General features: G+C 31.8%; 8 protein-coding genes across 8 annotated transcripts; 5 read left to right on the forward strand and 3 right to left on the reverse strand.

The window, feature by feature from the left end:
- Positions 1-2,443: 2,443 nt before the first annotated feature.
- LOC25490791 (protein OCTOPUS) lies at positions 2,444-4,439 on the forward strand. Its single transcript, XM_013604692.3, has one exon. The coding sequence runs from the start codon at positions 2,568-2,570 to the stop codon at positions 4,248-4,250; it is 1,683 nt and encodes a 560-aa protein (XP_013460146.1). The 5' UTR covers positions 2,444-2,567; the 3' UTR covers positions 4,251-4,439.
- Positions 4,440-6,658: 2,219 nt separating this feature from the next.
- LOC25490792 (uncharacterized) lies at positions 6,659-7,592 on the reverse strand. The gene is made up of 2 exons (XM_013604693.3): positions 7,389-7,592; positions 6,659-7,240 (listed from the first exon to the last, which is right to left on the reverse strand). The coding sequence occupies exons 1-2, from the start codon at positions 7,420-7,422 to the stop codon at positions 6,810-6,812; spliced, it is 465 nt and encodes a 154-aa protein (XP_013460147.1). The 5' UTR covers positions 7,423-7,592; the 3' UTR covers positions 6,659-6,809.
- Positions 7,593-9,396: 1,804 nt separating this feature from the next.
- On the forward strand, positions 9,397-10,959 carry LOC120579407 (uncharacterized). Its single transcript, XM_039831480.1, has 2 exons — positions 9,397-9,783; positions 10,127-10,959. Exon 2 carries the CDS (start codon positions 10,128-10,130, stop codon positions 10,917-10,919), a length of 792 nt encoding a protein of 263 aa, XP_039687414.1. The 5' UTR covers positions 9,397-9,783; position 10,127; the 3' UTR covers positions 10,920-10,959.
- Positions 10,960-12,465: 1,506 nt separating this feature from the next.
- On the reverse strand, positions 12,466-15,971 carry LOC25490793 (protein NRT1/ PTR FAMILY 8.1). The gene is made up of 5 exons (XM_013604694.3): positions 15,812-15,971; positions 15,339-15,460; positions 14,620-14,837; positions 13,990-14,543; positions 12,466-13,480 (listed from the first exon to the last, which is right to left on the reverse strand). Exons 2-5 carry the CDS (start codon positions 15,442-15,444, stop codon positions 12,646-12,648), a joined length of 1,713 nt encoding a protein of 570 aa, XP_013460148.1. The 5' UTR covers positions 15,445-15,460; positions 15,812-15,971; the 3' UTR covers positions 12,466-12,645.
- An 8,949-nt stretch (positions 15,972-24,920) lies between these two features.
- On the forward strand, positions 24,921-25,501 carry LOC25490795 (histone H4). Its single transcript, XM_013604697.3, has one exon. The coding sequence runs from the start codon at positions 25,017-25,019 to the stop codon at positions 25,326-25,328; it is 312 nt and encodes a 103-aa protein (XP_013460151.1). The 5' UTR covers positions 24,921-25,016; the 3' UTR covers positions 25,329-25,501.
- Positions 25,502-31,028: 5,527 nt separating this feature from the next.
- On the forward strand, positions 31,029-34,220 carry LOC25490798 (laccase-4). The gene is made up of 6 exons (XM_013604700.3): positions 31,029-31,238; positions 31,335-31,486; positions 31,595-31,839; positions 31,928-32,056; positions 32,536-33,456; positions 33,832-34,220. Exons 1-6 carry the CDS (start codon positions 31,146-31,148, stop codon positions 33,960-33,962), a joined length of 1,671 nt encoding a protein of 556 aa, XP_013460154.1. The 5' UTR covers positions 31,029-31,145; the 3' UTR covers positions 33,963-34,220.
- A 20,812-nt stretch (positions 34,221-55,032) lies between these two features.
- Positions 55,033-57,838, forward strand: LOC25490801 (transcription factor DIVARICATA). Its single transcript, XM_013604703.3, has 2 exons — positions 55,033-56,476; positions 56,996-57,838. Exons 1-2 carry the CDS (start codon positions 56,013-56,015, stop codon positions 57,498-57,500), a joined length of 969 nt encoding a protein of 322 aa, XP_013460157.1. The 5' UTR covers positions 55,033-56,012; the 3' UTR covers positions 57,501-57,838.
- Positions 57,839-66,545: 8,707 nt separating this feature from the next.
- LOC25490802 (beta-glucosidase BoGH3B) lies at positions 66,546-70,573 on the reverse strand. Its single transcript, XM_013604704.3, has 9 exons — positions 70,340-70,573; positions 69,102-69,306; positions 68,887-68,977; positions 68,608-68,753; positions 68,227-68,470; positions 67,980-68,084; positions 67,715-67,897; positions 67,398-67,599; positions 66,546-67,152 (listed from the first exon to the last, which is right to left on the reverse strand). The coding sequence occupies exons 1-9, from the start codon at positions 70,539-70,541 to the stop codon at positions 66,668-66,670; spliced, it is 1,863 nt and encodes a 620-aa protein (XP_013460158.1). The 5' UTR covers positions 70,542-70,573; the 3' UTR covers positions 66,546-66,667.
- Positions 70,574-72,089: the final 1,516 nt, after the last annotated feature.

Consider the following 72,089-nt stretch of genomic DNA (forward strand, 5'->3'; position numbering starts at 1 on the left):
TATTTGTCATGGACTCTTTTATTTTTTTCTTCAAATTTGTCAAAATATTTTTTTGTTTTGCCGAACTCTTGGTCAAGTCACATATAATCTCCTTGTCGTCCTTCATTAATCTTTCCGCAAGAATGTGCCCTGCTAAATATGGTAACATCTTATGGTTGTGAACACCATTAAGAATAGCAGAATTCCAAGTGTTTTCTTCCTTAACAACATATCCACGCACCTTGAACAAACACCCCCATTTTCTTGATCTTGTTGCTTCATGCTTCAATTTTTTCTTCTGTACTTTTTGTTCATCACTTCTTTCACAAACCAACTCCAACATTGGATTCATTATTGCACAAGATCTTTTTATGAAAACTGTAAATCCAACCATATTTGATTGTCGACGCACCCAAACGAGCAATTCATCTTTATCTTTCCATGTTTCTCAACTTGAAAAGAAATGGGTTGTGTCCACTTCGTTGTCACATAGATTGGACACACCGAAATTGATGTGTAAAGCCTCAACTTTCATGGGAGCTTCAACTTTCACGGAAGCTTCAACCTTAGGCGGTTTGATCTCGACGAAATAATCGACAAATCTAGGTTTTCGATCAACCAGATCATCACCTGCATTATCAACCATAACTATAAATAAACAACATATAATTGCAAAAATATTAAATTAACATCTATCTAATATAAAGTAAAAACATAAATAAAATAAAAAATTAGGCAGTGAGCACCGCCTTCAAATCTTTTAGAAAAATTTCTAAATCCCCAGCGATAGTTAACTGCAACTGGATCATCATCCCCGTCGGTAGTTAACTATCGCTACTCTGCATGTCAGAACAAGAAAAAATTGACAACAAAATGAATCAACGGAAACGAATTTAAAGATGCAATACATGTTTCTTAACGTCACATGTGCATAGAAACTTTATAGCAATCCTTCTACAATGATTTAGATAATTTTCATTTTTTTTAGGAACTTAAAGGATGTGAGAAAAGCAATTTTATTGTTTTGTCGTCTAGCTCAATTTTACAACCAAGAAGCCATGTATTTGTTGGAAACGAAAAATATGTAATTTCATTCTCATTTGACAGAAAAAGTAGATGGAGATCGAAGAAATTTGGAATTTTAGAAATTTGGGTTCATGTTATCAAACATTTTCTTATTATAATTTAATTCAATTTTTGTTTTTTTATTTATTAATCAATTAGTTTTTACATTTTGTATGTACTTAATTATATTTGTTAATGACATGGAAATTTAATTAACCAACGCACTCCCACACCATTAATTACAATGACAAATCACTAAAATTGGTGGGGGAGAAAAAAAAAACCCAAAAAATGTAAAATGGAGGATCAAAATTTCGATTAAGTTAAACTAGGGGATCAAAAGTGCATTTAAACCAATAAAAAAAGTAAAAAATAATTCAAAAACCACATTGCCTCACATAAGTTATCCAAAAAAGGTTGTTCAAATATAATTTATTTTAGGCAAAATTACACTTTTGGTCCCTTAACTTAATTTCAGGTAACAATTTGGTCCTTTATCTTTTTTTCATTTTAATTTGGTCCTTTTTGTCCATTTTCATATGAATTTTTAAGCTTAAAATTCATAATTTTTTTTCTTATGGTTCTTCAGTCTTCAAATCTATGATCCTCCTCTATGTTTGCATAAGAATATTAGATTTGAAGCTTGAAAATGTATATGAAAATGGACAAAAAGGATAAAGGACCAAACTGTTACCTGAAATTAAGTTAAGAGACCAAAAGTGTAATTTTGCCTTTATTTTAATATAGAGAAATGTTAACTAGTGGTGCACCGTGCACTTCGAAAGAACTTTTTTTTATATACTCCTTCCGTTTCAAAATGAGTGTCACTTTAGCCAAAAAAATTGTTTTAAAATGAATGCCACTTTACATTTCCAATACAACTTTAATTTTTTTCTCCCAACTTTACTCTCTCCAACTTTTCTCTCATACAATTTTCAATGCAACTTTAAGTTTGTTTTTCTTATAAAGTAAGGGTAGTTTAGTAAAAGTGTTATGTCTAATGATTATTTCATTTCATTCCTTAATATGTGTGCAATCGGCTAAAACGACACTCATTTTTAAACGGATGGAGTAGAACTTATTAAAAACTTTCGATGGTAACTTTTTATGAAAATTGTGTACTTATTAATCAGTGCATTGAAAATTGAAAATTTTAACATTTTTAAAGAATAATCATTTGATTTTTCTTAAAAAATATAATTATTTAATTTAAAATGCTTAAAGAATGTTTCAGAAATACCCGTTAACGAGACTTTTATAAGTATATAATGTATGCGTAGAGTGGTGAAATTTTGTGTCCAAGCAAAGCCTAGTGTTTGTCAAATAGGGTCAGGTTTATTGATATGTAAGGCCTATGGCTATGATCCTATATATAAAAAGATAAGGAAAGAAGCATTTATATACCCTTAACAAAGTAAATGCTAATTATGTCGATTCATTCATTTCACTTTCACTTCCACTGTAACTAACATGCTCTCACACACTGTTATACTCTGCTTCCACTCCAACTCTCACTCTCACCCATGACTTCCAAAACGCGTCGTTTAACCACCTGTCACCGTCACCCTTCCCAACCCATCACCGGTTTCTGCGCTTCCTGCCTCACGGAACGTCTCTCCGGCATTGAATCCGCCGACGCCGAACCTGAACTCCGCCGTTCCAAATCTTGCTCCGGCAGCCGCGCCGGTGACCAAGCTTCTTCCTCCGCCGTCGAGCCCCGCCGTAGGTCGTGTGAGATCCTTGCTCCACCGGAGCAGAACCGTGGAACGCTTTCGGACCTGTTTAACATCGACGACGAGAAGAAAAAGCAGAAACCTGGTTTTAATCGGTGTCTCGAAAACGAATCTCGAAAATCACGTTTTGAGATTATAGATTTCGACGGTGGTTGTGACATTGGTAGGGTTTTGGTTGAAGATGAAAATGATGAAGAAGAGACGAAGACGATGAAGGAGTTTATAGATCTTGAAATTCGTAGTGGGAAGAATGCAGGGAGAGATTCTTCTAGAACGAGTTTCTGGGATGCTGCTTCGGTTTTCAGCAAGAGATTGAGGAAATGGAAGAGGAAACAAAAGTTGAAGAGAAACAATGCCGATTGCGAAGGCGGTGTTGTTACCGGAAATGGCGGTGGTTTGAGAAGTATGGAGGTTGAGAAGCAAAGGAGGAGAAATTTGAGAGAAACGCAATCTGAGGTTGGAGAATATGGTTTATCATTGTGTAGAAGATCATGTGATACTGATCCTAGGTTATCCGTAGATGATTCGAGGTTTTCATTTGATGCTCCTCGTGCTTCTTGGGATGGTTATTTGATTGGGAAAACGTGTTCGAGGTTTTCGCCAATGGTTGCTATAAATGATGATAGGGTTTTGGTTGAAGAAGAAGAAGATGAAGAAGGAGAAGAAGAGGTGGTGGAGAATTTGGAAAGTAGTGGTGGTGGACTACATCCTGGTGATTCAGCTGAAACAAAGCATTACTATTCGGATCGGAGGAGGAGGAGTTTCGATAGGTCAAACCCTCGAAGGAAATCAGCGGTGATTGGAGATGTTGATGAATTGAGAGTGATATCTAATGCCAAGGTTTCTCCAGCTACAACTGAGTTATTCTACGGTGCAAAGGTTTTGATCACTGAGGAAGATTTGAGGGATGCTAATTTGAAACCTAAGAATAGTGTTAATGTTCAATCTGATTGTAGAACAGGATCTGCTTCTAAGGAAGCTTGTGATGTTGAAATTGGAAATGATCAAAAGGGAACAAACAAGTTTCACAAATGGGGCAAGTTGTGGAATAAGTTGGGATTAGTACAGAAGAGAAAGGAAGATAAATTGGGAGAGGAAGAATCTGTTGCTGGTGATGTTGTTAATAAGCCGATTGCAGAGTCTTGGCAGAAGTTGAGGAGGGTGGTTAATGGACAAGGGAGCGAATCGGTTAGCCAAAAGCTTATTCGTAGCTATAGTGTTAGTTGTAAAAATCATAGTAGAACGGCTGGGTTAGTTAATGGTCTTGGTGGAGGTACTGAAACCAAATGCAATGTTTTGAATGGAAGACAAGAGTTAACGCTTCAAAGAAATCGGAGTGTTAGGTATTCGACAAGTAATGTTGACACCGGGTTGTTGAGATTCTATTTGACACCGTTGAAGAGCTATAGGCGAAGCAGATCGGGAAAGAGTAACTCAAAGGATTTTAATCCATCAGCCAGAAGTTTCTTGTAAAGCTGTAACTTTTGATAGAGTATCTGGTTGGAAAAATTATATATAGTATTGTTGTTTCTTGTCCATTAGATAAAGTTCATCATGTTGTTAGATTTTGGTTGCAATTGTTCTGTGTTCACATTAGTTTGTAGCAGAATAGAACATCGATACCACGATATTATTAGCATAATAAATTTCTGGTTGCAACATTGCTAGGAGTAACATGATACACAACACTAGATTTTGCTTAGATTTTATTGCTGAAACACTTTTTAATCTGGGTAAGATGCATGTTAGGTTTTCATAGCTTGTTCAGGTAGCATGGAAATGCTTTACCTTCCAATTTCTGGCCCATAGTATGTAACTTTCCCCTGTATTTTTATGCTTAAATTAGTACACATTAATGATATAGATGCTCTTATTCTTGAATCTTGATATATAATCTATAAATTAGAAATGAATGTTATGAATTGGCCTTGAGTTCCTGATTTAACAGATGAGGTATGACCATAAAAGTTTTAAGACAGCTATTTGATTTGTAATTTGGTATATCATAATCATAATTCATAAGAACAATTTAATACAGGATTATAAATTAATTTTAACAGTTACATAAATCAAAATTAGGATAATCCCATCTCATCAAAGTTTGTATGCGATTGCTTAATACTTCACTCATGTGGTTTGGCTTGAAACTGGATATGGCAGACTCAAAATCTAGTTTACTTGTATTAGAGTTTAAAGATATATGTTGGTGCTTAGCCTCTGCATTTGTAACGTTCATTTCTCAGTACCTCTATTGAAGTTTTATATCTATGAAACACGGGTACAGACACCGGACACGACACAGACATTGACACGCCGACACCGCTAATGATTTGAAAAAATCACATAATTTAGTGTAATTATGTGTTGGTATCGTGTTGGTGTCGGACACGACACGTGTCTGACACCGGGACACGGTTTATCCGAGGAGTGTTCGTGCTCCATAGTTTTTATATTGATATTTTGGTGCTTAGCTTCTGTAGTTGTAAGCAATTCATCTCACTGAATTTATGTATTGCTTGTGTTTTGGTTGGAAATGAATAAAATTTAGTTCATATTTGTTGAATTTCAATTTATTTCAAGTTTTGATGGTACGCTTACTGTGTCATTTTATTTTCTGCCACTGTTAAAAGAATATTTGGGGTTTAGTCATGTAATTGCTCTATATCTCTGATGAAAGTGTAACAGCAACTTCTGGAGGTGTCTTCACTGTTCACACACTGATTTTATTGAATTTTGTTTTCAAAATTTTCATCATGTAAAAATCTTATTATAGTAAGTTTTGCTGATCAGCTATTTGATTCAAAAAAACATTATCATTACCCAAGGTAAACCCAGCTTCAGATCTTGACCATGATGATGTCAGGTTTTTAGCAGTTACTACCAAAAAGGCTTCTAGCAGTTAACATTGTACAGTCGAAATATGACTTTTCATAAAGTAGTTACCAATCTTGCTTTTTTGTCTAGTCCTCCAACCATGTCATGTCTCTAACATAACATAGTAGTTACTAAACTTGCTGTTTTGTCTAGTCCTACAACCATGTCGTGTCTCTAACATAACATAATGATATGCATAAGAACGAGTGAGTGTTAGCACATTCGTTGACTTTAATAGAAAAAATTTCTTTTGTTTAAACATTATAATTGCCCAAATTCATCGTTCAGTAAACCATGAAAAGAAATAGAATTGGATTTGACACCACTGATCTTTTTCTCAGGAATGCTTCTTGTTTCCTTTCATGTCTTTCTTTACAGGGACATTCTGCAAAAAAGCTCTATCCTGCAAACGGTGGAAGTGCTTGATTGGTAATCATTACATTTTGAAACGTTTTTTTAAGTTGAAACGTAACTCATCGATAAAATTAAATCAACCCCAGGGCTAAATACTCAACTTTCTTGCCTGTTAACACAATGTTTAAAAAATTGAACAATTAGCCCAAATAAATTGGCACCCAAATTGAATCTGATATTAAATCGGCGAGATCTTAAAATTATGATGAAAAATGGAAGCATGAATAAACCACTCAAAATATCGAACGGTAGCAATAGCAATATCGGTTCACGGTTCAACCATCTAAATCCGTGCACTACCATTGTATTTCTGATTACTCTTCTTGATGCTCGGTGAATACTAGCAATTTTGAAAAGTGGTTCTACATTTTTTTATGGTAGTTATAATGAACTATTTTGTACAGAAAAAAAAAAAAGAAAAAAAAAAGGACCTATTTTCTTCACAGGTTTGACATTTGCTATAACTAAGCTCGGCATGAACATAACAAAGTTGGTGCTATGAACAGAACGACAGTTATTGACAAATTTGTTCCACTCCTATTGCTAGAATTATGCAAAAATGAAAATAATAAAGCTTTTTTTGAAAGAAAGAATTGATCAAACATTTTTATCAGTTTCATTATTTATCAATGTCATTCATTATTTATCATGTAGCATCCATAACATATGTTTACTAAAGTATACTACAATAGCAACCAAATCAGTTCATGAATCATAGAAGTGACACAAACATTACTTATGCAATCACTCCACATCAATTCCCTTTTCCCGAAGCTCGGCTACAACCTCATTCTTCATCTTCAACCACATCTTCTGAGCTTCCTGATCAGCCTTCCTTTTCACCATCTCTTCCCGCCCGCTTGCATCCTTATCATCGCTCTCAACTATCCCTTTAAGGGTGGTTCCAATCATCTTTCCTTTCGCTATAAACTCCTTCACCGATTCTACCTCACCAAGGTACAAATTGGCCTCCTCAAACTTCTCCTTTATTGTTGGCGACTTCTTCCTCCACCACTCCACCGGCGAACCCCCGTTATAAATCCACAAACCACCAAGTATGGTGTAGGTGCAAAGTAAGGCCTTTCCAATTTGTTTATAAAAGTAGTAATCTTCACTTTCCAACCCAATTTTATTCATGTATTGTTTCGCATGCATTGAACTCAGCATATGAAAACCTGCATTGGAATATATAAGTACATAAAGAAAATGCATTATAGAAAATATTAGCGTTCAGTTTTTGCGTGAGACATTTTATCAAACAGTTGGTGAGCAAGAATTGGATTGTATTGATATTAGTTCGATTTATTGGGCATAGAAAGGTACCTGTTTTGGGGTCCTTAAAACGTTTGGGAAACATTGCAACAGTGGAAATTTGATGTGTGAGTTAGTTTAAGGAGGGCACGATTCTTTTATTAATGATACTAAGCTTCAACACTTGGGATGATATGATAAGGGATTGTTTTCACTTGTTATGAAAACTTTGATACAGCGATGTATTCCACTGACAAGTATTATGGGAACTCGACACATTTTGGAACTTTTATCGGGAATAGTAATTTTATTTTAAACTTAAACATGATCGTTCATGTAATTTGGGTCAGTTTTAATTTTCGTCTCTATGAAAAAAAAACTCTGAAATACATCCTTATAAAAAAATATTGAGTAAATAGTCAATTTTCCCCTTGAAATTGTAAGTTTCATCAATTACCCTCCTGAAATTAACAAAACTTCAATTACCCCCCTGAAATTTCACAACGTTAGTTAATTTACCCCCTCCGTCAAATTTTTCTGTTAGTGAACATGACGTTTTGCAAATAACCCCCTGAAGTTTTGCACTTATGTGCAAAATGCCCCCCAAATTTAAAAATTTATATTATTTTTTTCTTAAAAACAAACAATTAATAGTTAAATATTAAAGCTAACTATTAATTTTGGAGTTTGGAAAAACTACGTACATATATACATCAAAATAGGGAAAAATGTGTATTTTTAAAGTGACAATAGTGATTATTTCTAATAGACAAATTATTATTTTTAGAGGTTTATAAACAAATTAATAATCAAATTTATATTTATATTTTCTCCTTCACCATCTTAGTCTTTTAACTCCTCCAACTCCTTCAACAATTTGCTCAAACCATTTCAACTACACAACCCCCAATATTAATCCACAAATCATCCCATTATTGTCACTTTAAAAAATACATATTTTTTTTCATTTTGGAGCCTATTTTGATGTATATATATGCATGTAGTTTTCCTAAATTTCAAAATTAATAGTTAGTTTTAATATTTAACTATTAATTGTTTGTTTTTAAGAAAAAAATAATATAAATTTTTAATTTTGGGGGGGGGCATTTTGCACATAAGTGCAAAACTTCAGGGGGGTATTTGCAAAACATCATGTTCACTAACAGAAAAATTTGACGGAGGGGTAAATTGACTAACGTTGTAAATTTAGGTGGGTAATTGAAGTTTTGTTAATTTCAGGGGGGTAATTGATGAAACTTACAATTTCAGGAGGGAAATTGACTATTTACTCAAAATATTTGTTTGAAAAAAGTCTCTGGCCCCACTTCATATCTAACTTGGCATGTTATTCGCCGCATGGTAGTTGCTGACTGTGCAACTTTTGCCACATGACATGCCACATAATATTAAAATTTTAAATTGATAATTTATTAATAGCTTAAATTATTTTTAAATAATAAATTAAATAAGTAAAGTGGCTGCCAGTGCCATTTGCTATCTTTTTTAATAAAAAATTTAATTTAATAAATAAATTATTTATATTTAAATTTTCATCTAATAAATTTGTATTATGATTTATTTAAGGTGAGTTGTTGAATAAAAAGTGAATGAATCGTAATTATATATACTCATTTGGAATTTTTTCCGTCCACCCATATAGCATGCCATCGTGTCGCTACGTCGTCTGCATGTTCTCTATAACGATTTTTTCTTTATTTTTGACTAAGTATAATTCCTTTGTAACGAAACTATGGTTCAATTTTAGCATTTCACACTACATGTACATACACTAAGGAGCACTAGAATACAAAGAACCAAAACAAAATATGTATGAATTTTTTATGATAAAAGAACAACGGTTGATGATTCGTGTCTGAAGTGATTTGTTGGTAAATTTCCCAACAAAATATTGTCAATTCAATTGAAGATCCCTTCCATATTACTCTATGGTAATCAAACAAGAATGTTATCTACTGCTGTAAAATTTGAGTTCATACTTGTACCGAAACTGTTCTGGAGTAGCCAAAAACCTAACCCGCCATAAATTAGGGATCACTCACTTAAAGGCCCGACAAGTAAAGTCTACCCTTAAGATTGGATCCTCTCCAGGGGCGGAGGCAGTGTGAAACATGGTGTGGCATATGCCACACCAGTTTCTAATCTTTTTTTTTTTTTTTTTTTATATCCATAATTCATAAAAGGCCTGGCACGGGGAGAAGGAAATTAAAAGGTCTGGCATAATTCATTGATTGTGAATTGTTTTTTCATCTTCTCCTTGTCGTGAACCTCAAAACAATTTTTTCATCTTGTGAATTTTTTCATCTTGTTTCATCTCCTCCTCTTCTCAAAAATCAGAATTCACAATCAATGAATCAAATATCTTCTTACAACAAACAAACAAACCTCTCCTTCCACTCTCATCAGTCAACAACATAATTTTCTCTCTTCACTCTAAGTCTAAGCCAAGGTAAGTGAAATAGTCAATTGATTCTCTACTTTCTCATTCATTCTACAATTGCTTTTTTAGGGTTTTAGAATTGTGAATTGGGGATTTGGGGTTTTTTTTAGGGTTTGAATTGGGGTTTTAAAATTCTGCAATGAATGAATTTAAGCAACTTTAGGGTGATGTGAACTATGATTTCAACCTGTATGTGCAAGTTTAACAATTCATCATTTTCGTTGTTTATTTTGCTACTGCCGGTGCCGAGTTTTATGGCTTTGTTTGTTTTGTTTTATTAATAATACAAGTTAAAAATTGCTTGTTTATGATAATTGATTAATTATTGTACAATGCTGTTTATAAATTATAGGATGAAGAAATTCTTGCCTGTGTTGTCTAGAGACAAAGCTAGTTCTTCGACTATGGATATTGCTCCCAACTCGACCAATGAGGGTGTTAAAGTTGTTGATTATAAATTGTTGGAAACGGATCCAGGAATTAGGCCTCCAAACATGAGATTGATGTACCTGATATGGATGCACCATATATGGAAGGAAAGAAACCTAGGCGTCCCTCCGGTTTCTAGTGTTTCTAATTTGCATCATTATAAGAATGATTGTTTGTTTAGTGTTTTAGATTTGCAATTGCAAGAGCTTAATGCTAGGTTTGATGAAGAGAATACCGAAATTTTACAATGTGTTTCATGTTTGAGTCCTGCAAAGTCATTTTCTGCTTTTGATGTGAACAAATTATTAAGGATGGCTGAGCTTTATCCAAATGATTTTGTAGATGTGTCGGAAGTGGAGTTGCGTAGACAACTTCATAATTATGTTAGAAATGTTAAATCTAATCCAAAATTTGCAAAGTTGAAAGGGCTTTCGGATCTTTGTACAATACTTGTGGAAACAAATAAGTGCAAGACATTTGCTTTGGTTTTTAAGCTTTTGAAGTTGGCTTTGCTCTTGCCGGTTGCAACTGCAAGTGTTGAACGTGTTTTTTCAGCTATGAAGATTGTGAAGAGTCATTTACGTAACAAAATGGGTGATCAATGGTTAAATGATCGGCTTGTAACTTTTATTGAAAGAGATGTTCTTTTCACAATTAGCACTGATGTTATTCTAGCTCATTTTCAACAAATGGATGGCAGACGATTTTCATTGTAATTTAACAAATGTATGGTTAAATGTTTATATATTATTTTTAGTATAATTGTATTATAGTTTCTTTAAAAATTTTGCCACACTAATATGCAATGTCTAGATCCGCCCCTGATCCTCTCCAACCAATAATAGCATATAACGGCTACTAATGGTTTGTAACGGTCATTTAATCTTGTCATAATGACTGTCTTTCATAACGGCTACCCCTCAACCCTGTATAACAAGCTTTTGACAAGCTCACAAGGTATGTATCTCTCTATGCACCACTCCCACTCTTGCTCGTATACTGACTTGAGCATCAGAACACCTGCAGATACAACAACCCCCTTCTCCTCAACGGGGGTTGCGGCCTCAAATTAACGGAGCACTTCCATCAACAATTGGAACACCTACTTCCATCGATCCGCCACCACTGAGTATTTTTATCCTCCCTAGGTAAACAGAACCTTATTCAGGTTATTTCAAAAATTAATTCAAACAGGGCCGGCCCTAGGGCATAGGCCGCGAGTGCGACGGCCTAGGGCCCAAGCCGGTAGGGGGCCCAAAAAAAAAATTTAAGGTAAAGGGGTGTATATAGAAATATTTGGATTTAGGGGGTGTATATAGAAAATTCTCTGCAAAGGCCTAAACTTTGACATGATAAAGGAATGGGCTGACATCTGTTAGTATTTTCGGCCCTTTTAGTGAGATTTGCCATATATATCCCATATTCCCATGTAACACAAAAATTTCTATATACACCCTCCTATAAAAAAAATTGGTTGTTCTTGATAATATGCTCAAAAATTTATTATCGAAGAAATTGGTGATATTTTTTTGGGCCCTTTATTCCTAATAATGTGCTTCACTAATATTAAAAATATCGACGATATTTATTATCCAAGAAATTGAGATAATTTTCATAACAGAGCAAATTCTATTTTAGTTGAAAATAGGGTGCTAAAATTTCAGTCTACTTCGCATGTGCTATTTTTCTCTACTTCTACGGTATTTTTATTTTGTTTTGGTGTATATAAAATATTTAATTTATTTTCAGATGTTGTCTAAAGAAACATTTATTTTGTAGTGAAAAACGAAATAAAAAAACGAAATGAAAAGAAAAAAATTACAACAATGAGCTAAAAAAATTATGATGCATTATGTAAGGACCTTTTTTCATATTATGCCTAAGGCCCGTAAAACTCTAGGAACGGGCCTGAATTCAAGTCATGTTGAAACTCTTAATATATTTAACATATTTTCTATTGTTTGAAAATCTCCAGATCAAGGCACTGGAATTTCAGTGTTCCTTATTTGGCATTCCCCTGACATGGATTGAAATAAAGGAATATAGAAAAAGCATATATTTTAGTACTTTTAGGCTTGGTTTGTTTGTTGAAATCAGATTGGAAATGTTGAGTTTTGATAGCTGAACTCACCAAAGTAAAACTGTCCATGATCCAGAAATAGTGGTTTAATCACCTAGGGGTGTCATTAATTTAATGTATTACATTTACTCGACTCCTTACAAACTGAACCACAAAGTTTGATTCTGAAACAAATATATATGTACTTTTCAATGATTGTCTCAAATTTAAGTAGTAATAGTAAAAACTTTACAATTTTCAACATTTTGAAAAGCTTCAACTCAAGGATTTGATTTCGCATACAGATTACAGTGAATACAAGACGTGTGAAGGAATCTTCCTTTGAACTATTAAACCTTCCATTCTACAACTCGACACATTTTTCAGCGAAGAGTTCCAACTGTTTTCTTATAAGTATACAACCTAGCCACCAAAACATACACTATCAAATTAAGTACACTTAACACTGCCAATAACCAAAAGAAATAATCAATGTGACCATAATTTAGATTATCAGGTATCCATCCAGGACTTCCATTCTTTGTACTTATATTTGTCACAATAGTCACAAGCAGAGAACTCAAGTACTGTCCAAACGCAACAGTGAGTAGCGAAAGAGCAGAACACAGACTTCTCATAGCGTCAGGAGCTTGTTCATAGAAAAACTCCAATTGACCGATAAATGTGAACACTTCTGCACAACCTATAAGAAAATACTGAGGAACCTGCCAAAATATTGTCATTGGTATCTCCTCAAGTTCATAGTAGTTGTTTCTTCTTACAGTTCTAAGTCTTACGAGCTCCAAAAATGCTGCAGCTACCATTGAAAATATGGATATGAAGAGGCCGACTCCCATTCTTTGGAGCTGAGTTAGGCCGTTTTTGTGGCCAGTGAACTTTCTTGCAATCGGCACGATGATCCGGTCGTACACCGGCACCCAAAATATGACACTGATGGTATCGAAGATAGAGAGTGATGCGGGTGGAATTTTGAAGCTAGAGTTGCCAACATGAGTATTCATGGTTTGTCCCTGTAACACAAATAAGGTGCTCATTTGACCGTAGACAGTTGCAAATATGATGCCAGTGGCCCATACGGGAAGCAATCTTAGAATGGATTTCAGTTCTTCCACTTGTGTAACAGTGCAGAGTCTCCATGGATTTATTGACTCCTTCAGATTATCTGATTCACCTTGCACTGCTGCTTTGTCGAAAAATCTGTTACACAATAAGCAGGTGAATAAAAATTGAATAACAGAATAGCCTATTGTTCTTTTTTATGACGATAAACACGGGCCGCTAATGTTTAATTGGTTTGTCAATATCTAATATGGACTGAGATACTCTAGTCGGAAAAACTCTGCATTCACGCAGTCACACGATCTCAGTCATCCAATCTTGTATTCAAACTTTGCAAAACAAATCGAAAACACGAAGTTTAAATGTGAACCGTCTAATGAAGATTGGATGGTCCAAATCTGCAACAGTGTGATTGCATGACTACAGGAAATCCATTTCCACATAATACTTTCAAAGAACAATTGAAAAACTAGAGATCATGAATCATGAGATTTTCATAAATTGATCTGATAGCATGGCATAAATGTGGACTAAAACCTGCCTCTATAGTAGAATTCAACTGTGACATAAAAATCGCTTGTAATACTGACTAGTCAATATAAAAAAACCCAAATTGTTTGAATAGGAAATTGTTGTATTTTCTATACCTCAATTCATTTGTGTGATCAAGCTTGCGGCTTCCCTTGATAGCAGATTCTGTATCAGCAATCTCATACAAAAGAGACTTATCAGTAGGTGCATCAACACGGTATTTTCTTATCGATGCAACGATCACCTGAGCGATACGAGTAAGGGGGCTTCCACCAGGCTTCTGATTCCTATACAGTTTAGTTCCTGAAAAGAAACTCACCACTGCAATTGCCATTGCAACTGCCGGAATGCCAAATCCCCATCCCCAACCGACGTTGTCTTGAATCCAAACTAATAAAGAAGATGCAATGAGAGCACCGATGTTGATTGAGAAATAAAACCAGTTGAAGAAAGAACTCTTGTGTTTCTTCTCGTCTTCGTCGTCGTCGTCGAACTGATCTGCTCCGTAGGATGAAACACAGGGCTTGATTCCACCTGTGCCAAGAGCTATAAGGTAAAGTGCTAGGAAGCACACTGCACTTTGTAGAGTGGTAGCATGGCAATTGTCTTTTCCTTGACATTCTGGTTTTATGCCAGAAACTGATGCAGATAATGTCAATAGTGTCATTCCCTGACCATAAACAAGAATACCTTTTAGATTATTGAAAAGCTACTAATCAAATATAGATTGAAGTGACTATACTCACAATAACATAGAGTATTGAAAAGCTGGCAATGGTCCAGTATCTTCCAAGATAGGAATCAGCCACAAATGCTCCAATTAATGGTGTGATGTAGCATGTTCCAGCCCAGTTAGAGACATTCTTGGAAGCAACAGCACTATGCTGATGTAGCCTCTCCTTAAAATAAAGCACCAAATTTGTGCTCATCCCATAATAAGCCAATCTCTCACAACATTCATTTCCTGTATAAATTGAACCTTGAATTAATAAGCATAACATAAACATATGACCTATGAAGCACGGACACGCCGACACCGATAATAATTTGAGAAAATGACATAATTGAGTGTAATCATAGGCGTTGTGTCGGTGTCTGACACCAACGCGTGTCCGACACTGGGACACACCTAATCCGAGGAGTGTTCGTGCTTCATAGCATATGACCCTATTTGGATAAATAACTTAACTAAGCTTTTCCTCCCTCCTTCCTAAAAATAAGATAAGCTCTTATCATATAAGTACTTGTATATATGTTATTTCAATAACAAAAGAAAAATAAAGTCGACCTATTTTAGTAAGTTATAACTTATAAGCTCTTTTCATAAGCTATCATAGAGAACTAATGAAAATAAGCTGAAAATGGTTGATGGTTATGCCATAAGCTATTTTAATAACTCTCTCAAAAGTGTCTATGTCAGTGGATAAATTCAAACGGTTTGAGTTTGTAGAAACATAAGAATTACCTAAGATAAAGGGGCAGGCTTTCCATGTTCCAGTTTTCTTTCTATTAGCTGGATTTCCAAGATAATCCACTGTTCCATCTTTTGTGTAAACATTTTCTTCTTCCATTGTAATTCACTTGCAACTGCAACCAACCAAGAAACAAAGAAATTGAAACATCAAGATCATTTACATGTCAAAATTGTTATGCTATAAAAAAAGTCAAAATTGGAATCATTTAAGAAAATCACATCTTTTGAGCAAGCTATAACTAGTAGAAATTAATGAGTTCTTTCTTTCTTTCTTTCTTTAAAAGGTAATTTATTCAGGATATCCAAAATGGTGAAGAAATCAAATACATAAATCCATAATCAATTGATGAAAACAAAGAGAGTGTAAAATATTGTTTGCAAACCAATGTTGGAATCTAGAAGAAATATCCTAAGATCAAAACACAAAAGGACAGTATATGAAATCAAATAAGTTAATCTTTTACCTTAAAGTTGGCAACTCAGAGAAGCAGTATCCAGCTAACTAGATATAATCATCATAATGTGTATAATAATTTAATATTTGTACATATTTTTGAATTGTAATAATGGGCTAAAGGTGGGTTTGCTTTATTTATAGAAAGGACTTGATATACTTTACATCATTTTTTCTTTGAATGATGATCTTACCAACTAGTTTGAGACTGTTGATTTGTCTTACGTGTTGTGATGTCATATGAGTTGAAAACTTGTGATTTTTGGATTTAGCCTATGTTTGGGGTCAAATACATGGGTAGAGAAAATTAGAGGGACTTGGACTTAAAATTCTTACAATTTAGTTAGTTAGGTTAGCTCAGCTGTTGAGTTATCACTTATCAATTACTTAGTTCTCTTACATTTTAAAAAGAGACAAACACTATCTAAAACTCGTGTAAAAAATCTTTGTTTGATACTCACAAAAGTGATCAATATAGTAATATCAACATTGTTGATTGAAGTAGGTTTTAAGGAGTAAATCTTATATATATTTGTTATATTTTATACTATTATTTATTATTTTCAAAATATTAATAAAATATTTTTACAAATAATATATTGATCCAAGTAATAAGTGATTTGAACACTTTAAACAAGTATTCATAAGTTTGATCGCTACTTCTTGCATAGCAAACAAATTTGTTTGGGAGGGGGAAATTCCACTAGTAACAAAAATTGTTTCGTAATTTAAACACTTTAAACAAGTGGTATGAGGTTTTATCTTTGTCCAAGCAAAAATTGGTTTGGAGGAGAAAATTCCACTTTAATTACCAAAAAATGTTAAATATTTTTTTATTAAATATTTATTGCATTTAAATTTAAGTAACCAGAAGAGTACATTGATAAATAAATTTCATGTTTCAATTCTTAGTGATAACAAAGTACCCCTTGCAAACAAGTTAACCATTAAAATTTGTCTACAATTTTATTTGATTTTTCTACAAAAAAGAAACTCACTTTAGTTTAGAAATTTATTTAAAAGTTCTGAAATAGTTGAGATTAAGGGATATACAGAATAATTAAAACTCTTATGATACAAAAACATTAATAAAATTAAAAATGAAATGTGTTTCCAATTTTAATACAGAAGTGTGACGTGGGTCTATATAGTGTGTACACTAATGGGAACACAAATGTGCTAAAAGACAAAGCAGAATTCTCATCCTCATTTATATAATGTTTGATTTTCAAAGGAGAAAAAAATAATAATTAATGCACCGTAGTGGGTTTTTGAAAGAGAAAGGGGCAATTGGGGCTATGATAGATAGAGGAAGAGTTTCTAAATTTATAAGATAAGCTTTCACATGATGTCACAAACTAGATTAATGAGAAAACAAACTATGGGAGTGGAATATAAATAATTAATAAATCAAATCTTTTAAATATATTATATTTAAGTCAAGATACAAGTTACTTTTAATTACTTTAATCTTTGGATATGGATTATTATTGGCCAAGAGGGAAAAATGCATAGTATATGACTTAGGTTCCTATATATTAAGGCATGCATCATTGAAAAAATCAATATAATATGATCAATATGAAATATGGATAGATGATAACAACGTAGAAATAAATACAAACATATTTGACTTGAAGGTTATTCTAAAATAATGTAAGAAATAAAAACGAAAGTAATATTTTGGATGTATATGAGTAGCTGATCATAGCTTCATGCTTTCACCCAATAAACTAAAATATAATTTGAGGATCCTTGTCCTCGTGTTTACATTTACGTAGCGTTTGGCTTACACCGATAGAAGAAGAAATAGGTAAAATAATGATTGGGATGATCGACGAACAATAATGTTTTGTATATCCATCATTCAAAAAAAATGATTTTATAATATACAAATTATGTTATAAAAAATGGATTGGTATTAGTGGTAAGGGATTTAGACTCTTTAAATATGTAGTTAGAGTTCGATTTCCGATTCATGCACATGTGAAAGATTCAATTGAAAAGGAAAAACTTACCTTATATGTGCAATAAGTTCAAGGTTTTAATTCATTAGAAATGTTTGTGAGACTTATTTGGCGTATGTAGTTGAAAAAAAAAAATGGTGTATGACAATCTATGATATACACTTTTCGTTTTATTAATAATTTTTTTAGGAAAGATTCAATTTGATTTCTTTTCTTTTTTCCAAATTAATATAATTTTTACAACTCCTTAAACCTTTTATAATATCTTGAACTTATTGTTGAATCAACTAATTAGTAACTACTATATGATTGAGAAGTTGTTTGAATATATGATTCAACAATATTTTAGCCACTGTAGTCATTGGCAATGCTACTGATCTAACCTGATCAAATGAATGACGTTCGGTGCAGCAGTTTTGTATACATGTAAGCTCTGGAACGGCAGAGGTGTGTACCTACAGACACTTCGACGTTCAAGTCAGTAAGAGAGCATAAATGGGGGTTAAGATTTTAAATAAATCATACATTTGAGCCCCCTTTTATAGTGAGGAGACGCATGGGCTGTTGTGAGTTGCACGTCGTGGTACTTAACGGTTACAGATCTTCAAGAATCGTAACCGTCAAGCAAGATTTTATGACAATGTAGGTGACATTACAAATTCAATTTGAATTAGTCTCCCAGATTGCTGCGAGCACCACCCTCGTGAGGAGAACTCATTGTTCGTAGGATATTTGCTTTTTAAATAATTGATGGTCTTGTGTGGTGGTATGGATCAAATAGAGATTCATTCCCCTATCTCTATCATCTCATAGTTTCAATTTGTACATCTTCTTACTATTTTTTTTTCTTTCTAATTCTTCCTCATCTTGCAGAAAAATGTAGATTCTCGCAGATATGCAAATCTCAAAATTGAAAAAAAGGAAAAAAGCGATATGAAAATATAAATTTTGGAGAATGTTCAAAAATATAAAACCAACCACTGAGGGGCGTTTCTCCCACTTTTGACTTTAGTTGTTTGTGACTAATGTATGTATTGTTTGTTCTGCATAAATATTTAGATAAAAAAAACTATATAAATGCGAAGGAATATTGTAATTCTTATACATTGGCAATTTTTATTTATAGGAAAAAGTAACATAATTCAACAATTTCAATAACATGAGAATTTTGTTTGGTAAATTCAATAATAAGAACTTCTACATCCATAACATTGCACACATGTAATTTTTCATATATGATGTGTATAGTTCATTCTATATTCACATTATCTCATGTCGATAAAATGGACAGGAATAATAAAATGGGCAATTGATACATTGATAGAAAATAAGAGGACATCTCATATAGAAGAGTTTTGAATACAGTTTCATTGTGAAACTCCCCAAACAATTTGAACATTGATTGGTAGAATTTAAAAAATAGTTCGAACATTCAATATTGGAGACTAACCAACTTTTGTTGACAATTATCACTTTGATAATATTGATCAAATTGATCTTCTTTTACCATGTGTGTGGTAACCATACGAACCAATACATTCATCTTCAATATTCCACGTTCTTCAGTATTGAGTGCAACCATTTTTCTAGGGCAATCTCACATGTCACGTAGAACTTTGTCTTATGCGTAATTAGGCACATCCCGAAAGTTGTCGTGTAAAAAGAGAGTGTTAGGATCAGCAACATATATGTTTATTTATTCATTATAATTGCATGAGATCAACAAACATATCTCTATGCAATTATAATGAACATACAATCATGGATTTTACTGATCTCAATACTCTCTTCTTGTACGACTTTTTCTGGTATGTGTCTAATAATGTATAAGACAAAGTTCCTTGTGACATAAGAGATTGTGCAAGAAAAACTGTTACACTTAAAATTCTCAAAGATGTGGAATGTTGAAGATGAATGTGTTGCTCCGTATGGTTACTACACACATGGTAGAAGAATATCAATGAGATAAATATCATCAAAGTGATAATCGTTTGACAAAATGTGGATTGATCACCAATATTGGATGTTGAAACTACTTCAAATTCTACCGATCAATGTTCAATTTGTTTGATGGAGTTTCTTAATGGATCATATTTAGAACTCCTTTTACAAGATGCTCCATATTTTCCATAAAGAGTGCATTGCCAAATGGATATATTGATGCATCAATTGTTCATCTTCTTGTTCTTGACCATTGTATCGACATGAGATAAAGTGAAAAGAGAAAGGACTATATGAATCAAATATGGAAAATTATATGTGTGCAATGTGTTGGAAATATTACAATTAAAATAGAATTGAGATAGTTAGGAATAATAAAAGAGATTTGTTGTGCAGTGGCAAAAGCCACTGCTCTGAAAGCAAATTTCCGCTGGACCTCCGGTGCAACCCAATACCCGGGTTTTTCTCCGTAAGGTTTACACAATTGTGTGTCTGAACTCGTGCACTCGAGACAAAATACAAGGGAGCTTCACAAACAATGTCTGGAATAATTGAGAATGGAAGAGAAAGCAACATTCTTTTTATCTCACATCTCCATTTACAATTTTTTTTATCCTCTTACATAGACATTGTTCCAATCCTTTTCATTTTAACCCCACATATATTTTATTCCATTGTCATCCATAAACTATAACAGCAAAGCACCATTTATTATTATAAATCCTCATATCGAAATTGACTATAAATCTAATTAATATTTGGATGTTTTATTATTTATCATTCATAAGAATTATGTATGCTAGCCAATTCTACCGTTTAGTAAACTTTATTGTGGAAGTAAATGACATTTGATTGTCATTATACATAAAATCCCCAACTAATGGCAAGCAATAAAATGAGTTATAACTTAGGGAAAGTGTGATCAGGAGAAGCAAAAACTTTGGACAGGAAAGGTTTTTTCATGATTAAGATTTAATGTCCTAAAGATTGAATTAACACGTAGTGAAGTAGAATCTAACTTTGATTCTTTACTAGAATAAAATTTTATTAAACTTTACTTACTTCCTAACCAAATTGTGAACTATGCATATCATTTAATTTTCTATAAAGTAGAAAGTTCAAATTATATATATATATATATATATATATATATATATATATATATATATATATATAGACACACACACACATATATATACATAGAGGGCATATCAAGTGAGAGGAGTTGTTATAGTGAGAGATGAGAGGATTGATTTATAACCATTGGACTTATATCAACGGATTGAATTAAATTGGTCCTTAAACATTGCTCTCACACTTAATCAACTTCAATCTTCTCCCCTGCGAACACTCCGTCTTTGGAGATATGCTTTGTGCCTTTATCATAATACCATCACATTATCCATCTTTAGTGATTAATTGTTAGATTTTGCCAAATCAAATTGACTTTAGATGAATTATATTCTTGTTTTAATTGACAAATTCCACTTTATAATACCCAATTTATCATTTCCCTCATTTACGATTACCAACCTAAAATCAATTCTTTGTTTGGTGAACTGCAGCAGCAAATGATTCCCTTAACACAAACCCTAGAACCCTTGGTCAAAATCAATTCATTCTTTTATTTTATTTTTTTAATTTTTGAAAACGGAAAATCAATTAAAAAGTTGCACAGAAGAAACATCGACAAATGATTTGCAATGGAATAGAGAGAAAGGTGTGTGTGCGACAGATGATTTGTAATTACAATACCATATGGGTTTTTGCCCAGATGATTAACCATGTGGGAGAAGGAAAGATTCAGTTTTTGATGTTGGAACGGATAGAGAAACTGAAGCGGCCTTGAGAAGAAGGAGAAAATAATCACATGGTTTTAATTAATTTTAAAGCTGAAAGCATCTTAACCGTTGGTTTTAATCTGATGGTTATAAATCAATCCTCTCATCTCTCACTATAACAACTCCTCTCACTTGATATGCCCTATATATATATATACACACACACATAAAATAGAAAATGATATTTAATTATATGAAAAAAAATTCTTTAAAAAAAAGCTATATGAAAATTTATGTGGTCAAAAAATCTTTTATTTCTATGACGTGTTTTTTGTTTGTTTCCGAATACATTCGTATTTTTTGACCTGTGATAAATAAATATTATCGTCCTAAAGTTAAAATGTTGTATAATTAATATTATATTAAGTTTCTATTAAAAAATATATTAATAAATATATTAGTCTCTGCAATTGACCGTAATAAACTCGAAAATAATATTCGAACTTTTTCACCTACTATAAATTCAGTTGTTGGAGGATTTGGATGAGTATCTACTGAAGTGTTATAATCAAACATGGAGCCTGGCGATTTCTTCTTTCACAATGGTCAAAATCCAAATTCAAATTCGGGTAAAACACGAGACTAAAAAATCTCACACATATTGATACATGTTTTCTTTCATAAAAATGTCTCTAGATTTCAATACTAGGTTGATAGATATGTTGGGTTTGAGTCATTTTCAACCAAATATTTAATTTTTATTTGATAATTTATTTCGCTTTCAATCAATGATTTACATATTGTTTGCTGCATTTTTCTTAGAAAGATTCCTTTGCATATACACCGAAGGGCTGTTTGATATTGGGTTACAAAAAATATCTACTATATAATATACAACTTTCAATCTAACTTTAAATTTTGCCATACAAAATATTCAATAAAGAGTATAAAATGGTATAACAATATCATAATATTGTAATTAGTATAATTTGACTCTTTATCATACTTTTATATTGAAACTATATATGTCTTTATATTCCCATTTATTTATTTATTTATATATAATGCCTTATTATTGGAATATTAAAATGATGAAAGTATTTTGCCTCTATAGATACAAGAGCTCCAGCAACTATGGCGAACTCAAGCAACAATGTCATTGAACCCCAAACAATGATGAATGTGGTTGGTGAGATTACTAATCCAACCTTACCACCACCACCACATGTTGCTATTAGGCCAAACTCTTCCATGACTCCAAGCACAAATATTGAATTGGTTGAAGCAATTACCATGGACGAATTTTGGGCTGGATTGGATGATTTGGGTGTTGGTTCCTTCGAAAGTGCTTCAACCAACTTTCATATTTCTTTTATATTTTTTTTTCTATTTCTACTCCATTCAGTTTTGATGACATGTTTAATGAGAGCGATGATGAAATAAATGACTAAGGTGTTGTGAGAATAATAATTTAATCTTAAACAATAAGAAAGAAGCATTAATATGTTATGTTTATCTTTAAAAAAAATTACTTGTGATTTTTATATTTTTTCTAAGGGTGGAGGAATAGCCTAAACACCTTGTTTATGTTTAAAGTTTATTATAATAAAAAATAAATTTATGGTTAATCTTTTCTTACTTTTTTATTTTAAATAATTTTATTTAATCTTGTGCATTTCTCGAGAATAAAATTGTATGATTATTCACATCAAGTTAAGATTTTTTTCTATTTAATATATTAAATGAGAAGGGTAAGAAAATCCATGCTATGTTAACTTTATGCGTTCTGAAAGTCTAGAGGGGATTGAAGAGAGTTTCATACTTTTGGTGCTAAAGCATGTTATCAAAAACGTTTTAGTGAAATTTAAGAGAATGGATTAATTGATATACATGTAATTAAGATTGAGTTCAAAACACATTATTCTAGATAAATTGCTAAAAAAATAATCAAAAGCTTCAATAGACTTGTTGTAGAATCAATACCACTAATTTTATATACAATTTAAATAACACTATTGCAAACAATTGTTACACAAGAAAACTAATAAGGACCCAACCTATGGAGTTTTAATGTGAAATATGTCACAAACAATTATGAACAATTAGATTTCATGCATAATGTAAGAACACTTAAGTAAAGCTCAAGACTTTTGTAAAGTTCAAGTTTAACCCAAAATCATAATTTTCATGACCACTACGATGGAAAGTTTACACACTTTGAGAACTTGGGTTTTTTGCACTTGTGAAAAATAAAAAACTATGTAAGAATATACATCATAATTTATATTGGTTTGGTCGCAATCATCCTCGCAAGTGACACACTAGTTTTCTCATAAATTGCATGTTCTCTTTATAGCTTGTACGAATGTTTGTAAAGAAATTCCTTGAGTCGGTAAATCAGCTATTTTATATGTATGAAACACCCAAGAATCCTCAAAATTAGAAACCTTTCTCAATATCCAATTGTTTTAGTACCTTCACAACTTGAATTTTCAATATTCATAGCCTAGAATATAAAAAATTTGGTATTATTGAACAATCCTCAATATACACTCAAGAACACTCACTAAGAAGGAAAAGGAGGGAGTATGTAACAATTTTTTTTACCAATAACATAAATAATACCTGTCATAAAATATATTGTTGAAGAAGTTATGAGTAGGCATATGTATTTATGTTTTTACTTATTACATTATTAAGTTTTTACTTTCAAGGGATGAGAATGTATATTATGATATAAGAGGGAAATGTGGTTTAATTTAAACTTCTCTTAAGAGAGAAGAATGTAATTTACTCAAAATAAAAATCAACAAAACAACCTACCAAAATTTTGTGACCAAAATTGATAGAGTGCAAATTAGATCAATGATGTTGGTGTCGTCAACGTTGCAGATCATGAGACATGAATATTCTGGAGACTTGAATATAATCATATTTGTAGGCATATGTATTTTGCTGTTTAATGTTATTAACATGCATGTTGTAAGTTTGTTTGCAAATTTATCATTTACATTTTTAACAATTTTGAATTTGTATTGTATTAATATACTCTATCAATTTAAATGAATGTATATTATTTATTTTTGTAAAATAAAAATAAAAATAGATAGATATATGAGATAATCTTATTTTATCTGAAAGCATAGGCATACAAATAATGTAACTAAATAAAATATACAGCCTCCATAAAAAACGCAAAAACTAGCACAAAGGTAGGAAGCGCTGATCCGCACAGACGCATTAAAATGAAAACGGACCGTTCAAATATACTCATCGACGGTCATTATTATTTTTCTCAATACGCACGGATCGCTAATTTAGACCGTCAATAAGTTGAAATCCAACGACGCAGAGAAAAACACAAATTTGAGTTTCCCTCTTATTCATCCCGCTAGCTACCAACTACCATTCATAAATACTCAGATCCGTTTCTCTCTTTCCCACTCACAATTCAATTCAAATTCAAAACCCTAATTTCTCTAATTTCCCTAATTTTCTTTTCGTTTTCTCAAATTTTCTCGCGAAAATGTCAGGTCGTGGAAAGGGAGGTAAGGGATTGGGAAAGGGAGGTGCAAAGAGGCATAGAAAGGTTCTTCGTGATAACATCCAGGGTATCACCAAGCCTGCCATTCGTAGATTGGCGAGAAGAGGTGGTGTGAAGAGAATCAGTGGTTTGATATATGAAGAAACCAGAGGTGTCTTGAAGATCTTCTTGGAGAATGTGATCCGTGATGCAGTTACATACACTGAGCACGCAAGGAGGAAGACTGTGACAGCCATGGATGTTGTCTATGCTTTGAAGAGACAGGGAAGAACCCTCTATGGTTTTGGAGGTTGAAGAAGACAGAAGAAACACTCTTTAGTTTATTTGTTATTTTCTTTTGCCTTAGACTTGTAATTGCACATTAGAAAGCTTCATTGATGTTTAGGGTAATATGTGACAATTGATTCTCAATTAGATCGAAGCTTATTCAGTTTATTTGAAATATAATGAAATGAAGTACTTTTTCAGTTTTTCTGGTTATTTATGATTCTGTTTATTTAATTTTTCTGTTTGTATAGAATTTTCAAGAACTTGTTTTTCATTAGTTTACTTCTCTTCTTAGTTGTGAGTTGTATATCTCTCAGAAAACATATTGATATTGTTTATTTAAATTTAATAACCACAGTGAGTTAATTAATTTGGTGTTAGCTATATTCGGAGCTATAACAATAAATAATGCTAAAATTTTGTTCTCGGAATTTTTCGAACCATGTATGATGTACTCATCATTTTGTAAGATGAATTTCTGATGTATACACTAGTCTATAAGAGATATTAAGTATTAACAGCAAATTACAGTGAATTAAATATGGGTTTATTGTGATTGTCAAATTTATTGTTAATCTAGTTATGATTTTCAGCATTGGCTCTTTAGTCTTCAATTTGGAACTGAGATTGCATTCCATTTTTTTTCTTTCTAATTCCTTTATGATTCCAAATGTATCATGTTCACGCGTGCCACAAGGTTTTGTGCCTAATTTGGAAGCCATGTGTAGAAAACCTTGTGTTAGATTCCAAATTATTGTTATTACTGTAATAACGATCATTTTATTCCTCTGGTCTTTGTGTTTTATGGATTAAATATTGTTAAAATTTTTGAGGATTTAGTTAATCAAAGTGTAAAATGGTATCTAAAATGAGCATTCAGTGGAAAAATGGGTGAGGGGGGAGGGGAAGGGGAACTAACTAATAACTTAAGTGGCAGCCCAACTTAAGAGATGGTAGTAGACCTATCTTTCATTGTGTTTCTATTCCTGTATACTTTGCATATTTTTATTTTGATTTGTTTTGCAATCTTTGTAGTACTAGCTGGTGTTGGTTTCAGGCATGATACAATGGCATATTCGATTACATTCAATTAATTAATTTTTTCAAATTATTATTAGTGCTTTATAGTTTGTAATTGTGTATTATTAACATTCATTTTTGTCAAGTTTTGTTTTCATTCTGATGTTTATGTTAGGAACACGCTGATTAATTTGTATGCTGTTTGTGGAAACATGGTGACTGCAAGTGAGGTGTTTGGGATATGTTGAGGAGGAAGAATGTGTGTATGACTGGATGCCGGAGAGGAAAACCATTACTTCTAATTCCATGATTGTTGTGCTATTTGGAAGAAAGGGTTGTGTTGTGAAGGCGCAAAGGCTTTTTGATCGGATTGAAGGAAACTATATGGTTTCTTGGAGTGCAATGATTTCTTGTTATAAACAGAATGGGATGTGTGAGGAGGCATTTTTTTATTATTTTTTTGCAAATATGAATGCTAATGGGATTATGGTGGATGAAATGGTTGTGGTTAGTGTTATCTCTGCTTGCACAAGCCTCTCGATTGTCATGATGGGTAGGTTGGTGCATGGTTTGACAGATAGTTGGAATTCAAGATTATGTTCGCCTTCAGAATGCATTGATGCATTTGTACTCAAGCTGCAGGGAGATATTGGATGCTCGTAAACTTTTCAATGGCAGTGTCCTGTTGGATCTGATTTCTGGGTACTTGATGTGTGGTTTAGTCCAGGATGCTAAGAAATTGTTGATTCCATGGTTGAGAAGGATGCTGTATCTTGGAGTGCTATGATATTGTGTTATGCTCAGCATTGACGTTTCTCAGAGGCTGTGGCTTTGTTTCAGGAAATGCAGATTCTTGGAATTTGACCGGATGAGACTACTTTACTGAGTGCCAACTATAGACTTGGACAAACGGGTTTATGCATATATAGGCAAAAATAAATTGTATGTTAACGTCATTCTTGGCACGACACTTATAGATATGTATATGAAACGTGGAGTTGTGGAAAATGCATTAGATGTTTTCTATGCAATGGAGGAAAAGAGAATTTCTACCTGGAATCCTTTGATTCTTTGGTTGGCAATGAACTGTTTGGAAGAAAAATCACTAACTATGTTTGCAGATATAGAAAGAAAAAAAAAAAACCAAGACACTTCCCCAATGAGATAAAATATATGGGAGTTCTTGGGGCATGTCGGCACATGGGCCTAGTTGATGAGGGGCGTCGCTACTTTAGTTCAATGACATAAGATAGATCTTTTAGGACGTGCAGGTTCGCTTAAAGGAGCAGAGGAACTGATTGAAAGCATGCCAATGGCACCTGATGTGGCTACTTGGGGTCCTCTGCTAGGGGCATGCGAAAAGCACCATAACAAAAAAAATGCGAGAAAGGTTGGGAAGGAAACTCATCCAACTTCAGCCTGACCACGATGGTTTCTATGTGTTATTGTCAAATATATATGCTTCAAAAGGAAATTGGAGCGATGTTCTTGAACTTAGGGGAATTATGGCACATCGTGAGGTTGTGAAGATGCCTGGCTGTAGCATGATTGAAAACAAATGGAATAAGTTCATGAATTCTTCTCCGGAGATAAGACGCACCCTCAGATAAATGATATTGAGCATAAGTTCGATGCAGTGGCCGCAAAATTTAAGATTGAGGGCTATGCACCAATCACAAGACATAGTGAGAAGAGAATGAAACTGCCCTTTTAAGCCATAGTGAGAAGCTGCTTGTTGCGGTTGGACTAATCACCGTTACCCCGCCAGCTCCAATCAGAATAATCAAGAATTCGCACATATGTATTGTAGTGAAAATAATCTCCAAAGCATTTGATCTTGCCATCGTTGTAAGGGATCATCATCGCTTTCATCACTTTAATCATGGATTTTTGGTAGCAAAACTCAGATATGTTCAAGGAAAATACACTGAACTCAAAACTTTTACAATGTTCTGGACTTGAAATGGAAGCATGTAGCATCAACGATCTTTTTAGATTTGGTCAGTGTCATCGATGTTGAATCAAATGTTTTTCGTTCTTATGCTGCAAGTTGTTTCCAAAAAAAAAAGCACTTGTTGGTATAGGATGAGGGCAGCAGAGCATGTCATACTTCACAAGATATCAATTCATTTTTTCTGATGCTGATTACAATCAATATATAAAGAAATCAATTACAAGAGCTGTAGATATCTTTGTACTTTTATCTTCTTTAAGTGTGTAAAAGTAGCTGAGTCTGAGGTAACTATTTTCCCACCCAAAATAGTGGTATATATTGTTTTTATTTGATGTTTAGTATTAGGGAATGCGTTAATAAATAAGGCTTAGATTATTACACCTAAACTAAGTATAAAACAGTTTTTGCTGGTTTATTATCAATACCTCAGTACCTTACACTGATCACTTCAGGTTTTCAATTGTTCTTTTTCTTTTTTTCATCTTCGATTGGTACTTGGCAGAGTTTAAATTAATAAAGGGAGTGTGTGCATGCTGTTCATCTAAAGAATTCACAAGGAAAAAATAGGATTTATATAATGTAGCAGCTGATAGGGCTCCTACTTGGTAGTGCAAAGAAATTTGTTTCAAAATAATCCATTATTTTACCTAAAGAGAGGAAGTTAGTTTTACTCCTCTAGGTTTTTGGATGAATCAAGTCTAGATTCTTATCGAGAACACCTTATGTTTATGGCGGATCTGCAATTAACATTATCATTATTCATGAATGTGGTTAACATCCTTGACCATAGTCACATAATTTGCAATTTACGTTGATACGCGGTACGAGTTCGCTGTACACGACATGTGAAGGATTTGATATGTATGGAGGTATAGAACTTTGATACGCGTTGGTTTGTATTACAGGTGCTTCCTAATTAAATATAGTAAGTTATCAATAAATTTAGAAGAAAAAAAATCTTGTTTACCGAATGTGAGTTTTTCCAACCGCTCAACGTTGTCTTTGGTACTGAAAATCTCTTAATATGTAAGAGATTTTCTCCAAGCTTAAAAAAGTTTTTCTGTAAAATTTATCTACATCACCGCTTTATCAATTCGTACGCAAGTATCAATTCGTGGTTCGCAGCATGTATCAATTCGTGGTCGCAGCATGTCAAGAGAATTATATGACTATGTTCTTGATATTTCTCATCCAAATCCATTTTGTATATTTTTTCCCTTTCTTTCTCGTAGAATTTTCATACACTTTCCTTCATTTTCTATCTTCATTCAAGAAATTTACACTAAGGTCGATGACTCCTTATTAAATCCACATCACATCATGTTAATTATTAGTCTTTTGCATTTCTTATCGAAGAGGGTTGCTTTTAGGTTCATGTTTATAATTTGTCTATTTTGATGAAAATATTGTTGGATAAAAATGAAATTGTAATGTTAGATCAAATTTGAAACATTATAAAAAATAATTTGTTTTTAACCTTTTAGCTTGATTTTATTGTTGGAAACAAAAAATTGTATTTTCTCGCGAAAAACTGCAACAATAACCTCGATGTGGACAGTCCCCCGAGCTCCCCTTGTGACCCAACAACACCTTTAGTATTGGGTGCATGGCCTTCAAATGCGTGGTCGATAAATTCCATAGTAAAAAAGAGGATATTTCTTACCTATGTGTTATTATTTCTGATTGTAGAACACTCTTTCTAAGCTAGAGACTAATATCAAAATGGTTAATAATTGGTGGACACCCCATCCACCCCTAACACATCTACATATATAGAATTTTTTGTTGGGTTAATCACAAAAATATATAGACAAGAGGGTGTCAGATTGACGGACCATCCGTCTCAAATTAGGCGATTCTTTTGAAATTTACACGATTATTAAGAAAATGATTAGTAGTGTTAATTTTAATTGTAAAATATGTTTCAATTTCTAAAACACTCTTATTAATTAATTTAGTAAGGTGATTAGATGATTGGAATGCAAAAAATAGGAGTATATTGGTGAAAAAAATAAATAAATATTGTATTAATATTTTAAAAAGAATAAATAATTTAAGACAACAAATAGTAAAAATGACACTTATTTTAAGACGGAGTGAGTATAATATAAAAATGGGCCTATGCATTAGGATTCAATCAGAATTTCCAATAACAAACTAAAATTTACCTCATGCATGCATTGTTGTTCATTATTTATTATATTTTTTTTACCAAATTGTGAAATATTCATAGGTTTCACCGATATTAACTAATTGCTATAGAAAAATCTGATTTTCCCATTTAGTCAAGTCATACATCTCAATCACATTTTTTTATTGATAAGATTAGAACTTGAAACATTTACTTATGATATTTGAATAAGTTCCACTCAAATTAATGTAAATATATCTTTGTCAAATAACATATGCCACCATTTTATGTATGTCCATGTCACGAATTGGTACGTGGTAGTTGAGTAACATAGTAGTTTACCCAATATGGGTGGACCAAACCTAGCATCTAATATCACCTCATAAACTTAACTAGCTTAGCTTCAAAATGTGTCTTTGTTGATAGATGTATATATAACTACTTTTATGTAATATACAAGGAAAAAAAAACACAACATCCTTGACACATGTTTTATGTTATGTGTCTTTAATTAATTGAGTTATTTGCACTTCATATACGTATTAAGTATTCCTATATTGCTATACAACCAAATCCTAAAAGAGACATTACAGCAGAATAGTTCCTCTTTATAAGGTTGTTTTTTCTTGCTCAATCTTGCATTGCATATTCAAGAGAGTAACTAGCTAAGAAAGAAGAAGCTCTATAGCAGCATTTCTTTGTTGGGAAGAGAGGTGTAGAATTCAAACTAAGGGTTGTCATGGCGGCGGAAGGATTTCGAATTATACTATTGCTGGTTGCATGTTTGCTTCCATTGTCTGTGGATGCTATGGTTCGACACTACAAGTTCAATGTAGGTGCATTACTTGTTTGCATTTTTTATCATGTCAATCATGCAAAATCATAAGAAGTTTGTTAAACTTATACCATTGCATAATGTTATGTACAGGTTGTGATGAAAAATGCCACAAGATTGTGTTCAACCAAACCAATTGTAACAGTAAATGGAAAGTTCCCTGGTCCTACAATCTATGCCAGAGAAGATGACAATGTTCTAATAAAGGTTGTCAACCATGTCAAATACAATGTTAGCATACACTGGTGAGTAGTAAGCTAGAGTTTCTCATCATTCTATCACAAACTTTTCTAACACTTTTTTACTTTATTTCTTGTTGTAAAAGTTAATAAAATGAATTGAATTTTAAACAGGCATGGGGTCAAACAACTACGAACGGGTTGGGCCGATGGGCCAGCATATATAACCCAATGCCCGATTCAACCGGGCCAGACCTATTTGTACAATTTCACTCTTACAGGCCAAAGAGGCACACTTTGGTGGCATGCTCATGTCCTTTGGCTTAGGGCTACTGTCCATGGTGCCATAGTCATTTTACCTAAGCTTGGAGTTCCTTACCCTTTTCCCAAACCACATATGGAACAAGTTATTCTATTAGGTCGGTGTTATATTACTCTTTGATCAAGAAATCATATAAATAAAGTAAGTATATTTTAGAATTCACACATTATTTTGTTATTGTTTAGGTGAATGGTGGAAATCAGATACTGAGGCTATAATAAATGAAGCTTTGAAATCTGGATTGGCTCCAAATACCTCTGATGCTCACACAATCAATGGCCATCCAGGGCCTGTCCAAGGCTGTGCTTCACAAGGTGAATTTCAAGAACCAAGTTCTATATGTTGTGCAATTTGACCAAACCAATGTGACTTAAAACTTGAATATTACTCTTTTGATCTCATTTTATGTCTTGGTTAAAATATTTGTTTCTCTCAAATTATTTGTCACTTTACCAACTAAGATTGGGCTAGTTGGTAAGAATCTATGAAGCACGGACACCTCTAGGACTAGGTGTGTCGCAGTGTCTGACACTTCTATGACACTCGTACAACACGTGTCGGACAACCAAGACTGGTGTCCTAAATAAAATAATTTTTTTTCTTTACTTCGACACTCTTAGACCGGTGTCTGACACCTATGCAACACTCGTACGAGCCATGTCGAACAACTCAGACAAATGTCTGAAATATTTTTTTCCCTCTCTTGGTTCCACACCCCGTAGATACTAGTATTTTTAGTTAATATTTGCCATCATAGACTAACTAGTATTTTTCAACTTTTGTGTGCATGCAGGAGGATTCTCATTGGAAGTACAACCTAAAAACACATACTTATTAAGAATCATCAATGCTGCACTCAATGAAGAGCTTTTCTTTAAAATTGCTAACCATCAACTAACTGTTGTTGAGGTTGATGCAACCTATGTAAAACCATTCAAAACTGACACAATTGTTATAGCACCTGGCCAAACCACAAATGTGCTTGTAACAGCCAAACATAAAATTGGAAATTTCTTAGTTGCAGCTTCTCCTTTCATGGATGCACCTATTGTTGTTGACAACAAAACTGCCACTGCCACTTTACATTATTCAGGCACACTTGGTTCCTCACTCACAACCCTAACTTCTTTGCCTCCTACAAATGCTACTTCAGTTGCTAACACTTTCACAGATTCTCTAAGAAGCTTAAACTCCAAGAAATTCCCTGCTAAAGTTCCTTTAAAGATTGATCATAACTTGCTTTTCACTGTTTCTCTTGGTGTCAATCCTTGTGCTACTTGTGTGAACAATAGTCGCGTCGTGGCTGATATCAACAATGTTACATTTGTGATGCCGAAAATCGCGCTTCTTCAAGCACATTTCTTCAAGATTAAAGGAGTTTTTACTGATGATTTTCCTGGAAATCCTCCTGTGGTTTATAACTTTACAGGGTCACAAGTTACAAATCTTGCAACTACAAAAGGGACAAGGCTTTATAGACTTGCTTATAATTCAACAGTTCAATTGGTTTTGCAAGATACTGGAATGTTAACACCTGAGAATCATCCTATTCATCTTCATGGATTTAATTTCTTTGTAGTTGGTAGGGGACAAGGCAACTTTGATTCTAAAAAGGATGTAAAAAAGTTTAATCTTGTTGATCCTGTGGAGAGGAATACAGTAGGTGTTCCAGCTGGAGGTTGGACTGCTATCAGATTCAAGGCTGATAATCCAGGTAGGTTATATATTCAATTATGTCTAGACCATAGTGTGAATTTATATATTAGACATGAATCTCATCTTGAATGTTGATTCATTATGATCTATGAAGTACGGATACAAACACAGACACCGGACACGACACTGACACTAACACGCCGACACTGTTAATGATTTGAGAAAATCACACAATTCAGTGTAATTATATGTGTCGGTGTCGGACACAACACATGTCCGACACTGAAGCACTTCTAATCTGAAGAGTGTTCGTGCTTCTTAGATTATGATAAATGTTGATTCTATTGATGAATCTTGATTCTTTCTAGTGATCAGTGATGATTTTTAAATATATGTATTGTGGTAATTAAAGTATGGTATTATATTTTGTTAGGGGTGTGGTTTATGCATTGTCATTTGGAAATTCATACAACATGGGGACTGAAGATGGCATTTGTTGTGGACAATGGTAAAGGACCAAATGAATCTCTATTACCACCTCCAAGTGACCTCCCCAAGTGCTGAGAAATGTACCAAATAACACCAAGTGTCATATGAAGAGAACCACATATTTCAATGTAATGAACAAACAAAGCCCAATGACAAGATTTTCTTGGAGCATGAGAAGAACAAAGATGTCCAATTGACATTTATTGGTCTATTTTTATTTCGTTTTAGTTGTATTTTTATTTCGTTTTTTGTACTCGTCTTTCTTCTTCTTGAATAAAATTTTAGGGCTTAATTATGCATATTAATGTTAAGCAAAATTTTAAGAGGTTTTAATACCCCTTCCCTTTTTTTTCTTCAGAAGTTCTGTTAACTTGTTATATATTTTTTGGTAGTGATTAGTGACAAAGTTTTGTTTTTGATTTTTGAGGGGGAGTAGTGACAATGTTCTGACACATTGAGGAAAAAAAAAAGTTTTTCATATTCAATATTCAAGTATTGCCTCAACCATTCGCTCACTAAGAGCATCCATAATTGAAACCATCAATTTTGAGTATTTAAACTAGCCTCATGTGTAGCGAAGTAATCTTTTATACTGTTTATATTTTGAACACTTGAGGTAAATGATTTCACAGCTGCCTCACTAAGATGATTTCCCGCGCAAAAAGGACATTTATGTTGTATGGGTATGGTCAAACTTTTCTTTGGTCTAAGGAAGTGTCAATTGATTCACATGGAGGAGGTGTCTATATTGTTTGATAAATAAATGTTAGGGACGAGTTGCGTTGACACTGTTGGCTTCCTAAATCTTTGAACTATTCGTGACATTAAGGTTGAGGGGTTGCGTTGACACTTTTGACTTTCTAGCACCAAAAGATATTGACCTTCTACATATAGTTCAAATGGTCATGCATAGCAATGTAATATCTTTTAAGTCCATGAATGTTGTGTTCACGAAGATTAGTTTTGCAATCTAAAAAGGCTTAACGATCTTGTTGTCTGCTTACCTTCCATTCATGTGTAATTTTCATGTATTTTATTGAATACAAATAAAGACGACAAAGGTTATATTGTTTTAAGGAAAAGGCTAACAATTGTACCATGACACTTTTTAAGCACCTGAATTAGTAAGTTTTTATGAGGAAAAAAATTAATGCGTTTGATTTGCAAAACATCAAGTATTGAACAAGATGTCACGATAGATGATTAGGTAGAACTATACTAGAGAGAGTTAGAGAGATAATATTTTTATGTTGAAAAATAAAAATCGTAATTTTGATAGTACGTACTGACAAAATTCATGTTTTTGTCGAGTCCCTTTTTATTTGTTTTATTCAATCCCATGACGTATTTTGCTTCAAATTTGTTTTGATGACTATAAACTTTTGATTTAGGGATTGTGATGACCATAAACAATAATCAAGTTTAGTAATTTTCTCAAAGGGGTATATATATATATATATATATATATATATATATATATATATATATATATATATATATATATATATATATCACGAGGCAACTATTGAATGATTGTCATTGTATGTACTATAAAAGATGCGCTTAATCGTAAGTACTTGACTTTGAAATCTTAGATGTAAGAGTTTAAATATCACATGAGACGGTTTGTGAAATGATTACTAGTATCGTAATTATTAATGACATTATTTAAAGATTTAAAATTAAAAAATTATTTATTGAAAAAATCAGTTACTTCAATTTATGATTCATTGAATACATAAATTTCAAGACAAATTTAAATAGTGTCATTAACACACTTATTAGCATTTATGTTTTGGACTGCTCAAAAGACCTTGCTCGCAGTCTAGGATCCAAAAACTATGGAGAAAGTCTTGCTTGGGCACATATGCAACACCTCAATTTTGAGCACATATTCACATAAAATTAAATAAAAAGTATTTAATCAAATCAATTGATATATTATAATTTTATTTTCTATTAACTTTTTTTTGCTTTTGTGTGTGCACAAAATTGAAGTGTTAGGTTTGTACCCAACCAAGATTTTCTCAAAACTGCGTTCAATTCCTTTAGGCACAACTCTGTCTTTGTACTATTTGGGATTTGCTCCCTCTTTTTTCTTGCTATATATTACTCCCTCCGATCCTTTATACAAGAAACAAAAGACATAAAACATCAACACCAAGAAAATACATTGAAAATAGTCATCTTCATTTAATACATTTCTATATGAATACCCTTAAATTAATTACTCTTTATTCCATCAATTTACTTACTTTTAATATTCTCTCTCATAATCAATAAGGGCACAAATGAAATTTAGCTTCAAACATACTTGAAATTTGATCAATCTTCTTATAAAAAGGACCAAAAAAATTCTCACTTTTGTTTCTAATAAAAAGGACCGGAGGGAGTATTACTTTGTCATTAAAAAAATACACACCCTCTCTCAACCATGGAGAATATTCCTTTGAGTCATGTAGCATCACAATGAATAACAATGTTTTTCTTTAAGCAAATATTATCTTGTGCCCTCAAAGGCACATGTTAAGGAACTCATTATAGAAATATACGCATAAAAAATCATACATTCAACTTCTTAAAATTAAAATGTTATATTTTCTAATACAAAGTTTTTTTTTTTTTTTTCTCCTTAACATATGCCATCAGAACACAAGTTAATATGATCCATTTCTTTAAAAGATTTAACAATATTGCATTTTAAAATCGAACTCAAATTCAATACTTCTGGAAAATTGAAAATGATAAAATAAAATTTTCTATTGTGCACTTTACCCTTTGGAATCGGAATATATGATCCTTTGTTTTACTGGATTTGCACGCGCGCACATGAATAGATGCACACACAATCACACACCCTCACACATAACGGAGACCTGACCTTAACTAAAATAAAATGCCACGAATCAACTTGTCTTCTGCCTTTAATCACAAGAAAGAATCTTTCCATTTATGGAAATAATTTGGTGGTAGTTGGTGCCTCTGCCAAAACCCCGTTTACTTTAGTTTATTCATTCTTCAATTCAAAGTTCCCTTTGTTTTCCTTTCCAAACATCAACTATTATTTTAATTAATTCATCCATATACACGGGGATACTTTTCTTTCCAACAAATGCCCTTTCCCTCCATGACCATGAAGGGACAAATAACACAAAAATAAAACTATTTTTAAGTGGGAACATTGCAATGATTAACGATAAAAGTCTTTCTTAAAATATTTAACGTCATTGCATTTTTAAAATTGAATTCGAATTTATGACCTCTAGTTAAAATGAAAGAGATATTTTACTCTCATATTCAAATGCTCTTGGGTATAAAAAAAACACTAATCCAAAAATAAAATCATATTACTCTTGTATTAGATTTAAGGAATTAGTATATTTTATCACTATATGTACTTTATACTTCATCTGTCCCTTAATAGATGACTTAATTGACAATATACATATTTGACTTGACATACTTTGACCATACTTTTCTACTAATTCACAAAGATAAATAATATCATGTAAGATGTTGTAGGATTCGTCTCGATGAATATTTTTAAAATATTAAATTTTTATAATTTTTTTTAGTAGAGAATTGAAGATATCAAAGATAAAACATATGCATTGGTACGTGTGTTAGAGTCAACTAAGTCATCTATTGAGGTACGGAGGGAGTAACTAATAATGGATTTGGGAAAGAGGGGGCTTCTCTAATTAAGAGTCTCATGTTGGAGTAAGATAAAGGTCTGAACATAAGTTTATAAGGGTGGAGCAATCATCATCTTACTAATTGATTTTGTAAATGTTGAGTTATAGATCTAACTCAAATTTTAAGATGTTAGTCGTTGAGTTATTTGCTATTAGACCACCACTATCGGGTCATTCATGTTGTGCATTAGATATTTAGTCTTAAGCGCGAGTGAGTGTCAATAGTTTCACCTTAGTATGAGATAAGATTTAAATATAAGCTATAAGTCGATAAAAGTCTTCACTTTTGAAGGCGATTTCACAAGGATTCGATTAGAGTTTAGATTCAACTCAAATTCTAATATCAATCATCATTTTTACAACCATTTTTTACTAGATCATTTATACAGCCATTAATATTTTGCTTTCATTCTATTATAGTGTGTTTGTTTGTGTGCATCTTGCAAGTCAATATATTTCCTTTGCATTTATGTTAAAGATGAGTATATCAATAATTGATAATACTTTATGAAATAAGAAAATGTGTTTGTCATTGTGACAAAGTGAGCATTAAATTAGTATATTAATACATTAAAAAATCTTGTTAAATCATTTACACATTATAAATATAAATGGAACACTAGTGATGAATATCTTTTTGGCACAAAAGAAAAATTGATGATGTCGTGCACAATGTATTGTGTAGGATGAGAACAGCACCAGCATTTGTTGCATTTTGTGAACAAGTGCTATTTAAATGGAAGAACATTTAACAACTTCCAAGCGACAAAATATTTTTGTTTTCTTTTGTTTCCCCCAATAAGTGAATGCATGAACTGCACAACACAATGTGATGAACAATATTATATTTACAGAGAATATATGACAAAAGCCTCACTTCCAAAAACATTACATTAATCAACTTGCCCTTCTAATGGAAAAGAAAAGTAATAATTGGATTATTGCCCCCACTTTTTTTTAAGAAGCCAAAGATATATCAGAAATGAGGAGACCATTTATATCAGAAAGATTTTTTTTATCGTCGTCATTTATAAACACTTGTTCGAATCATCTCATAAATATTAGAAGAGAGTCTAATATCATCTTAAATTTTATGATTATGTCTAACACAATTCTACAAATCGATTTGTAGACCAGGATGTTACTCTTTGTAAACTCTTACAAAGAGCTGTATCTTTTCTATGTGTAACATGTGTTTTTCCCAATACATCTCTTCACGGTCCATTACTATTGAATTTGATGTGTGTACATAAACGATGGGTGATCCGATCTATAGGCTCTTATATCATGTTAGATTATGGTCTAACTTATCCTCTCAAAACTTACTCGACATATATACACATGCTTGAAAATTGAGAAATAAGTAAAAACTGGTTTATTTTTTATTAAGGGTTCAATATGTTTTTGGTCCCTATAAATATACCTACTTTTCGTTTTAGCCCCTCTAAAATTTTCCTTCAACTTTTAGTCCCTATAAAATTTTCCATCACTACTTTTGGTCCCTATTTTAAGTTAATTTTTGTATTTTTTTTTTAATGAAATTGTGCATAAATGTGTAGAATATTGTGAAAAAAATTCCTAAAAAAATTTAGAAATTTTTAACAAAACATAAATTAAAATGAATTTTTAACTATAAAAAAAATACTAAAATTCATATTTTGTTAAAAAATTCTAATTTTGTTTGGGAGATATTCTTATAATATTATAAATTTTTCTGCAAAATTTTATTCAAAAATATGAATACTATATATGAGTTTACTTTAAAAGAGGGACCGAAAGTGAAGATGAAATTTTTTTGAGGGACTAAAAATTGAAAAAAAAACTTTAAAGCGATTAAAACAGAAACTTAACATACTTATAAAGATCAAAAATATATTTAACACTTTTATTAATTATGTTAATGAGTCTCCATGTCACTTTTAACGGATGCACGTTGATCATTACCAACACATGCACATTCATCCTTATCAACTCTTCCTCGAGATTTTCCCTGTTTAAAAGAGCAACAAAAACAAATGGAGGAGTGTGGATAATTCTTTTTTTCGGACAGGAAAATGATTGACTTAAGCCTCATTTTCTCAACTAATAAGTCATTAGCGAATGAAGCAGCTAACACTAGAAAGAGGAGTGTAATGCAAACACTTTTCTTCTGCATTTAAATCTCAAATTCGAATTTAAATCACTGTATATTAACGTTCTTTCTACGGCTATCAACTGAATTATACTTATAAGATTATAATTCTTTTCTAACTATCTGGACAAAGCAATGTAAAATGTTGCTTTGGTCGTAATAATTATTTGTCCTTCAATCAAATTATCACAAATTGACTACTTTTGATCGTCGTGTAATATCACGGGATTGAGATCTAAACAATTCACATGTTAGAACTCGATCTGCCGCTTAAAAAATATCTTGAATTTCAATGCATGATAAAATAATCATCAAACAACTTCACAAGTAAATATTTCTCAAAACATAGTATGAAATTTGACTTTTTTCAACAAAAGATAAATAGTACTATTTTCCCTAAAAAAAAGAAAGAAAACAGTACTGTTTGTCAAAAAAAAGAAAGAAAACAGTACTATTAATTTATACGTGAACGTGCAAAATGTGAGTAAAGAAGTTACTCATCAGCTTCAATCTCTTTCCACTAACCTACGTGTGATTCATTGATTGAATTCATGTGTCTCCTCATTTTATTTTTCTAAATTAATTTTTTCTTCAATTGCAATGACAAAAAGCCTAACAAATAATAACCAACGTAATTCCTTCCAAAAAAAAAAAAAAACCAACGTAATTGTGCGTCTCTGTGACTGATTTGCTTTTTACTTTTTTTACTTTAATTACCCTTTTATGATTTACAAACTTAACATATATGCAAAGTGACAAAAAAAAAAACAACGATTTTAGTTGAAATACAATTAAGGTATACCTCTACAACAATATTAATTCTAATAAGAAACAACAATTTAAAATTGTGTAAAATAGTTGGAGTTATCATGTTATTATGGATAAGAAGTTGTTACATGTTACCGTCGTTTATTAATGACTTATCTTCGATAAAAAAAACATGTGAGTCACATAAGGTGAGTTCGCTTCTTTAACCTCAATTTTCTCCATAAAACTTAATTTTGGAAATGAACTTAATTTTATAAGAGTGCTAGCAATACACCCTCAAACACACACACTTCTATTGATTGAAATTCAGGCGATAAAACAGTGCATCCTGAAAAGAGTGGGATTGCTAGAATAGTTGATAATATATTTTTAATCATAATTTTTAAAACTTATTAAAAATACTATTATTTGAATTTTCATTAAAATTTTAGCCAATAAATATAATTAATATCCATTGGTAGTGTAAAAATATTTTATATTATCTTTTACCAAAAGAAAATTATATTATCGACCAATAATATGTTATATATGATTTTCAAAATAGTTAAAATTAAAGTTATTATTTTTAAGAATTTAATTTATATATGTGCGAATAATGTAAAAAAATTACAATGTCATCTAAACACATTTGATTAATAAAAAATGTTTCAATCTCAGTTACTCATATCTACCTTAAAATTCATGTAAATGATGACTTGTGATTAGTTGATAGTGTAAAAAAAATTGTCAAAATATCTAAAACGGGTTAGACTTTAAATTTTAACGATAATATTATTTTTTAATTATATTTTATAATCAATATTATGAGTATTAACCCCATTCATCTTCTTCTATTTTATATTAATGATAATGATGAACATATAAATACTATTGGTACTTTATAATTTTAATTTTATAAGATAATTATTATCTTTTATTCATAGAAAAGTTATTATTATTATTATTATTATTATTATTATTATTATTATTATTATTATATTTCTTTAATTTATAATGTGTTAATTTAATTGTTGTATGAAATAACTAATGTATATTTGCTCCAAAAAATCTAATGTTTATAACACCTTTTTTTTTTCTTTTACTACTGCAATTTACGGCCTCCCGTTTGAACGTCTACACAAGAAGTGGTAATGACATGTTGCATCAAATTGACGTGCAACAAGAAAAGAGTCTTACAAGAAAAACAAACATTTTTTTAGAATGATGGAATTGCCCATGCGATGAAAAATGAGTTAATGACATTGGTATATTGTAGGAGGTAAAATTGTGAATAAAGTATTAATAAATGAGAAGAATAAATGTAAAAAATTAAACATTAAGTGGTTTGTATAATGTAAGTTTAGAGGTTTAGAGTGTGCTTATTATCTGGGTCAAATATTTCGGTAGCAGTAATTTTTATATTGGATCAGTCTATATAAAATTTTACTTCGATTTCTATTAAGAGTATGTTTATTTGGACAGTAGAATTAGTGTTTGTTTGGTGCAATGTTGCAAAACAAAGTTTGACGAAAATCACGGTAAAAAACTATGTTAACTTAAAAAAAAAATTAAAAATTTTGAAAATCATGACAAAAACATATAAAAATGATTTAAGGGTCGTGTTAACTTATGTCCTAAGGGTACATATTAAGGAACCTATAAAAGCAATTTTGTATTGAAAAATATGATATTTTAACTTTTGAGAAGTTAAATACACAATTTTTGATACATATATTTCTATAATGAGTCCTTAACATATGCCCTTGAGGGCACAAGTTAACATGTCATGAATCAATTATACTTTTGTATGTTATAAGCATGAAATCAAATTCATACTTAGTTCATCGAATTAGTTGATCTTTGATTCATGATATTAATAAGTAAATGGTCTTGTTAATCGGTGCCCCAGGGGCACTTGGTAACCTTCTCCATAAGAAAAAGGAGAATGCTAACCATTGCCCTTGGGACATTGGATAATGAGATAAAAATAGAAATATAGCATTGGAAAATGGTAAAAAGTGATAAATTAATTTTTTTAAAGTTAAAATATTGTTGAAACCAATGCAAATATGCTACTTTTGGTTTCCTTAACTATTGCCGTTATCGAAACCCTAAGAAAAATAGTAAAAAAAATAAAATAAAGATGAAGGTGCATTGCATGAGAGGGAAAGGTGGTGAGTTGATAGTGGGAAACCCAAGACGCGTAGATTTCCAAAAGGACAGAGACAAAGGAAAGCAGTGCCAGTGTGTATGTGTGAGTGGAGCAGTTGGTCACATCTGAGGGGGACCGCTTTGGCTTTTACTCTTTACACCCCCCAACCACACATGTTCCGACACAACACTACTCCCTTATTCCTGCCCGCGTCTCTTCCACGCTCCCCTCCAATTTAATTTAAGATCATCTTCATTTATAAATAGAGATGATCTTTACTCCATCAGCGTTCTCATTAGCATTAAACTTTCTTTGACTAGTAGATAAAAAATAAATGATAATCAATAAACTATTAAATAATGAATGAATTTATAGAGAATAATTGATAATTAAATGATAGTGAATGGTTTAAGATTTAGGAGTGTGCTCCTCTTCTTTAAAAAAAAAACAGGAGTGTGTTTCTCTTAAAATTTCAGATTCAATTTTTTATGGATGTCAATTTTTATGAGTTAGTTTACCTTTTTAAAATATAATAATTAAATGATAGCAAATAAGGTATCTAATTGAATTTGTAATGTTTACAAGTTCTTGTTTAATTGAAAAAAATGTCAGAATTTTTTTTTTTAGAAGAAAAATGTCAGAATTATTAAGTCAGACACCGTGATCGAAGTTCTAATCTCGACACCTTTACTTTCGTGTTTGAGTTTTCAATAACTATTGTTATTTTGTTTATCTATAAAAAAGAATTAAATGTAATAAAAAAACTGGTTAGTTAAAATTTAATTTTCAATTAAGAAAACATAGGTAAAATTTAGACAAAAATGATAAGATATAATGTAACAGTCCGATTTTCGCTAGATTTATTTTAATTGTTTTAATATGTGTTTTTATGTGCTTGTGTGTGATTATTTATCATTGGGTGCATATTAATGGATTTTAGTGCGAAAAGGGTTTTTTGGTCATTTTGTGAGTAAGGGTAATTTAGTAATTTTCTTGGTGAGGGTTACTTTTAGTGTCTCAAGTGAGAACCATTATCTTACTAAGTTACTAGTGTAGTAACTAGTCGTGAGCCGGTAAATGATCGTCGTTATTATTTTACCATTAAGTGAGTAGAAACATTTTTGAATTAGTTAATGAGTGAGTTGAGCTCATTAAGGCATTAAGGGTTAAGCCCAATTGAGAGGAGCCTATATAAGTTCTAGTCTTTAAAGAAAAATAGGTTTTCATTTCATTTCATAAGAATTTGAGAGAGGTAGAGAGAGAAAGTTCAAGAGAAGGAGCAAAAAGGTTAAAAGGGAGAAAACTTGAAGAACCAAGAGGTGATAGAGATTCTATGAGCTAAATTGAAGCTTTTACTAGGATTATTGCTTATTGAGGTAAGGGGGTTAGATTTCAATCATAATCATTTAGTTGTAGCTTCTATCCTAATTCTATGCATAAGTGCTTATTTGTATAAAGTGATTATTATGAAATTAATTGATGAAATTCGTGCTTATGTTTTGATGTAATGTTTGAGTATGTGAATTTGATGATGAATTTACATGCTCAAGTTATGTATATATGTATACTTGTATTTTTGCTCAAAATTGATGAACTATAATGTTGTTGTTGATGAATTCACTTATGATTGTTATTGTTGTGATTGTGAGTAGTTGTTGATGATTGAAACCTTGAGTAATCTTAACCATATATAGAGCTTGAAGTGAATTTGTGTTGTTCTTGAAGTTTTCATGAAAAATGGGTCAAATGATGATTTTTGTTGAAATGTTTGATTCAAGTTTTTATATGGATTTGAGTGTCTTTTCATGTTTAGAAACGTTTAGACAAACTTTGGGATCAAATTTGGGCATTGGGGAGTCAAAAGTGGGATTTTGGGGTGAAAAATGAGTTTTTCCTGAAGCAGAACTCCAAAAACATGTCACAACTCGCCATGGCAAGTTGGAGGCGAGTGGGAGTTACTTCCTGTGTGTCAACTCGCCATGGCGAGTGATTCACTCGCCGAGGCGAGCTGCATAGTGACAACATCCCCTGTTTCACGTTCTTGCGTCTTTTCCACGCATTTCTGTTTTGAATTGGCCTTTGGTGTAAACATGAAAGTTTAGATAATTGTGTTAGCTTTCCAGTGGCTTTGATTTGACTTGAAATGATTTTTGATTTTTGAGTTATGATGAAAATACTCCAAGGAGGTCTTAGTAAAATTTTACGAAAATTCCGCATAACTATTTCCAAGTCAACCCAAAACTTATGGATTGTTTCCAAACTTCAAAATTTGTGTACTATCAGTTCAATTAAGGTGTTTAAGAGTATTTAACTTATGTTGTGGTGGATCTAACTTGGTTTTGTTTGGAAAATGAATTGGTTTTGCAATATGGAAGGAATGATACGAACTTGTCGTAACTTTGTGATTTTGTCGTAGTCGGCCGGTGAAACGCACATGTATATTCAACTACACTCATATGTGTATACATAGTCGAGGCCCTAGAGTTTATTTCCTTGGATTTGGTTCATTTGTCTCAATTGCTTTAAAGTTGTAAAATGAGAGATGAACTTTGTCGAAAAGAATCCTTAAGACCAAATACTTGGCAAATCTTTTGTGGATAGTTTGTTATGATTATATGGAGATATGTGAATGCTCTCTAAGTGTCGAATACGATGTTTATCACGGTGTTGTATTTTCTCCTTTACTTGAATTGTGGGAAATTGTATGGAGTTGTTGAACTAAATGATATAGTTGAAGTTGATTAATGAATACATGTTGATGAATTGTGATATTTTGGTGATGACTCTTAATTGAATAATGACATGTTGATTGTGTGGACGTAAATACTTGATAATGCAATTGTTGTTGAAGATGATCAGTGTAAATGGAGGTGTACTTTTACATTGTGTTGGTGTATGTATGTATATGTTGAGTAGTTTGCATTATTGAGTCTTTGCTTGTATGTCCATGTTTCATAGTCATATCGAGTCATATGAGAAATGTAAAAGGAGGTGTACTTTTACATAGTTGATTGTAAGAGGACGTGTACTCTTACATAAGATGTGTGGCTGGCATCTTGTTGTTGTTGATTGGTACCACATGCACCTAGAGGAGTCTAGAACATTGCATGCATTTGAATAGTTGATGAGTCGTGTCATAATTGAATATGTGCCTTGTTGAATTTGTGCATTGGTGAAATTTGATGAATGTTGTGATTATGTGGATTGGTATATATGTACATTGGTGGATTTTGTTGATGGTTGTGAATGATTAAACTATGCTCTAAATGCATGTCTTACTTACTTGTGCTTATGCACTTGGTGAATCTATTTGATGATAATTATTTTGGTAATAGTAATGAGGTGAGAATTGTATATATATATGATGTGGTGATTTCTTTGATAATGATGATTGTTTGCTTATGATTTTGAAATGATGAATCATACTTGTTGAGTTAAGTATGCTAAATTAGGAATAAGGTGAGTAATCTTTTCATTGATTGATGTTGATAAATGATGAGCTTATGTCGATGACTTGATTAGAGATTGAATATGTTGCTATGCTATGTTAGTAATTTGATAGCTTGAAATGTATGTGATGGAGGATAATAATCATGTGATGCTAGTATTCTAGGAGGGATGATTATGTATATGTGTTATGCATGAATCCTTGAATGCTTATATTTGTTTATGTTGATTATGATTGATGTGAAGCTTACCCCTAGTAGTTTTGACCGCCTACCTGTTTGTGTGAATGGGTAGACGGAGTGCAGGAGTAGTTTGCTTGGTGAGTGCTTGGATAGAGGGATCTATCTTCGTTATCGTTTTCTTTTGAGTCTTAGAGTAGGCTCTGATCTAGGATGTTTGTCTTTGTGATTATTCTAGATTGATTATGCTGGATTTATGTTGTTGAGATTTTGCCTATGTATCGGGACTTGGAGATTTTATGTTGATGCATATTGATCTTATGATATGTATATTTTGGAGATGTATGATTTATATCCGCTGCGACTGTTGAAATTTTTTATATATGCACGTTGTTTGATTTTTATATCCGCTGTGTACCACTAATCTTGAAGTTAGCTTCTAAATAAGAATGCCAAAGATTCTCTACCCAATCATTTCGCCCTTCCAGGCCTCGTACTTAGAGAGATGTATACCACCGTAAGATTTACACCAGCCAGGGGCCCACACATCTCCTCGAGAAGATGAGTGACCCCTCCACGTGTCTGCCATATTGGCGAGGTTCAATAAACACCCAGATACCATGAAAAGGGCCTCACAAAGATATGGCTCGATGTCAGCGACTTGATGATCCCACGACCATAAAAGAATGTCAATACCAAGTCCCTTCCTTAGGCACGTGATTGTTGACTAAAAGGGGGTGGGCTGACATGGAACATGGGGGAAACATTTCAGTCAGTCCACTTCCTTATATGTCTTAGTTAACATAAAGGTTGGGGTCAAGCTCTTCAGAGATCTATCACTTTCACAAACCAACAAATACATAGAACCTTGCAGGAAACATCACACATAGGGTCGATACTATTGTGCTTACCACAAGTATAATTAGCATGATCCTTCAAAATGTTTATAATTAAATGGCATATCCATGTATAATTTGAGGGATTAAATTGTTTATTTACCCATACTCTTCCCTCCCACTCCCTTCGTCTTATATTAAGTGTCGCATTTAAGTTGTGCATTTTTCTTAAAAAAAAAGGCTTAAGTATGTGTTTCATCCCTGCAATTAGGGGTCATTTAAAAATTGGTCTCTCTAATCGCTAATCCTGGCAAATTGCCCCTGCAAATGTTAATCATTTAAAATTTCGTCCCTCATCACAGTTAATCACTGCCACGTCAGTGATTAGCTGACGTGGTAGTCTAACCCAACAAATTTTGGCTTGAACAGACGAAAATGCCCTTCCTTCTATCACAGCGTGGCAAAATGACGTAAATACCCCTAAGACCATTTTCTCTATTCATTTCGTCACTGCTTCTCAATTCTTTCCCCATTCAATTCTTCCTTCCCTTAACAAAACCATGCTTCAGCTCTTCTCTTAACATTTCCATTAACATTTTGTCACATCTTCTCTTGAATTGGAAACATCAGAACAAAATCATGCTTCAGTTCTCAACACTGAGCTAAACTTGGAACAACCTATTGATGCAGAAATGTCAGAACCACTGTCACAACCACCGTCGGAACCACCACAACCCCAAAATGACACGGTAACAATCTGCCTTGAAAACCAACCTCAAAACTCCTCTGATTCATCCTCCCAACAATAACAAGATCCCCCTTCGCGTTCACCTTCACCGGAACCGCCGCGGTGCTTGCAATTGCCGTTAACCTCGTTATCGCCTTCATCTTTGAACATCCCTGTGCAAGTGCAACCCCAAAGAAACCAACAATGAAACGACCTAACAAGGACAAGTTAGAGACAAAAGCAGCAACATAGAAGTTGAAGAATATGGATTGGAAATGGTGAATTAAGGTTCTGGGATTGTAAACACGACAGATTGGAAATGGTGAATTAAGGTCATGGGAATTGGGAATTAGGAAAACTTAGAATTAGAATTGGAAATTGAAAACACACCACGAAGAAGAATCAGATTGGAATCAGAATTGGAAATTGAAAACATACAAGTTCTTTGGATGTTGTTTCTTTGTTTCTTTGATTTATCTTGTTAGCTTTGAGTTGCTGGGAAGAAGAAGAAGAAAAAATAATAGAAAGAAAGAATACGGGGGAGAAGAGAAGAGGGGAGAAAAATAAGAGAAATTGGTATAAGGGTAAATATGTCATTTCGCTGCCCTCTGATGAAAGGAGGGGTATTTTTGTCACTTCATGCCAAGCTTTGCTGAGTCAAAGTGCCACGTCAGCTAATCAGTGACGTGGCAGTGATTAACTGTGATGAAGGACGAAATTTTAAATGATTAACGTTTGCAGGGACAGTTTGCCAGGATTAGCAATTACAGGGACCAAATTTTAAATGACCCCTAATTGCAGGGATGAAACACATATTAAAGCAAAAAAAAAAAAATGATGGGTTGAGTTGATTTCAATGGTAAAATTAATATCATCTTCTAAAACATAAGTACTAATCGTAGTTAATGAAGTAGTTAAATAGAATGAAATTCAATAAATAAAAATATATTAGTGAAAAAATAAATAAATATTATATTGATATTTTAAAGTAACATTTATATTGAGATGAAAATATGCAAAAAAGACGCTTATTATAAAACTGATTGAGTAAACTTTAAATTGAAATGCAAACATTGCCTTTAGAACATTTGTTAAAGAAGGTAAAATAGAAATATTATCTTAAAAAATGTTGAAAGTTAATAATTGTTGTTTCTAATTTAAACTACTTTTTTATTTCTTAAAAAGTACTATTAGGTTTAAAATACTCCCTCTGATCTTACTTATAAGCAAAAATGAATATTTTAGATTTATTGAATAACTAATGTATACGGTATATATAAAGGCATATACATTAGTTATTCAATGAACATAAAAAATTATTTTTTACTTATAAATGTGAGGAGTGTACATGAGTTGGGTTGACCCAGAAAACTCGATCAAATCCCACAAACAAAACCAAAAAAAAAGTGGGTTGGGTCGGTAATTAGGTTAATATGATTTTCAAAAATGGAAAACCTATACAAAAATTCGGGTTTCGGGTAAAACTAAACTCAAACCCAAAAATCCATAGTCAAATGCAATTTTTTATTTTATTTTCACAAGGAATAAAAAGAATACCAAGGATTTGGTCATAAATCAAGTCTATAATTTTGAAAACTGACACAATGCACTCTCTATATTGAAAATCAAAACATGTTAGAGTTACAAATTACGATGTTGCACTTTTTTGTTATTTTAATGTTAATGCAATTTTATATTCTGCAACTTTATTATTTTATGATGCTTAAAAAATAGTGTAAATATGTTATACCATTTTTTTTAATAAAATTAAAATGTTGAGTAATTTTTATGAAAAAAAGATAAGTACTCGTCACTCAATCATTTAATATTTAAAATACATACAAATAATTTTGATAATCCACATGTAACTCAACATATCCCAGAAATTAGCGGATTTATCCAAACCGACTCAATGGTGTAACATATAATAATTTTACCGCACTCAAATCAAAATATCCTTTATGGTTCAGGTTTTTTTATTTGGCCAAATCAAATCCAAATCCACCATATACACAACTAGACTACTAGTGCTCAAGCAAAATTGACAATATTTTGCATGCAGAAATTCATGCCCGTATGATCGGGATTAAGCTTTGTTGGGAGACTGGTTATAAGAAGCTGGTTTGTTTTTTGGGTTAATAGGTCTTTATCTTCTGTAATATAGGTCATTTATGGTTTTTCCCTGTAAATTTTTATTTTGATTCACCCCTCTGTAAAATATTTTTGTTTTGATTTACCCCTAATAGGCCAAACAAAAACCAATTTTATTTATTTTTCAAGAAATTTTCGTTTTTGTTTGGCCTATTAGGAGGGTAAATCAAAACAAAAATATTTTACTCGGGTGAATCAAAATAAAAATTTTACAGGGAGGAAAACCGAAAATGACCTATATTACAGGGTGTAAAGACCTATTAACCCTTGTTTTTTTTCACTATCTGCATGTGGTGCACTTAGTGTTTTATGGAAGTGTCGAGACTTCATTGCTATGTGAACCTCTTGAAATTCATTAGGATGTATTTGGATAAGGAGTGAGATATTTTCATTTATCATATTTTTTGAGAAGGAAACTCTTGCGCGGATATACTTGTAAAATTATGTGCTAATCATTCAGAATCTCTTGTGATGATATATCAACCATTATCATATCTATCATCAACCTTATTAGCGCATGTTATGGAAGTGTCCTTTATTAGGACGTAGTTTTTTTTTTCCATTCTCTCAAGTAAACAAAAAAAGACTACCAGTGCTCAAGCAAAATTGACAAATCAAAAGATAACACGTATTGAAACCGTTGATAGTTAATCCTCGAAAGGACCTAAGTCCTAGAGATGCTAAACACACAATTATTTGGGAGACTTTGCCAATGAGAAAATGGTAAGTATTGATTGAGAAGTGAGCAAGTGTGTGTGCTAAGTAAATGCGAATGCTACAACCGCAACTTTGGACCCACTGCGTCAACTTGCTGGGTGACATTTTTCTGTCAATCTCAACCGTGGCTTTGGCGGCTACCCATTATTTTTTCTTATTAAAAATGAATTGATTTTGATGTAACAAGAGTTTGTACCTCTCAAAAAAAAAAAAAAAAAAGAGTTTGTAACATGCACATATTTGCATACGATATAAAAACTTTGATAATAATAATAAATGGAATTACTATATCGTAAATTGTTTGGTGTATATATTTAGTCTTTGGTGTATAACTTCATCACCTAGTTACACACCAAGCTACCCATTATCTTTAGTTACCAACCGTGGATTCTTTGTTTCCTTTCATTGGAGGTTGCATTCAAGTTTTTTGGACATCCCATAATCATTGCAAGATAAATGTTGATAGATCTCATAAAGTCTTAAGTAATTTCTATTTAAGTAGGTTGGATTAGAGATTCTCATGGTCATTTTATTCGTGGTTTCTACATTATGATTCTTCTTATGTGTTCATCCAACCTTTTTCACAAGAGGTTTTCTCTCTTTTCCACCGTCACGAATGAGAACAATTGTTTATCATATGTACCGTGAGGCTAATCAATGAGTAGACATGTTAGTGAATTTCATACACTCTTCTTTAGATTTTATTGTATTTTCTTTGATGTTTTTCCATATTTTGAAACTTTTGTTAAAATATGATATGATGTAAGAGGCGCAAATTTACCTCGTTTAGTTTAGAAATTGAATTCCTTTTCTCATAAAAGAGGTTATTATTATTTGATTTGATGTATCATAAGGAAGGTTGAATAGTCCAATTGATTTGAGTTAAGAGATTTGAAAGGAAAAAAAAACTGATTTGAGTTAAGAGATAAAATGTCATAAATCTTGAATTTAAACTGGGACGAAGAGTAAAAATAAATCTAACAACTAACTACCAACATTTGTCTTTTAAAAAATAAATAAAAAATGATTTGATGTATCATAAAATGTATTCAACAATTACTAAAATTAAGTTTGTAATTTTGTTTTAGGGGAAAATTAAATTTGCAATTATTTGTTAACAAATATAAGTTTATGTTTTAGCTTTGAAATTAATTTCTCATTTCAAAAGTGTTCATCCTTGCTTAAAGCTGAATTCTTGTCGAGTTTTGTCAGTCATTTTAAATTTAAAAACATGGAAGTTTGATTTTTACTTTTTTTACACAAAAATAAATGATATTCATTCATTCAAATTAATAGAGTACATCGATATAATATAAATTCAAAGTTATTAAAAAGAAAAAGGATGAATCTATGAACATCATCCATATTAATAATATAAAATGACAAAATACACATGCCTACAAATATGATTATATTCAAATCTCCAAATTACTTTTGATCCGCAATGTTGACATCGTCAAAATCATTGATTGGATCTTAATTGATCAAAACTAATATTTTAATTTAAATCAAATAAACACCGCATTAAATCTGGAGATAAAAAAAAAACACATCGCACAAATAGGATAAATCAAAACAAATAAAATCATGTTAAGACAATGAAATTACAAAAACAAACGAAAGAAGACTAAAAATATATAGAGAAAGAAAAACCATTTGGAGGTGTGATTACTAGTCAAATTTGTCTTAAGTCACCCCTGATGTATAGATCAAGAAGAAGAAAAATGGCGACGGAGTTTAAAAACGAAAAAAGAGAGAACGAGAGATAATAGACAAGCATATAAAAATTAAAATCAAGGTTTATTTGGTTTCCGTTTTTGGTTATTTTGTTTTACTTTTTAATCAAAAAAGTATTATTTTATTTTATAATATTTTCTTTTTAAAAAAATTTATAGTGGAAATAACATTTTTATTTTATTATTTTCATTCATGTTCTTATAATTAAAATAGAAAATAAAACAAATAAGAAGAACAAGACGGCAACAAGTATAGAGAGAAGCTTCTTGTCAAAAAAAAAAAAAGTACAGAGAAGCTATATTGGACATTTCAGATTACATCAATTAGAACTTCAATTTTTAAAATAAAAATTTCAGTGGAATAATTCATCTTCATAAAAGCAATAGACTAGCCTCTAAAAATAAAAATAAACAGAAAATGTATTTAGGACATTGCATTTTTCCCTATAATGCTCATCAAGTTGAGTGGTGTACACGGACTTTCCTTTTTTGGTATAATGAAAGTGATTGAAATAAATATACGAAGGTCGGTGTAGTTTTGCAAAATAGAGTATATAGTTCAGCCTCCAACAATGAATAGTCAATTTATCAAATAAATAAATAAATAAAATAAAAATGTATAGTCAAATAAATTAAATTTACAAAAAAAGTCAATTAATTAAATTAAAGAAAAGGTCACAATTGTATATGGATAACTTGCCTAATCCAAATTACTTAAACCCTTGACTTCTATGAGAAACCCATAAAATAAATAATTATTGGAGTCAATTTTTTGGATAAACTTTGTTACAGTATTTTTTTGATGTTATTAGATTGTTGCTTAGTGAATAGACTAGACTACACTGAGATTTTTACTGGATAATGAGGGTTCATCAATGTTGATAAGGAATTACAAAGGATTATGTATGAATCAATTCCTTTTCGTGACACCAACTGAGTATAAATTCTTTTTCATAAATAATCTTTTTATCTCAATTTCTTAATTCAAATTTATTATGGATTACTCAAAAGCATTTTAGATGAGATGATAATGGATATTTTCTACTTCCTCCGGTCCTATTTATAAGAGAAAGTTGACTTTTTAGATACATTGAATAATGTATGTATTTAATCAAGAACCTAAACCAAATACATAAATTATTTAATGTATCGAAAAAGTAAATTGTCTCTTGTAAATAGGACCGGAGGGAGCAGTTTAATTTAAGGTTTGTATTGGAATACAATCATAAACATGTAACAGTTTGCGCGCACTAGATATTAAATTTCTTCCATATAATAAGATTTTATTTTATTCAATGAAAATCAACTTGGTAATTCGAGATCCATCATACTTACACATTACACACTAATCACTTGTGCTAGATCGATAGTTAGACAAAGAAAAAGAATTAATATAAATAGGGCTACACTTTTATGCAAATTCTGAGATAATCATGAATTCACCGAAAATTCATAGTTAAATTAAGTGAACGTGAATTCACATGAGATTGATAGAATCAAAGTGAACTATGATGATTTTTCAAAAAAAAAAAACTACACTTAACTTCAATAATATTACAATGTCGTCATGAATTAGTCAGATTTATCGTGATTTCGTGTTTTCTTCCATGTGTTTAATCCCACTTTTTTTAGGATTTTGTCTAAAATATTGATTATATCTTGAAGCAAGAAATTAGAACTTTTGGTTATAAAATTGATTTTCACACTAAAATTTATTGTTCCGATCAATTTTATATGAACTATCCAAATATAAATAACGTTATTTTCAACTACTTTTAACCAAAGTTAACTTTTCAAAAAATAAAAACACACGTTTAACATATGATTGATTCCACTTTTAAATGTCACAAAATTAGTTCTCGAGATGTAGAGTTAATTAGAAAAGGTTTGAACATCTTTCAATTGATCACGATGACTCAAGAGTTAATTTTAACTTGAATTTATGATTTTGTAGTTTTCTACTTTAAAGTGGTTCTTACACTTAGATTTCCAACTCGTTTTTTTGTTTTGTTGTGGTAAGTAGTTGAAATTCACATTTTAAAGTAAATAGGTAAAATATTTGGATTTGAATTCGGACTCATTATGTATTACAATACATTGTCTTTATACAATTGAGTTATACTCACGTGAATAAATTTCTAACTCATTTTTATCTGCATAAATTCAAACGTAAATCATTTTATATTAAACACATTTTTATGAAGTCAAATAATTGTTACTCAATTTTGTAATCGCAAAACCAACTCTAAATTTACTCACTTTAACCTATAGATTTCACCATAAGTACCAAACCATTGACCAAATTATTATAGATATATCTACACAAAAGAGATGAGAGTGAGATCCATTGACCAACACAACAAAACCAAGCTTCCATCATATTCAATGTTCATAGTGAGCTGCCAATCCAATCCCCCTTTCCTAAAACACCACAATCAAAACAAAGACAAAAACAAATGTATATAAAATAATTAATAATTAATGTGTGCAAGTATATGATGATGCAATAGCATACTCTTTACATAAATTATTATGAAAATGTCTATATAATTATTATAACCATTAAAAAAGTTATAATAAAAAGTGCATAGAAGCAAGGTTTTCTACTTTGTTATTATAATAAGAGAAAACTTTTTATATAGTTTTGCAGGATCCACAAACACATAGAACCCAATCACAGCTCACCACATTCATCCACTGCTTTTTTGTTCTCTAACCCAAATTTGTTTTCAAGTTCATTAAGCTATGACACTTTCTTTTTCAACTTCCATTTTTTTTCCAATCTTTTCCAATTAAAGCACTTATTTTCCTTTTTTGTGTCTTGTTTTTGTCCCAATTTTTCTTTCCCTTTTCTTTGTTGCCCAACATCAAGGAAAAAGGGAATAACAAAAAAAAAAAACAGTTCTTTTTATGTTTTTGTTTATGTTTTTATTTTTTATTTTTTATATTCTCTCTCCTTAAACAAGCTTTTATTTTTTCTGCTTATACTTCTTCAACCCTTCATAAATTCAGTGTCTTTCTGCTATTTCCAAATTGGGTTTTCACATTCAATGTCTTAACCTTATACCCTTTTGTTTTTTCCCTTTATTTCTGATTGATTTTCCCAATTGGGCTATGCATAAGTTGAACCTACAGAAAAAAGTTTTCATTTTTATCTTCAAGAAGAAGAAGAATAATTAATTCTGAGAAGTGCTTTTTGTTTTTTTTTTAGTATATAAGAAGCAAAATAATTTCATTGAGTTTATAGATCTTGCACAAGTTGGTTTCTAGGGTTATCTTATTGGACCAATAAGGTAATAGTCTTGAATATCAATATCAATTTGGTGCATTTTCTTTGAATTATTTTTGATAAAGTTGAGTCTATTCTAGATTCTTAATAAGAGTGTGTCTCTTTTCATACACAAAAATAAAAAAAAGAAGAAATTCTGATTCCTTTTGAAAAAAAAAATGCTTATTGATTTTAATTTATCTTTCATATTGTTGTGGTAAATTCTCCACCTTTGGTTCTCTTCATTTATCTCTTTCCTCTGTTTCAAATATCATAAAGTTTTGATTTTTCAAGTGAAATCTTCATAAAAGTTTTCTTTTTTCAACTTGGTTTTGGGTGATGAAGTGGGAAATGGAAATTCTTTCACCAAACTCACACCCTCATGCACCATTTGTTCAAAATTCCAACAATACCAACAATTGGTTTTTGGAAGATTGTAGCAATAGCATTAACAGGAGTACAAAATGGACTCCTGCAGAGAACAAATTGTTTGAAAATGCTCTTGCAGTTTATGATAAAGACACGCCGGATCGGTGGCATAAGGTAGCTGCAATGATCCCTGGAAAGAGTGTTGTTGATGTTATGAATCAGTATAAGGAATTGGAAGCTGATGTTTGTAATATAGAAGCTGGTTTGGTTCCAATTCCTGGTTATAGTACTACTGCTTCACCTTTTACCTTAGATTGGGTGAATTCTTCTGGTTATGATGGTTTTAGAGGAATTAGTGGAAAGAGAGGCTCTTCTGGTAGATCTCCTGATCAGGAAAGGAAGAAAGGTGTGCCATGGACCGAAGAAGAACACAAGTAAGATAATCACTTATATTCAATTATTGCTTATTGCTTAATGCTTTAGTTCAATTTGTGTGTTGTGACAATATGTAAAGATTTTACTGTTTGGTTATTTGGAATGTAAATCAGTTTTTTAAAACTGATATTAGTGCATGTTTAGAATCGCATTGAGTTTGATGAAATCACACTGACAACGTGATTTTGTTGAATCCTATAAAATGTAGCTTTTGTCAAAATCACAGTAATAGTTGACAAAGCGTAATTCTGTCAAACTAACCGTCTATCCAAACATGCACCTGACCGGATGTAGTTTAAAGTTATGTATGAACCTAGGAGTTGGTGAAGTGAAATCATGCTTATCTGTAGTTATTAAGAGTTAGGTATTTCCTAATGGTAGTTATTAGTTAAGTCAAAATTATTTCACAAAAAGTACATATATGATATTTATATAAGTTTTTTGAGGGAATGATATTTATTTAAGTTGTTGAGGGGTTAATTAAACTTTTGATGATGATGATGAAAATAATTTGACAGGTTGTTTCTATTGGGTCTGAAAAAGTATGGAAAAGGTGATTGGAGAAACATTTCAAGGAACTTTGTGATCACTAGGACACCAACACAAGTAGCTAGCCATGCTCAGAAATATTTCATCAGACAACTTTCAGGAGGCAAAGACAAAAGAAGAGCAAGCATTCATGACATAACAACAGTTAATCTCACAGAAGTTTCTAGAACTTCTCCAACTTCAGAAGAAACCAAGAGATCCACTTCACCAAACATGATTATGAACAAGTATTCCACTGCTAACACCACTTCTGAGATGCATTTTCAGCCAGCTACTATGACAGCATTCAATCCATCACATGAACAAGTTTTCATGTCACCTTATGGAGTTAATAATAATAACTCTTATGGATTTAAAATGCAAGGTCAAAATATGCATAGAAATCCTCTTCATGAGTCTTCTTATTTTGGACCTCAGACACAAAACATGGTTTTCCAAATGCAATCTTCTCAACAACACTATTCACATGCATGATGTTGTTGGTGATTGGTTGTATTGAGTTATTTATTATTATGGCTAGAACAAGTATCTTTTGTTTGGTTTTTACTTGTAGTAGTAGTACAGTGTTTATGCTTTTTACCAAGTTCTATGTAAATATCTTGCATTAGAATATTATAGTTAGTTAGTTACTTAGTTATTGCCTTCTTGGTATATGAACTTGATTAAAGCATTGGAAGGTATAGACTTTTGTTTTTTTTTTACTTTAACAACCTTAAACTTATGAAAGGTGAAAGCTGCAAGGAAAATATGTTCTGTAACTTCTGTTATTGAAGGTAGTTAAGAATATTGAATTTGAAGCCAAGTTCTGTTAACTTTATGGAAAAAAGAGGTATTTGTAGCAGCAAATGCATGTGTTTATGTGTGTCAAGGATATTGTTACTGTTACTAGAATTGTATTTATTCTATTTATAAAGGAAAATAGTAGAGTGTTAGAGACTTAGAATTGAGAGATTCATAATCTAGCAGCAGCACATTTTGGCTATGGTTCTTTGAAGATAAGATTAAGATGCTCAAATATATGGTACAAAGTAAGATTCATTTGGATTATTTAACTACTTAATAAAATATTATAATAAATATAATTAAGCATATGGTACAAAGTGTGATTCATGTGGGATTAGATAGGTAATATATTCTTAACAAAGACTTTGGTCATGCATATGATGGCAAAGACTGTTTATTGTACAGTTTACACTTTAGTAAGTCCAAAGAAAGCATCATAGTCTTTGTGATTCTATAAGTACGGATCCTACCTATATATTAAACATAAAATACATAATTTAAAATGTCTTACTATTCTTCATATTTTAGCTTAAATTGTTGTTCCAATTTTTGGAGAGGATGAAAGGAATTTGGATTCTCTACGGTTGACTTTATAGTTATCTTGGTTTAATTATAAACCGTTAGATTTAAGATACATATTTTTTTCTCTACAACTGGTTGTACTATATAATCAATTGTAGAAAGGACAAAATCTACGATTGGTTGCACCATTAATCAATTGTAGAAAGGACAACATGAATTTGGGTTCTCTGCGGTTGACTTTACAATTATCTTGGTTTAATTATGGATATTTAGATTAAGATATATATTTTCTTTCTCTTAATCTAATGATCTATATCTGGTTGCACCATAAAATCAAGGGTTTTGCTAACCAACGGATAATGATTAAGTATTCCATTAATAAAAATTTTGTCTTGGAAATACTTTACTTTTTTCTTAGCAATGATTACACCACTTTTCAATGCAAACTTACTTATTTTAGTAGTTTTTTTTTGGTAGATAGACGAAATGACAAAATCATTATAAATTCACACACACAGGTGGAGGTACCGGGGTTCGAACCCTGGTCATGGCATCCGGCCTAACAATTTCGACATTTTGCTAGTTGAGCTAAGACTTCTAGATACTTATTTTAGTACTTTAACCAATACCTCAAGGATAATGGTTAACATTTCCCTAAAATCAATTGTAGAAAGGACAAAAAGAATTTGGATTCTTTACGGTTGACTTTATAGTTATCTTGGTCTAATAATGGAATACATATTTTCTTTCGCTTAATCCAATGAATTGTAACTGATTACACCATAAAATCAATTGTAGAGAACTCATTACACAACCTAAGCATTTTATTTCACCAAGAGTCTAAAGCATTTAAGATATGATAATAGATATGTATAGGTGTAAGAGTGAATTATGAATGACACTTGATCACTTGTATATTACCATAACTTAAAAAAATTACATAACTTTTTAAAAAATTACACGACTTTATAGTTAGTGTTAATTATGAATGTATTATTTACTTCAACAGTCAAGATTTACTCATTTGTAATTATGAGATTCTCTTTAGAATAAGATAATTCATTGACCACATAATTATCTCTAGATATATATATATATATATATATATATAATACAAATTTTGCTGGTCATTTACCAATTATTCCGCACGATCAAACTTGTAAAGTGCATAGGATTCTAGAATATGTACTCACTGTCTCTAAGTCTGCCCAAGCAACCAAACAAGTCCTTACTTTAGGTCCCCAATCAACTTCACTCAACATCCTACATATTAATCTTAAGACATAACAACAATTATAACACATTGTATTTATAAATATAAGTTTCTTTTTAAAAAAATTGTTTCAAGATATAATATAATTTTAATTAAGATTTTTCGATCATGTGCAAACTTGTATAGTATAAAAGATAAAAACATTATAAGTTTCTATCTTTTAATTATTAAACACATTTATTTTTTTCTCAAATATACTCATAACTATTATATTTTTTTTGGTTTCCTTAAAAAAAAAATTGGTTCTAAATAGCCAATAAAAAATTGATACTATTCAAAACAAAAAACATGCCAAAACTAAAGAATATATAAATCTCAACAAACAACAAAATAAATTTAAAAATACGTACCAACCCAATCATGCCACTGCACTCAACAAAAGCTATGACACAATTTGAATTAACTCAATTATAAACAAATGGGGTTTTTTTTAAAAAAAAAAATCATACACAAAATAAAAATAGTAAATATAACACATAATTTTCTTAATATCTGTAAAACTTGAAAAAGATGCTTATAGTAAGAGATAGAGAAAGATACAAGAGGTCCCTTCCATATACACACACAATTGCATAAGACAAGCTTAGAAGTTATACAACTTTTACCTTGGAAGGGAATCTCTAAATAAATTAATTGCATCATCATTAATTCACAATCTAGAACATGCAAAGTAGTGGTAATTGAAATATGATGTGCATTTGATCATAAACTTTACCTTTCTTCTTTGCAATAAGGATATTTTGACCATATCCATATACCACTTTTCACATACATCCCTTTAGGAATAGCATATGCCAAGACAAATTCCTTGTGCACATTTCCATTGTTTTTTTGGGACTAGTCTTAATTGTTTTCAAGTGGCTAAATGCGCATATATGCTTCAATTTGTGCAAAATGCAGAGTTTGGGTCACATATAGAACTAATAACAACCATATATGATTGTGTGGGCTCTCTACAACCCTTCATAGAAGATGAGTAGAGTTTTGATTGCTTTGATGCTGGGTTCAAATCTTTATCAATAAAATTTTAATTATTGAAAAAAATATATAAAGAGAATATGACATCAAAATTTTATAGAAAACCTCAAGGTTAGATATATAGTAAATCATTTTATCTATATGTTACTCAACATGCATTTTTTCATTCAATGTAGGAGTACTTTTTTTTTGTTACATTCAATGAGAATTTCTAGCTCCCATTTGACAAACAACCAAAGTAATTTCCCTTCATAAAATGAAATAAGTTAAAAGTTGAAAAGGCAGATATTTAAATAAAGGTGACAACTAATTAATTTTGTCTTTTTGGTTTGTTGGCAACATAAATTTCGTTTTTGAAATGTGAATGTTGGACTCATTAGCAAGGTGGTCCCGTGTGTAATTTTGTTTCAAAATACTAGCTCTCATTCCTCTCGCAATATAATTTTTTTTTTGGTTACAAAGATAATAAAAGGAACAAACAAGAAAGAAAAAGAAAATAGAAAAAACAAGCTAACTATTCCCTAAAGAAGAAAGTGCCAACGACATCGCTTCTAAGAAGATTGGCGACTCATAAATAACAAGGTTGACATCAGAAGAAGCTCCGAGCTTTGTAAGGAAATCCACATATTGGTTCCTTCTCTGAGAGTGTGACCAACCGTAACAGTACTTTGAAGAAACAAATCTTTTATGTCTTGGATAAGGACCACATAAACATGTATTTCTCCACGGGACCATTAATAAGATTAATGCGAACAAGAGAGTCAGAATAACAAACTAGCTCCGCACAACCCAAATCCTTAGCCATGATAAGATCATGATAGATAACTAAACGTTCAACCAACATGATATCATCTGAGTCTGGAATAAAACCTGAAAAACCCGATAGAAACAACCCTGTATGGTTACGCAGAATTCCACCAAAGCCAGTTCGAATAGGAATACCATGACAACTACCATCCACATTGAAGATTGCACAAGAGGCGTTGTTGTTGTTCCATTTTATGTATCGGTCAACTGTAACAACATAAGTAGTAGAAGAAAAGCTAGCTTTTATGACCTCTGTCGAATTCTTTATGTTGTAAGTTAGGTGATGTAAAGACCAAGTTTCACCACTCAAACACATGATTCCGATGACGCCAAGACCACCAAACACCTGCTAAGAAAGAGATAGGTTGAGACCCCTTAGGGCCAAATTTAAACCAGGTGTGCACATCAGATGTGGAGAAAAAAAAGTTGAATTGGTGAAACCCAAATGGTGCCAAATCATAAGAGAAAAGTTGTAATCACGGACACAATGGAGAAAAGTCTCGTTTTCGAGGCCGCAACGAGAACAAATAGCAGAAGGTGCTATATTTATGTGGTTCAGAAGAGATAGAGTAGGAACCACATTATGACAAGCCAACCAAAAGTTATATTTTTCAGGGAGTTGAAGCTTCCATATCCAAGACCAAGAGTGAGAAGCCAGATTAAGATCGTCTGGATCGACATTTTTGAGAAGCCAGTTGTAACCACTTTTTTGAGAATAAGTGCCATTCTTTTGGTTGTTCCAAATGTAAGCATCTTCCATAGTATCATTGAAATTAGTGTGGATGTGATTTATGTGGTTAGAGGTTGTCTAAGATAGCTGGGCCTGGGTATATAGAGAATACGCGTGTGAGGATCATTAGTCGATAGAACATCTTTGACCGTAAGCTAATGTCATGAATATCTATATATAAGGGACAAGGGACCCAAGAATGCCAAGAGTCGTCCATTGGCTAAACCAGAAGGATGAAGACCTGGACCCAACATGCCCGAAGATCTTGCTTTAATTGTAGGTCGTTTTTTACAAAATCCAAATTTTTTGTACTATACCCTTAGTTATTTAATAGAAAATTTTATATTGAAAATTGTGTAGTTATGACTTTCACGTATGTTTGACTTGTATTTTCCGGATAAACTTCTTTTTGCAGGTTCCTTAAACAATGCTCTTAGGACACTTGTTAGCAAGATATTTATTTTCAATATGTTTCATCTACATTTCTACTGTCTTTTCTTCATTTTTTTTCCCTATACAAGAGTGCAATTATGATGCTCAAGATTGAAGTATGAAATGTTTTTTATATAAAAAGAATCCATGGAATCAGATTAATTACCTTCTACTATAGTGTTTCAATTTAGTTTAAAGTATGTTTGAATATGTGTCCACATTACCCCATATAGTTGGGTTCGTATTTTGATTTATTTTTCAACGCGGAAACAATTGAACATATGCTTAACACAAGTTCACTGATTCTTGCACTTTTTTGGAGGGTATAATTCTATTGGCTATGGCTATTCCATATTGAACTTTTCTTTTTTTGCGGAAAGAATATATGTTGAACTTTAATTTCTAGAGATGTTGATGTATGTATCAAACTTTTATTTTTTACTAAGATTTTAAATTATTTTGTGAAGTTATCTTCCATCTTATTTAAGCTTTTCAATGGTAGATAGTTGGATCGCTTAATTAAGCTTTGTATGGAAAAAAAGTTTTTGAGAGATGTCAATCCCTTAAATAGACATCAATTACTATGAAGACATTTGTCTCTGCAATTATGCACGAATGATACTTTTGGTTTATAAACAGGATCAATCCAATAATCTTCAAAAATAAGTGAGGCATAAAGCAAATTTTGATATATATATAGCCTATTTTGTCCGTACATGAGGCCTTTTCTCTTATAAAATTTAATGAAAAATATTTTTTTTTAGCCGTTGGTTTTTCCACCATATGAGTTTTTCGCGCGCCCTATTCAGATTCTAAAATCCAAAATATTTTAACGCGTTTTTGGAGGTTTTATAGGGTTTTTATGCACTTCGGATTCTAAAATCCGATCTGCATAAGACGAGTGAGAAACACATAGGGTGAGAAAAGAAACAGTCTAATTTTGATAGGCCTAAAACGAAGACTTTGGTGGCCTTACTCTTGGACCGATCATGTTTATAAAAAATATTAAGCTTTCTATTTTCTTTTTAAAAAGTTGGGAAGATTTCAACCCTATGCAATATTTTGATTAATGATTATTTCAAGAATGAGTTGAATTCAAATTTTATCAAACTATTCACCTTGTCAATGCAAAAGTTTATGAACCAAGAACCAAAAAAATAGAGGAGGAGAAATATTTCCTCTAAAAAAGAATTCTTTGCTAAGAAGAAAGAAATATATGGTGCTTGATAAAAGTAGCACTTCACCTTTTGCCAACATTATTGGATCAATTATGCATACAAATTCTGAAAATTATTGATGCATATTTAAAAACGGCCCTTATGTTTGTTTTTCTTTGCAACTTGGCTAAAATGTGAGCATAATTCCAAGAAAATAGCTACCAAAATGGTGGTATAACCAAAATGGTCCTGCAAATGGGTTTTGTAACAGTTTATTATGACAAGACTAACCACCCCACCTTTTACAAAAGGAAAGCCTCCTTTTTTGCAAGTGGAATTTAAAAGCAGCTTGACCACTTTATTCTTATTTCCATCAACACTTGCTCCTGTTTATAACCAAATTTATATATAGATATTCATTTTTGGTATAATGTGATGCATAAGCATGTAATGAAGGACATATAAAAATAACTTATAAGGTGTTGCTCATGGATCTAGGAAGGGACTAGTTAGATTCCCACATCGTGGTGATGCACAGTTTAAATATTTAAAAGTTTATGTTAGTTTTCAATATTTGAATCTTAAACCTTCTTAACACTCATTTAGAAGTGTGTGGATCCCTTAACTCAGCGATCAAATTACTTATGTGGAAATCCCAATCCAAGTTGTTTTTTTTTTTTTTTTATGTATATATTTAGTAAAAAATATATGGTGAGTGAGAACACAAATACTTTTACAACATACATTCAAGCACACATGTTTATTAAATTTAAGCATTTATGATTTTATGATATAAGTTGTTAGAAGTGTGTTTATACAATAAGTTTTTTTTTTTTTAACAAAAATATTGAATAAATATGTAGTCAAACTATTTATCCAAAGATATCTTCATAGTGAAATTCAAAATGCTAGACAACAACAATGCATGCTTCCTTCAAAAAAAAAAAAAAACAATGCATGCTATAAGGTTTCCTAAAAAGACAATGATACAAGCTTTGTTAGCACATAAAATAATGAGCAAATAGAATTTCTTTCGTAGTAGATATTAATTGTTCACCAATAGTAAAGTGTAAATATATACTCCATCCGTCCCTATATATATATATAAGCACCCTTTTATTAGAGGTAAATGATGCTTATATATAAGGACGGAGGGAGTAGTATAATTTAGGGTTAATATATGTTTATCCCTGTAATATTAGCGATTTCTGGTTAACCCCTGTAGAAAAATTGTTTAGATTTCAACCTTAGAGTTTTTGATTTTGGACCTTCATGGCATCAAATTATAAAATTTAAGGTACTTTCGCCCCTTGTAATTTGGGAGAATTTCAGTTTACCCCCTGCCATATCATCGATATTTCAGTTTACCCCCTTCCATATCATCGATTTTGTACAGTCAAAATTCATGAAGGTCAAAAACCAAAAATCTTCAAATTATAGGGATGAAATCTAAACAATTTTTTTTACAGGAGGTAAATCGAAAATCGCTAATATTACAGGGGTAAACATGTATTAATCCTATAATTTATCAATACAATTTTAACAAGTGTCACCCATCTTTACACGTTCAAATATTAGATGGAGGGATCATGATATATATTATGCTTATGCATTGCCCAATAATGACTCTCATACTAGTCCCATTGAATTGATTGACGAATTAAATTAAGTCCAAAACCAAAGGTGAAGTCTTAATATGCAACAATAACATATGTTAATCAAATATCCTGTCTAAGGGACTATATATATGAAAGTGGGTAGGATTCTCTCTATGCTTTTTGATTGGTCTAGAATCTTATAATGTACAGTATAGTGGGGTTTGTATGTTACATTACATTGAAAAAGAATAGAGAAAAGCTGCTATATCAAATCTCAATATCATTAGGTAATTATTATGCATTTGTATCTGAAAGATTTCATCTTCTTTTTTATGAGATTGGGAATAAACCAGAATATCTAACAATAAAGCTATTTTAATTTAACAAATTGGAAACAGTAAAAGACAAATATTCTCTATAAGATTTTTGAGATCTACTGGGTTGATAATATAAAAATGAAATTGTAAGCATGAATCCAATAAATGGAGAAAACATAGAACAGGAAAAGGTGAAAACATTTATGTTGGAAGATTATTTTTGTTTTTTATATCAATATTCTGGATGATGGACATCAACCAGGTGTAATTCACTATAATATATTTTTGGCTCTTAGGGTAGGGGGAATATGAATCTTTAGACTCCACATTACTCAAACTAGTACAAACAAGAAATTCGCCTTAAACATATCTGAAATGCTTTTGTTAAGAAACAAAATCTGATTAAATTAATAAATCTTGTATTTATTGATAACAATTTATTGTAGTAGCTCAGGTCTTCAAGATAAATGAATTTTCTCTATTGAAAACATATTAAAAAAATAATATATAAGCTATTAATCTCCATGTTATTGTCCCCAAGTCTTTTTTTCACTATGGAGAGAATCTTGTTTTTAGAATGACAAATGTTAATGATAAATTGTTAGATTAATTTTTTCTTCGTCGGGGTTTTAAGCTAGAACCTGAACGAAACATTCAACATAGTAGCTCTTTAAATCCAAAATTGCCAAAGAATCAAAACATAGGGGGCTGTTTTGTATTTAAATTAGTTAGGGGTCCATAACCGCAACTTTTGAAAAGATAGGGGTCCAAAAGTGCAATTAAGCCTAGTTTAAATGATAATACTGAAATCTCGAATTTGTACCGACACCATCTTTTTTTGTTGATGCTGATGAAAATAAAAAAATTGAAAAATTTGTATCAAAATAAACTTGTAACAAAAAAAAAAAAAAAACTTTGCATATATGTTTGACCATTTCTATTGCTATGTAGTGTCTGCCACATGTAGTTATATTCAATCATTTTTATTTTCTCAAATTACTGTTAATGTCTATGTTTCTGTGTCGTATATGCTATAGCACATATTCACTTATTAATGTAGTTTAGCCCAAAACCAAGAGGAAACAAAGGTTCACATGCGGCAACTCTATCCCTTGGTTGATCAAGCTGTTCAACGCTTCGAAACCAAGTGACTGGGAGTTGACCTTTGAAGTCATGGCTACCAAAGATTACATCTGTGATTCCATCTCCTTCACTACCTGGCAACCAAGCAGCAACAAGAGCATCTATCTTTACCAAAAGCCGTGGCTCTAAAACTAACGGCCTACCAGATATCAAAATAACCAATGTTGGAAATTTGTCGGCAACTAAGCTTATAATATCAGTTCCACGGAAAGGGATTGTGAGCTCTGAATTGTCGCCCAATGACTCGGCATAAGGAGCTTCACCAACGGCTACAATTGCAAATGAGAACTCGTTACGTTCTATGGTGTCCTGTGATGGATATTTCTCGTAAATAACCTGTGTTTCAGCTCCGACGGCTGCTTTAACAGCATCCAAGATTGTTGAACCTAAAATGGTAAGGTATAAAAGTTAAAGTGGTTCTACGACAACCATGTTTAACAAAGGAGAAACAAATACAGAATAGTGTGAAACAGGAAAGATATAGTATTAACATTTCGCCATAAATGTGTTTTGGTATGTAAAAGATAGTTCAAAATAATTAATATTGTTTTTTATGTAAAATGTAGTACAAATTTTTTAACCAAACACACTGAAATCAATCTTCATATTCTCCATTAATATCATAGCTTACCAACTGTGATCCTCCCACTAGCACCATACCAAGTTTTAGTCCAACCTCCACATTGAAATCCAAGATTATCAGCATGAGTTCCGGTAACAAGAATTCTCTTAGCATTCTTGTTCAATGGAAGAAAAGGTTCACTAATATCTTTTCCATTTTTCAACAAAACCAACGACTTTCGAACTGCTTCCCGTGCAAGATCTCTATGTGGCTGCAAAAGAAGTATTATTATGGTAAAACAAAGTTTCAATTTTATAGCACGTTATGGCACATGCAAACAATTAATCAGGGAACATAGAATATTAAAACGTTATAATTTGACTTACCTTGCAACCAACTATATCTAGCAAAGATCTGTCACTTAATGGAAATTCAAATAGACCAGCAGCAAACTTTACTCTCAAAATTCGCTCAACAGCATCATCGATTCTGCTCATTGGCACTTCACCTGATTCAATTAAAGAGGTCAATTCTTCGATGAATAGTTTGTACCTGACAGCCACCATCACCTGCGTAAATATTATTGAATAGGTGAAAACATAGTAAGAAAATACACTATGATGAAAGATAATTGGAACTGAAGATATGTACCATGTCAATTCCAGCATTGACGGCAGAGGAGATGCAGTACCGATAATCTGACCCGTGAGGTTTACAAAGTCGGTCGAGCCCCTCCCAGTCGGAAATCACAAAACCCTACAGCAGCAATTGTCAATAATATGCACAAAAAAATATAATAGTAGCTAATATTGCAAAAAATTTGGTACATACTTTGAAAGCATATTGATGCAAAAGCAACTTGAAGAGTTAGTCAGTGATAGATAATCAGTCATTTTACCTTAAAACCTAGTTTTTCTTTCAAGATTTCGGTTAAAAGAAAATGGTCGGCATGAAGTTTGCGCCCATTCCAGCTAGTATAGGACGCCATAATGGTTGAAACTCCCTGGGAAATGCAGTCTAAATAAGGTGCCATGTGTATTTTCTCCAAGTCTTCATAAGACAATATAGTATCTCCTTCATTCACACCCTTATGAGTACCTCCATCACCAACAAAATGCTTGGCACATGCAATAACATTTTCCCTGAAGTACAACTTAAACATAAGGTATAAATATTGATAAAAGATATCAATTGTTATCGGAACAGAAGTAGTTAATTTTTCAATATTTTTAAACTAAAATCTTATGTTAAATTTTTTATATGAATGTTTTTTGCCTACCTTCCAGCCACAAATGGGTATCCATGTTTATGTCCTTGTGGCGGCTGACCTTGCAAACCAGAAACGATGGAAGTCATCTTTCGGACTATTTCAGTGTCTTCACTATAACACTCATAGCATCTTCCCCACCTAGGATCTTTGCATACCTGTATATTTAACCAAATAAATCACCTTCCTTTATTGTCTAGATAGGAAAATTTTAATAAGCAGCATAGCATATGTAGCTTGCTGACATAATTCATTCATGCAATCAATGACTAGTTAATTGTAATGCCTTACCGCGACACAAGGAGCAAAGTTATAGTGAATTCCGCTTGCTTTAACTTCAAGCGCCGTTGCAGCTCCAATTCTTCTAACTAAATCAGCATCTCTATAGAAACATTCCATCCAAGAAAGTCAAAAACTGGTTCCAAATTATAGCAGCATTATCATCTCATTAGATTTGCGCAGTTTAAAAGCAGCCATTAAGCACAACGGAAAAGCTGAATACTAACCTAGTAGCTCCAAGGCCAACATTGTGAGGAAATATGGTAGCACCATAGACACTATTATTACCATGAACTGCATCAATTCCATATATGAGAGGTATCCCAAGTCTAGACTCTAGAGCTGATTTTTGATAGCCATCTACCATATCAGCCCAATCTGATGACAGAGCATTATCAAATGGGGTACTGCCTCCAGAACTTAGTATGCTTCCTATAAAATGCACATATAATCAAAATTCAAAAAAAGTCCAACCCAAAGCAACACAAAAAATAAAAAAGTAAAAAATAAACCCTCAATTTAGTTGCTCAAATTACATTTTTCCTTCTACTTAGTCCCTAAAGTATATGAAAATTATAAGTAGATCCTTAAAATATATGAATTTATTCCACTAGTACCGGATAAAGTGATACGTGTGAAGGTTACTGGGTGTGTGTTTGGTTCTCTAGTGACATAAATTGATCTTGAATGAATTGATGTTGTAAAATTGATTCAGGATAAAAGTGAGTTGAATGTAACGTGATTTATGTTTGGATGTATTTATGTAAAAGTGGATTTAACAATAAATTGGAGGCTAAAATCAATTATAGAAGCCAAAAATTACAAACTATATGTTTAAGTAGAATCAATTCACCTTTAAATCATCCAAACATGATAAAATCAATTCTACAACCTCTAGAATCAATTTTGACCCCTCGAAAATTGAAACCAAACATACACTAAAAAGAAGTTGTCTGAATGAACAACTTAATTAAGCACTTACCATACAATGCTTATGTATAACTTATTCCTATACCAAAAGATACAATAAAGTCAAACTGCTTTCATATAATCTATATAGGAGAGCTTATGTCCTAAGGTGTTTCATAAGCCCTCCTGAATAGTCTCATAAGTGCTTATGTCAGTATATAAGTTCAAATAAATAAATAAATCAATCCATTTATGAAAATGTCCTAACGTGTTCCATAAGCTCTTCTAAACAGTCTCACAAGTACATATGTCAGTAGATAAGTTCGAATAAATAAATCAATCCAAACAAACCGAACAATACTTACACTTACACTTACACACTCAAACGTTAAAATAAAAATTCATATTTTTTGACAGACTCTAAAATTAAGATCATTCAAATTAATTTCATCTTCCATAACGATTGACTAAAATGATGGCATGACAAACACAAATTACAAAGAGAAATGATCAAAGTTTGGAGTTCAAAGTAAAACTCTGAAATGGGGTTAAATACCAATGGAGAGGTCTTTGATGACAGAAGGAGTAGCAACAGTGCGTTCAATTTGGATCATTTGACCAATCTTCTCGTTGAGAGTCATGCGTGAAAGAAGGTCCTTGATACGAGCTTCAATGGGTTCGTTGGGATTCTTGTATAAGGAATCCATGGCTTCTTTGGACTTGGGAGTTCTTTGGTTGGAGAAGTTAAAGAAGGACATCTATAGATAAAGTCCGCGACAACAACTGCGGTTGTTTTGTGTTTCTTTCATGTAAAAAAGGACAAGACAAACGTCACCACTAAATCACAAAGCAATTTTTTTTTTATCTAAATAATAAAATAATGTTTTGTCTGCAAAAAATCGTCTAAGATAAAAAAAAAAAAAAAAAAAAAAAAAAAAAAAAAAAAAAACCTACTACCTCGGTCCTAATTATAAGATCGTTTTGAGAATTTTTGTGTCTTTATTTTATAAGTCTTCTTTGTTATTTCCAATTACATTAATTATTTATTTACATACATGCCCCTATTTATTATTATACATCTTTTTATTTAATCAGCAATAAATAGCATATGAAAAACATAAATCAACTCTCGAGATAAAATTGTAAAAACAATAGTGATTACAAACAACTTTAATACAAATATCCATTTTCTTAATTCCCGTGATTTTAGCAAAAGAGTCTTATATATAGGGACGAAGGTAGTATTTAATATCATGAAAATTTTATCATGCGCTTTTTTAGGAAAGTAATTCATTGTTTTTCATTAACTGTCAAATGTCAAATACATGACGATACATCATAAAATATGTGGGAGCTAGCATGTCTTAAGGCTACCTGTGCTACCTTATGAGCGACCCCATTAACTTACTTTCTATTGAACTCGACATGAGAGTTCAGAAAACTCTTTTGAAACAACTGTCTCTAGACATCCAGACAGATATAATACAACCAAATTCACTATTATCCTCTATATCTGACATAAATTGGTCTACAACTTGCTTAGGAACTAGAGCAAAGTCCACATTATCAAACTGAAGGTCAGCTATGCATTCCAGCACAGTGTTAAGACCAACTGCCTCTTCGACATCAACATCACAAAGGGGAGGGAAACAATCAGTCTTAGCGAGAACAAACTCACCTTTATCATCATATGTCAATACCCACCATATTCAAAGATGAGGGGAATAAAGGAAACAATTGTGCTTTCAGACCAAATACATTGAGGAGTGCGCCAATCTTCAAGGAGATGTCTTGCACGCTCAACAACCTACTTACTTGTTTCGTTCAGTTGCTGCCACAATTTTATCATATGTTATTAACATGATACAATGTTCTTGCTTAAAAAAAAGGAATGATGTTCTGTCAACTATTTACCCTTTAGATATATATATATATATATATATTTTTTTTTTTTAAGAAATCAAAATGGGATAAATTAAACCAACATCTATCTCCGAAGCACAACAAATATTTACAAGTATGTTTCAGCAAAAGAGATCAACGGTTAGTGCGTACCCAAACACAAGAAAGAAGCCTAATGTTCTCCAAAAGTTGAACAAAGGAGTTTTCTTTGGTTCAGAAAAGTCTGTCGTTCCTTTCCTTCCAAATAACCCACGATGTTGCAAACCAAATTAAGTGCATAAAAGAATACCGCGACTTTGAGAAACCTGCTGAAGTACCTAACTGTATAAAATGGTCCACCAAGGTTAAAAGATTTGCAATATAGACACCCAACCATTTACGAACCAGATACCAAACCTTACCAA

This window comes from Medicago truncatula, chromosome 3 (genome assembly GCF_003473485.1).
Source record: "Medicago truncatula cultivar Jemalong A17 chromosome 3, MtrunA17r5.0-ANR, whole genome shotgun sequence".
Lineage (NCBI taxonomy): Eukaryota > Viridiplantae > Streptophyta > Magnoliopsida > Fabales > Fabaceae > Medicago > Medicago truncatula.

Excerpts from the sequence above, each read along its gene's own strand:
- LOC25490802 (XM_013604704.3), bottom strand. The coding sequence starts at position 70,541 with ATGTCCTTCTTTAACTTCTCCAACCAAAGAACTCCCAAGTCCAAAGAA. Across the intron at positions 69,307-70,339 it reads CATCAAAGACCTCTCCATTG|GAAGCATACTAAGTTCTGGA; the intron begins GTATTTAACCCC and ends TGCATTTTATAG. Across the intron at positions 68,978-69,101 it reads GTTGGCCTTGGAGCTACTAG|AGATGCTGATTTAGTTAGAA; the intron begins GTTAGTATTCAG and ends ATGTTTCTATAG.
- LOC25490798 (XM_013604700.3), top strand. The coding sequence starts at position 31,146 with ATGGCGGCGGAAGGATTTCGAATTATACTATTGCTGGTTGCATGTTTG. Across the intron at positions 31,840-31,927 it reads GGAACAAGTTATTCTATTAG|GTGAATGGTGGAAATCAGAT; the intron begins GTCGGTGTTATA and ends GTTATTGTTTAG. Across the intron at positions 32,057-32,535 it reads CCAAGGCTGTGCTTCACAAG|GAGGATTCTCATTGGAAGTA; the intron begins GTGAATTTCAAG and ends GTGTGCATGCAG.
- LOC25490801 (XM_013604703.3), top strand. The coding sequence starts at position 56,013 with ATGAAGTGGGAAATGGAAATTCTTTCACCAAACTCACACCCTCATGCA. Across the intron at positions 56,477-56,995 it reads TGGACCGAAGAAGAACACAA|GTTGTTTCTATTGGGTCTGA; the intron begins GTAAGATAATCA and ends ATAATTTGACAG.
- LOC25490792 (XM_013604693.3), bottom strand. The coding sequence starts at position 7,422 with ATGTTTCCCAAACGTTTTAAGGACCCCAAAACAG. Across the intron at positions 7,241-7,388 it reads TTTTAAGGACCCCAAAACAG|GTTTTCATATGCTGAGTTCA; the intron begins GTACCTTTCTAT and ends ATTCCAATGCAG.
- LOC120579407 (XM_039831480.1), top strand. The coding sequence starts at position 10,128 with ATGAAGAAATTCTTGCCTGTGTTGTCTAGAGACAAAGCTAGTTCTTCG.
- LOC25490795 (XM_013604697.3), top strand. The coding sequence starts at position 25,017 with ATGTCAGGTCGTGGAAAGGGAGGTAAGGGATTGGGAAAGGGAGGTGCA.
- LOC25490791 (XM_013604692.3), top strand. The coding sequence starts at position 2,568 with ATGACTTCCAAAACGCGTCGTTTAACCACCTGTCACCGTCACCCTTCC.
- LOC25490793 (XM_013604694.3), bottom strand. The coding sequence starts at position 15,444 with ATGGAAGAAGAAAATGTTTACACAAAAGATGGAACAGTGGATTATCTT. Across the intron at positions 14,544-14,619 it reads TTTCAATACTCTATGTTATT|GGAATGACACTATTGACATT; the intron begins GTGAGTATAGTC and ends GTTTATGGTCAG. Across the intron at positions 13,481-13,989 it reads GATCACACAAATGAATTGAG|ATTTTTCGACAAAGCAGCAG; the intron begins GTATAGAAAATA and ends ATTGTGTAACAG.